Source organism: Diadema setosum, chromosome 19, assembly GCF_964275005.1.
Source record: "Diadema setosum chromosome 19, eeDiaSeto1, whole genome shotgun sequence".
Lineage (NCBI taxonomy): Eukaryota > Metazoa > Echinodermata > Echinoidea > Diadematoida > Diadematidae > Diadema > Diadema setosum.
In genome coordinates, this window is record NC_092703.1 from 29,464,685 (window position 1) to 29,536,773 (window position 72,089).

At 38.4% G+C, this 72,089-nt stretch overlaps 2 protein-coding genes across 2 annotated transcripts in view; one reads left to right on the top strand and one right to left on the bottom strand.

Moving 5' to 3' along the window:
- Positions 1 to 5,599: 5,599 nt before the first annotated feature.
- LOC140242407 (protein lin-28 homolog) lies at positions 5,600 to 52,849 on the top strand. Its single transcript, XM_072322142.1, has 4 exons — positions 5,600 to 5,733; positions 21,675 to 21,880; positions 51,805 to 51,977; positions 52,549 to 52,849. The coding sequence occupies exons 1-4, from the start codon at positions 5,712 to 5,714 to the stop codon at positions 52,847 to 52,849; spliced, it is 702 nt and encodes a 233-aa protein (XP_072178243.1). The 5' UTR covers positions 5,600 to 5,711.
- A 17,811-nt stretch (positions 52,850 to 70,660) lies between these two features.
- The window catches only part of LOC140242408 (cation-independent mannose-6-phosphate receptor-like), a 66,581-nt gene continuing 65,152 nt past the window's right edge, over positions 70,661 to 72,089 (bottom strand). The window contains exon 45 of the mRNA XM_072322143.1: positions 70,661 to 71,089. Coding sequence (XP_072178244.1) covers positions 70,928 to 71,089 — 162 coding nt within the window. The 3' untranslated portion in view covers positions 70,661 to 70,927. The remainder of the gene's footprint in view (positions 71,090 to 72,089) is intronic.

A 72,089-nucleotide genomic window follows, 5' to 3' on the forward strand; every position in this document is an offset into this window, starting at 1 on the left:
TTAGCCATTTATTATAACACACACACACACACACATGGACACACACACTGCACGCACACACACACAAGCACACACACACATACGCACACACACTCACACACACAAAGAAAATACTACAAAATATGTCCTGTGAAATATTGAAGGATCTAATCAGGGAAGAACAATCATATTCAGTCATGTTCACGTTCTGCCGCAAAACATATCGTTGTTTCAGATAAAGCAGTTTGAATCGAACTTGCATGTGTGTGTACTGTAGGAATAGACCCTCTTTTAGAGGCTGTTTGTCATGGCAGGTAGTATGTAAGACGAGCCTCGAAATTTAGTACCAAACACACAAAGCCCATAAAACCAAAGCCTTGAACTTAAACTAGTTTTCCAAAGGCAAAGCACCTTGACCGCACACATACGCTAACGCTTTATTCAATCACACACAATACCCTTTCCCCCAATACGATCGTGCACTGTGATTGCATGCACTTGAATGGTCAACCATCTTCTTAGCATTGACCTAATCCCCCCGTGTCAAAGGTCATTCCTTTCTGTCCCTCTCCCGACACACCACCGTCCTTTCTTATATCTTCCTTTTTTAAGGACCCAGCTCTCTTGTGTTCCAAAGAAATCTTTGTGCTCGAAAATAGGCCATCTCCTGGACTTCTATAGAAGCTCCAGCATATTTGTCATAGTTGTGGTTTCTAATGAAAAGGAGGGGCCAAGAACGAACAGGTTGTCAACGGGCGCGTTCGCATCGGGAACGCGTATAGCCCTGGTCCCGCGTTGATAAATAGGAATGCTCGCCTGTGGTTCAACCGTTACGGCATTGGACATGTAGATCTTGTGAACTGGGAGAGCCAACCAATCATTTCATGAAATTGATAATCAAAATATCATAACAATCACGATTATTCATCAGTAATGTGTTAACACTTAATCGAGTCATCATGGCGGTGTAATTTAAGTGTTGTTCTACACTGAAGTGATAGTTCTTACACGCTGTTGGCAAAAAAAAAAAGTAAAGAAGGGTTTAGGAAGGTTTTTTTTTTCTATAAACGCTTAAAAAATGATTAGTGTATATTTTTCCACTTTACAATGTTTCAATATTTCATAAGCATGGTGACTGAATACGAACACTGTGGGAAATAATGTTTGTCGAGAAACTATATTATGAATATTGAGCTAAAACGTTGATAAAGGAACTGGAATGAAGTAGTGTGACGAAATTGATATAAAACAAGAATTGATAACAGCTAGACATATGGAATTTTCATTACCTTCTTAAGTGTAAGAAAACCCCGAGGTATTAAGTGAAATTAATTCTTTAAATCGAATTACAGTAATAAGTGCACAACTAAAACGAGCAAGTTACAACAACCTGAGGCAACCAAACCAGATTGGATTATACTAGAGTTCATTTTAGTTACTGATAACTTTTTCATGTTCTACTTCGATCTTTTAGTATCCCCATAATAGATGGATGTGATTACAGTTTGTTTGATTTCGTGGCGCCATGTAGGAGGAATCTTTGTGATTTGATGGTTTAAAGCTAATGCTTTTTATACCGCTTGGACATGCGCTGCATATTTCCATAGACAATATAAATACATTGATTTAAACACAATAGTCATAACCCCAAATGATTCATATCCGCAGTACGTTAAAACTGACATTTTTTATACAGTATAACTGAAATGTTAAGCAAATTACAACTTGACACATGAAGCAGATAATTTCTTTAGGCGGAAAATGTGAAACATTGAAGAGCGTTTGAATGCAGGGAACAAGAGTTTCTTTTTTAATTTGTTTGTTTACTTTCCTTTAACCTATCGAGTTCATATTAGTTAATTTTTCATAGGGTACAATCTAGAGTGAAATCTGTTTTCATCCGAGCTCCTTGTTGTTAATTATCACGCATCTTTCTTCATTCGGCTGAACGATTTTTTAGATTCTTCTTAAAAGGTAATTTCCTCCCCAAATCGAAATGTTGATTATCAGTAAATTGAGAAGTAACAGTATACACTACAAGAACACATTAGTTGAGTTTAGGGGAAATCTGAAAATCTGTTTAAAAGTTGTAAACTTGGGTTAAATGAATGTGTTGCCATCGCTGGATAAAAAATATAAAAAGAACTAAAAAACTACGACCGTTCGAAATGTTGCAATTTAAGGTTATAAGAATGTGAAAAAAAGAAAAGAATTCCACATATTCTATTTTTTCTTGAATAATGAAAGAACGCTCCACGGGCTCCTCCAGAAGGCAGGGGAAATGATATAGCCCTTAAAACATGTCAGTAACAAGTCGAGGGAATGTGTATAGTTTTCATGCAAAATACAGAAAATGTATTCTCTTCATATAAAAACGGCCTTTAGGTTCTCTACCTTGATAGATGTTGCCATGGCAATGAAAGCTATCAAAATTAACGAGCTACATATAGTGTGTCCATCATGGGGCGTTGATTTATTTTTATGACTCTGCAATCCTGTAATAGTCATCTAGAATTACAAATCGCATTATTTTGTGCCATGAAAGTGCAAAATGCGTAGCTGGAGTATACTGGTATGAGTGTTGCGTTGCGCACGGGTAATCTCGTTTACTTTCCATTCCATTCGTTCCATTTCGTTTAGTTCATTTCCAACAATGCAAAACATTTTCATACACAAAATAACACAATATCAATACAATGTAGTAACAAAGAAAAATACGTGAAGTTTACAATACTACGCATCACCAAGGCAAATGAAGATTGAATTAAAATCAAAGTTGCAGGAAATGGAGGAGACAGGCGGAAAAGCTAGGCCTGTATTTTGCAGTCCCCTCGTGGACAGAAAGACTAAATAAAATCAAGAAAGTAAGTTGCTATAGACATAATATACAAGGTGCACAACACATATAGACCTTTTATACAAACAAACAAACAAACAGACGGACAAACAAACACAAGTAACCTCTCTTGTTAAAGAGAAAGATAGAGAGAGAAAAAAAAAGAACACAGTGAAGGAAAAAAGAGAAATTATTTTGAAAGAAGAAACAGAAAGAGACATAAAGACAGGAAAAGACAGGAGAAAGGCGAGAAGGGAGAAGAGATGAAGGGTCTTTACCAGCACACGCAATTAAGGCACAAGATGTGATGGATCACGGAGGTAAATGTATGAAAGAAATAGGTAAAAGAGAAAAAATGGGTATGACGAATAACAAATAAAGCTCAAAATTAAGGCTAACTAAAATGTAACCCATTCCACTGTATAGGAATTTATGAACAACTTCTTCAGTTTGAATGTGAATGTGTTTAAACTTAGAACTTGTTTCATATTATTATCGAGAAATTTCCAACTTCGTTAAATACTTTGTTAAAAGGATGGTATAGTTTTGGTTGAGATGGGGCTTTAGGTTTCGAAATGTTTTGTGAGATACTAGTAATAAGAAACCTCATACTATAAAAGAGAAATTTGCCTACAAAATTGATTTTGAAATGGCTGAGATATTCAAAAACAACAAAGGCATGATAAAAGGTAAGACCCACCTTTTATTAGGACCACTTTGTTTTTGGATATCATAGGAATTTCAAAAGCGACTATCATCAAACCATGCAACTTTGAATTCCTCTTAGAAATGTATGCTCTTCAGTATTTCACAAGTGGTTTCTAGGCCTAATATCTCGCAAAAAGTTTAAATCTGAACCTCCCATCTCAACCAAAACTATACCATCCCTTTTAAGGTGACGGGGAAACAGACGAAGACGGAGAAGCAGAAGAAGGAAAGGTAGAAGAGGAGAAGGAGGAGGAGGAAACAAAGATGTTTATGAAAAGAAAAGAAAAAGGGCAAAAGCAACAGAAAATTAATTTGAAAAAGTTAACACAATTAGGAAAAGGGAGAAGAGGAGAAGAGGATCCACATGAATTAACTTTTCAAAGAACCTTCTCTTTTAATTTGTTTGACTGGCTACTAACTGGATTTCTCACAACTCAGTACCAGATATCCTGCGCTCGTTGGCTCGGGATCGCCTTGATCAGACCCTATCGAAATTGAGAGATAAAAAAATTAGCACAATAAACAATCGAATGCATAAATACTTCGTGAATAGTATAACCCACAAGGTACTTTGTCTGTGAATTTCAGTACATCTATCACTTTTGATTAGGTATTATTTTCTTCATCAGTAAACTGTCAAATACTGAATAAACTAAATTGCTAAGAAAGATTGGTTTCTGTGGAATGACAACAGTCCATGCTACACCAATAAAAACAATAGAATCCTACCCAACATTAGAGAGATGATAGTACACATAATTAGTGCCTCCGAACAAACGATTTACTATCCTGGACAAAACGTTAGCATATCCTTAAAATTGGGACCAACAAAATATGTTTAAAGGGTGTGTACAGTTCTGGTCGAGGTGAGGATTTAACTTTTAACGTTTTGCGAGATATTCAGAAACCACTCTACGAAATGTAAAAGAGCATGCTATCAAAAGTTTATTTTATGAAAATCGGTGTTGAAATGGCTGAGATATCCAAAAACAAGGTGAAACAAAGAGATCCTAATAAAAGGCGTGGCCTGTCGCCTTTTATTATCATTATTTTTTTGATATCTCAGCCATTTGAAAACCAATTTTCATCAAATAAACGCTAAATCCTTCTTAAAATTACATGCTCTTTCATATTTTATAAGAGGTTTCTCATTATCTCACTTGGGAATGTTCAAAACATGAATCCCCACCTTAACCAGTACTGTACAGTCCCTTTAATGTGAAATGGATCAGTGTATAGGGAGAACCCCGAAGTTAGATATCTTCATTCTCAAACTACCCGTGTAGTTTGATGGTTCACTCATCAGAGTGAATGATGTGGAGCTTGATGTGGAGTGAGAACCAATTTTGGCAAACTTGGCGTAAGGCCTGGCAAAGTCAATTCATTCATAATGAATGTTTGCCCATGTCCCTATGCCATAACGCCACGTGATTGGTTCCCCCCGAATGCGTAAGCGTAGTCTTTACGAACTTGAAGTACGAGTACACGCGCGCATAACCACTCGCAATTTTTTTCCACTCCGCAATTTCCGTATTTATCGCATTTAGATCACTGGTTCCTTGCCCCAGTGAGTACGGAATTTATGACCCTGTTGAAACATCATTCGAAGTTTCTTGCCAGGAGAGGTTTATTGACCTCAATGTGACTCCAACGGGTCTGAAAGGACCCAGATTAAAAATAGTGTGCTAGTGTCATGCACTCACTCCATACGAAATGTAAGGTCACGTGGTGCGCGAGTGGAAGTGAAGGACCGAGCGTTCACCCGAGTGTTGCGTGCGTAACCTTCCTCACACACTATGCTATATTCGGGGCAAAACATTAAGCCCATGTGTTATGTGCGTTTTGTGTGCGGAGGGCTGTCAGCTGTAGTAACTCGAAAAGAGATACATACTCCGCAATAGCGAACACGGGAGACCGCTTGGGCACATGAAACTGTGATTTTTTAGAGCGTTGGGTTCATTCAACGAATGTAACGTGGCAGATATCCGTAGCGGGACCGATTTAGAAGGCAATTAAACCGCGAAAACAACCTCGGAATTGTTACACAGTGTGACGAAGCCTCACTTCTGGGAGAAGTTACAGCAGGAGTGAGTCGAGAGACAGTCGCGGCCAAGTGCGTGGCGACCGCGCCGTGCTTGGCCCGGAGCACGGAGCTAGCACAACGGCCGGGACTGCCTGGTGATCGGGTATGGCGGAGGCCCCGTCCTCAGGTTGGCAATCTCTCTGTCTTGTTCAAATCGTAGTGTAAAAAGTTGTAATGATCGACCCATGTAAGATCGTTCCAAGTGATGTGTTGAAATAGAGAAAACGACGCTTTGTACCAAAAAAAAAAAGTTGTTCATGTGATGAATAATCACTATCAATGTGTTAAAAAGGTTAGAAAGCAGAATGTGGTAGCCGTCGTGGCTACGATGTGTCTCCCACGCCAGTCACTGTATTGAATTGATTTGAGTTGTCTACATTGCCGCAATCGAGTACTGTAACCTTGGTACGATCGGGAATGATCACACGAAAACGACTGGACGTGCACCGTGAGGCTTTGGCATCCATCAAAATGCTCTGTATAAATCCCGTCGTAGATAACCATAGTGTACCTGTTTCGTAAAGCTGTACCAATCATCAAGTTAAAAGTGTAAGAGTACATGAGGAATTATCCCAACGAAGAATCGAATGTAACGACGTTTCTTCAGCAGCCAGCGACCTTCAGCCTAACGCAGCCGGGAATGAGAGTGGTACACTCGTTATTGGCCGCTCGCTGCCCCTACGAGTTGGCTGCGGAAGGCAGGCGCGGCCCCATACCCCATCGCGTTGTGACGTGATGGCGAGGATTAGCTTGCCATGCTTTCCTCGTTTGGAATGGACGCGACCATAGAATATGTTTTGGTATGTGGACATATTTTTCCTATGGGCACCTTCAGGATTTAAATGTTAGCATAATCATCGAAGAGGTTTACCGAGGCTGTTGACCTCTGTTTGGTGTCAAGAATCTGTTCGAATGTAGCAGCTTATGGCGGAAGGTCAGCCTGCTTGAGTGGTGCACAAGTGCGTTGGAGTATACCATAAAGCAGCATGGAGTTATATTGTAGTGGGGGCCAGTTTGAGTTGATGTAACCCTGTTGCGTCGGTTTGGGCGCCTGCCAAAATTACCCCCACGTACGGAGAAACAGCAGATCACGTACAAACGGCCCGCTAGCGTCTTCAAGTTGTTGCCACAAAATTTTCATTCCATTTTCGACTTACCCAGAGTAATGGTTCTCCACAGAAATATGAAGAGGATATTGATGTGTGTAATTTGCTCCTTCTAACACCCTCGAAGTTTATTCTTATGATGACAAAAAACAAAAACAAATCTATGCTCAGGGTGTTCAAATGACAACGAATCAATTTCACCTATCAACGTCCAGAGTACTTGCGTCTGTAAATGCAATTTGTCCGAGTGCGTTGTCCTTACTTTGGATTACAAGGATAATGTGTGGGTTTGTAAAATGTCATAGGTTCACTAGTACGGTATCTTGACAAAATAGAAATCACCAATGTACAATGACTCCATGTACCCACTTCCAATGACCCCCGACAGAAAAATAAGAGTAACGTTAACATTCTGAAGTGTGCCACCGTTTTTGTTTTTTAACATGCCCATTTCAACTCATTGTAATATTGTCAAACACCTGTTTTGACTCTGTGTATACGACCTTATGAATGACTTTGATTCAGATTCTGAACATTTTTGAATCCTACTCAATTCATCTGTTTATATATCGTAGGCACGTAATTCTTCTTTAGGTTGTATAGAGAAAGAATGCAATGCAGTTCACGGACTGTTTTGATATCAGGTATACTCCCGACTCACGACATATTTCAAAAAGAAAAAGGTCAAATGTGAGGCTTTATGTTCAAAGCAGTATTCTCTGAAGAATTACATGTAGGCTTTTTAAGTGTAGGGAATTTGTGAGTGCATATTTTTTGATATTGACTGATGCAAAACGGTATTATACATTGTATTTTGTCACATTCATTTTATACTGTGTAGAGAATGCATTACACTACTTTACTCTGTGATATTTACCATAGCCTGGAATGGACTGCATTCGTGATTAACAACCTTCTCTGAAATACTGAAATAAATCTTGGTTGTGTTTGTCAAAATGTGCGCAATAGAATTTTATGTTATCCGTCGGAAAAAGACACACAGATTGTGCTGCATTTTTGGATGAAGTTTGGTCAAAAGCGTATTAAATTAACCAGGAGTATAGGGCCTACATAGTGCGAATTTCCGAAGGAAAGACTGGGTTTTCAAGGCTTTTTTGATGAATTATATATTGTCGCTGTATAGTTGTGATATTTAACGACTTTTTGACAAATTGAACGAGAAGGGAAACAATTTTTGACAAATTTCATTCCATGTGACTAATACACACAGTATACACTGTACATTAAAATTGCAAGTGCAGTTAGGGTACGTCCTTTGCTTTTCTGAGGTGACAGTTTTATATTCAGAGTATCGTAATTTAACTGTTGTTTATTCAGAAATTTCCTTTGGCTCAACTTCTTGTCGAAGTGTTTAGAAATCGCAAGATAACTCCTCTATAAGAGATTTATCCTATCATCATTTATTGCGAGGTGAAATAATATTACCGTCTGGGATGCGAGTCTAATCGCTGCGTAATGTTTCGTTCGCGAAGGAAGTTTTTGTTTACTGCGTGAATGGCGGCTTAATTTACGGGGTCAAGCAGCACCAAACAATAGCCTTCATGCCCTCCACCGGGTCACGTGACCCACGTCCGTGCAACTTGACCTGCCGATGTGAGGACGGAAGGCTTAGAGTGGTCAAGAGAGAGTGGTCAAGGCAATTCATGAATGGACATTCTAACCATTTTCCTCTTCTTGTTGGCGTTTGCGTTTTAGCGTCGTGCAGCTTATGCGCTATCATGGCTATAGCCCCCACGTACAATGTACCTCCTTGCAATATGCAGGAACCAAGTATTGTGTCCTCATTGCATTGTACAGTAGTGTGTTTATATTGTGTGTGGGATGTATGGATAGATAAGTATATAGGTAGAGACCAACATTTGGGTATATATGCCTGGTTATCATGGTTAATGAATTAAAAGAGGGCTAAAAAGAAGCTATTATGGGTGAGGCAGAAGAAGAAATTGTTATAATATTACCTGTGGATAATGGGGTGGCATGTTTTAATTGATCTTGACCTCTTTATCGGGGTTTATTTGATTTTATCTATCTGTCGTTGCTTTAGATTTAAGATAAGTGCAGTTCATATTTTTTCCATCGTAGAATAGACCAAACCCACAAATAAGATTCCGTTGTCCTTTGTTGCTTCAGTGATTATATCCCGTGCATAAAATTCCCAAGTTGTTTTTGTGCATATTCCATCCACACGTTTCAGCAATGGGCCTTCATGGTTTCCCCGCAAGTTATGACCCATCAACTTACAATTAATTTTATACCCATATCCATTCACTTTTTTATGATATCGGGTACTATTATGTAATTATAGTTTTATGGATTTATGAACTACTTGGTCTTTACTCCATATGAATAAGGGATTCCTTCAACGTTGCTTTCCGGCTGCAAGCTTACATTCACACTCGGTTTCTGACTTGTATCTTTGACATGAATGATTTACCATACAACCGTTCTGCTCTGAATGCCCATCAGTGGTAAATTTTCGGAAAGAAAATGGCGAATATCATTATAGTACATTGTATCTAGTCAATATCTTCTCTGTTCAGCGTACAATGCGTACGTCTCTTTTATACAAATCGCCGGAAAACTTAGTTGCGTTATTCGTCGAAATTGTACATGATCGTTCTCCATTTCTCAAGGTGCGTTTTGATAGCATGATCAGGGAGATGGAAGATCACCTTTGTATGCGTAATTAGTTTTCTTCGTGTGTTTTGAATTTCTCATTAACATAATGGAGGAATTACAACAAACGAATGCTATTCTACAGTGAAAGAAAATTTTCGTTTTGTCGACCAGAAATATCCTAGTACAGTCTTAATTGTTGGAGTGGATTCTATAATGCAGCAAATACGGAAAAATCGCAAGATTGCTCTTTATAGCAAGATAATTTTTATGGTTTAATTTAGTGGGTTTTTTTCTGTTGTTTCCTTAATTTCCTGTAAGTGACAACGCAGACATAATCATTGAATAAAGCAGGGAAAACTGACGCGGAATACACTTGCTTATTAGAGTTTGCTTTGTGGTAATTCTTAATCTGACCCATAGCTGAGAGGCGTGAAAAAACGTAAATCAAAAACAGACCTACATTGTACATTATTCTCGAGTTCTGATGAAAACAAACAAACAAGCAATGTAAAAAACCCAAACTTAACTGTTTTGTTTGGATTCTGTGAAAAAATAGTTTTAAACAAAGAATGGTTTTGATTTTGTGCATGGTGTATAAGTGGGCCGATGAATGATGCAGTTGTACCTACACTACATTTGTATATTACCCAATTTGAAGTGTTGCGATTTCAGTGTATTTATGTATACCTATAATATAAGTTTTCTGCCAACACGTTTTCCCACATAACACACACAGTAAGCTCTTGGTGCATATAGGCCTATATGAATGGGGTGGGGTATATGTGTTTTTTACTGGTAGGCATTGAAATACAAGATATCCTTTGAAGAAGAGAAGGACTTACAACAGTCAAGGGACATGCATAACATAACTATTTCACCGTCATTATAGGAAGGAAAGGATTATAATTTCTGATATTTATGTGTGAAAGCCACTGCGAAGGAAAACAGTGTGTCGGGGGATTTACAGAGCGCGGGACGCGAATGTATGCATTGTTTTACCATTAAACATAATTAACTTATAATGGCACGATGCATAGAGGTCGCGTAGAAATTGAAATGACATCTGCATTTTCGCGTCTAATGGTATATAGTATAGGTGCTCACATTTGCATAGTATCTTGGGAATTTATAGCAAGAAAACAGAAATGGGTCCTTACAACTTTGCCGGCTCATGTGGAAAACAAATCGGTAACATCAATTTAATTTCATGCTCGTTGCGCTGCGGGATTGAAGCGTCTTTTCGCGGAAATAAAACCAGTGTTTTTCTATCTAATAAAATCTCAATGCTCGATTATGGGGAATGATATCCACGTACATGGGACGATGTGGACTAACTGTAATGGGTGATCAAAACTGGAAAGGCCTATAAATTGTAGTGATACAGTTTTTAGCAGGCGTGGTTTATATACACTGTTTAATTGTTAGGGCGTGGGAGAATTTGTCGCGTACACAATGATGTACACAGATGTATTGTGTTGATGTAAAGCAATGTCGATAATTTTGATCTGTGCGTTTTCTATACGTGCATGTATCCATATTTCATTTGTTTGTGTTTTCCTTAAAAAAAAACAACTTTGTGCATGCAGTTTGATGGTGATTTCTAAAAAGACTGTCAAATAAGATTGGAACTCTTCAAGTAATTTTGGAAAGCTTCGCAAAGTTAAACATTGCCTGTGATTGGTCCAACAGACCTTGGATAAAATAGAAATCTAAGAAAGCAAGTTCATATCATTTTTTGACCGCTTCATATTTCTCAATCCCTAAACATTGCCAAGAAGAAGCTTGAACTTTGACACACTTATATTATGACTACAAATGTCAAGCTTTCCAGTTCTTTCTTTCAAAATTGCTCGGGTTTGCAGAGAATGCTAATATCTATAAATCTATTCCAAAGAAGTCCTTTCCGACAAGACCAGTCCCAACTGCCTCGTATTTTGTCGCTGACGTTCATTATTATTTTGGCGACAAGTTTTGATTTCTACCAGTTTTCTGAGAGAGGAGATGCGCCCACCTGTCATGAATCTTTGGTGCCGCATAAAATTCTTCTTGTTGCCCCCCTTTTTTTTTCTGCAAGAGAAATGCAAAAGATGCTATTCTATTTGTTCAAGGTGCAAGGTGCCCCAAGACTTTTGTATCGAAATGTAGTATTCCATATTGCATATAAGTGCTAATTCCATTTGCGTGGTTTTATGCAATATATTTATACGATAACAATGGTATATTATGCTCGGAAATATGGCGATGAAAACGCGTGAGAATTGGGAAATACAGCTCTCTTCTTTAATGAGATATACGACAGATGATTTTGGATGTTAGCTGTGATTCTGTTTTTGATAAACCAAACATAAACTTCAAAACATGTGATACCGTGATGCACTGTTCTGAAAATCTCATCGTTTATTGGCAGCATCATAATATTTCGTAACATAAAACTGTTTTCCAATAAAGATAATACAGATGATACACCAAAACTTATAGGTTTGATCATCTACAGACATACAACTTGTACGAGTACATCGTTTGTTTATTTGGATTTTCGGAATGATAAAGTCGTATGTTTGCATATTTTGCATCAATATTGTAAAGGTAAAATACTCCTTTTTGAAGAAACGTTACATTCTTCGTCACTGAAGTCGAATCATACGAAAAGTTCAACTACTGCTGTGATAAGAATAATTCTTTTTAATGTCCAATCTTATACATTTCGAGGAATGATTATGATAGTATAGAGGTGTCATAGCTATACAGGCTCCATTTTTCTCGTGGTTAGTTCGCAATTTTGTTCTTCATCTATATACAGCCGTCCATGCACTGTAGCTCGGTTGAGCCGATATGATCCATGAGTCATTACCTGTGTATACCCGATTGATATCGATTGAAAATTATAGAATTATCAATGGATAGTGTCGGTGTAAAGTCGACAATGATTGCACTTGTCGCATTTGTCACACCAGAAGCATCGTGCATCCAACGTGTAACCCTGCTGACTGCATTTATGAAGCTTTGACTAAAACCTACCCTTTTTTTGCGTAAGAGTGTTAATTGCAATAATGCGATCACTATGAGAGTAATCTGTAATAGTGCATGAATGGATAATTTGATAGTTAAAGTAATTACAGTAATAATGTTTTGTATAAGTAGATGGCATTATGTCTTGATGCCGTGTGTGTACACTGCCAATGATTGTGGAAAAGTATACGTGTTTTGCTTGAAAGTAATTTGACACAAAGCACACTTATAAGATACTAATTTTGTTAATTATTATGTGCCATAAAATGAATCGACAATGATAAATTTGTTATTTGTTCCCGAGATTGGATAAAAATTTAGTCACTTCTAAGTTTCACGATAAATCGGCACTCACAACACTTATACGCATCTATTCTTGCAAGAGGAAATTGTCGAATATGCCTTACAATTTCATGAGGAATACATGGACAGTGTTTTACTGATGAGTTTTTATTGCCAACAGATGAAATCATTTTATAATAAAACCTGGTGACTTGCAGACCAGAGAGGGTACAACCGTACATCTCAAACGATGACAGTTATAGACACAAAGATCGAAATGGTGAGGCTGGGGGCAAGAATAAGATTGGAGTAATAAGTTCTTAGACTTGCATAAAACCTCTTTGGTTTTAGAATCTATAGGACAAACTGTGTAGTGCAGGAGCACACCATGATGTTCAACTTGACCGTATGATAAAAAAGAGTAAATTCAAAGCACAGAATGGCCCGAAGACAGAGCATGTAATTAGAAAGGTGTTGTTTTTGTGAAGAATTTAAAAGTTTAGCATTATGTTTTCACCCGATAGTAATGTCGGTGGCAAGCATCCGTTATGTAAATTAACTGAGCAGATGATGTCGTTAACTCCTTTCTTTGCCCTTGACTTATTTGCTAGAAAATACCATAAAAATAGCATATTTTTGTTGATGCTTTAAAAAGCAACTATTACCAACCCTTTCTTACAAATATCACCATTATACCATTATACAGTGTTGTATATATTTTGCAACACAACGAAGATTCAATATTAATGTTTTTTATGTTAATCAATTTTCGAAATTGAAATTTCGTGAAAAATAATGCGTGCGTAGGTCAGTTGAAACGTTGCGCTATACCATTAATTTGGAACATTAATGTGCAGATAATGTAGAGCCTACAGAGAATGTCATTTCAAACTGTGCAGTGATAAGTCATCGTTTGGATTTGAGACCGGCATGAGGCCCGCAAATATCTGGGATGGAAACGTAATAAACTTATCGATCGATACCTAAAATAAACTCGTAAATGATATTCTCACGTTTTCAGAGGCATTCAAAGAAAATTTCTCATATTCAGGATTGTGTATACTTGTGCATGTACATTTTCTGCAGGTATACTCATTGCATCCAATGAATTACGTGTAGAACATTGTACAGACTGCATCTCCTTGTTTTGAGTGGAAGCTGTTTTCAGGCTATACTCTCTGTGTGCATTCGACGTACACGCATTGAAATAGAGCGCGCCTTTTCTCTTGACCCTTGACCTGGTCATTCGGTCACTAAGGCGCTGCAGCTTGAAACACATACAGAACACACACTACACATACATACACACAAATACACGTATGCACCACACACCCACGTACAAGAGCGTGGGAATTCTTGAACGGGCAACAACAACGAGGGTCATAATCGTCGGGAGTTTGGGAGTGGAAGGACCAGCCCGGATTGATGCCATCCTCCCTCTGTCCCCATCGTTTACCTCGGGGAGGTGTTTTCTTGCCCCCCTCTCTGGTTATAGGGGAATGTCACTGGTAGAATTCCTAATCTGTATGCAAGATCACACATATTGGCGTCCACTGAGAAGATAAATGTGGTTCTGATGGTAAAACAAGTAACAATTATAACATGCACATTTTCGTTTTCTTTTGAATGTCACAATTTGAAAGATCATTAGGGGTGAGCATTGGATTTGTTAGACTTTTTGTTCATATATCACCAGAAATTGTCCGAAATTAGTTACTTTTGTATCAACTTCGCAGTGGTGATGGGAATGGATGTACAGCTGTAGAATGTCACAATTTTGCAAGTCATACTATTCAAACAAAAATTTTATTCTTACGTGTAAACTTAATTAGGTTTTTAGTGAAGGAGAATCCCAGATTTTTTCCTTTTTCTTCATTTTTTCTCTCTTTACTTTGGGGGAAATGGTCACATCGACAGTAGGCCCTATATCACAATCTGTGAGTAGGGTAGTGAAAGGTTTATCTTAAAAGTAATTTAAAGTGGCATAGAGCTGTATAAAGTTCCCGCCAAACTTGTGGTTGTAGAAGATAGTTTGTGTAATAATCATCACCCCTGAGTGGAAAGCTGTCTCAGGGAATCTTACATATACATACTTACGAATTGCGTCTGGTACGAGTCATAGTTCTCTTACCTTTAGAAAGACGTGTGCATTCAAAATGTCACAAGCAGTATAAGATGAGGTTTGTCGTGATGGAAGCTGATTATGAATTTCTTGGAAATGAGTATATAGATATGACATATAAAAACAACAACGAAACATTGAGCAGATAGGAAAGTAGTGCTTTCAGAAGAGGAAATTTTGTATAATATCATACCTCTATATTTCGTATTTACTTTAAACTTGTAAAGGAGGATATACAAAGCGTACCTTGATGTACAAGTAACGCTCTCCAGCAAAAGTGATCGCTCATCAACACACCTGCGTCGTCTTGAAGAACTTGCCCTGAAGCGCAGACCTATTCGGTTTTAAAACTTTGTAACTTATGTTGGCCATTATTAACTGGGGGCTTCCAGTTTCCAAAATAGGAAGAAAAGATGATTCAATGGGTTATGCAATGAGTCTGATGTATTGCTATGTCAGTGCATAAATAACTATTGTTAGACATACTGAAGCCCCCTCCCCGCAAAAGCAGAAATACTAGTAGATAACAGCGCCCAAACCGAACTGCAGGTCTACAAAAAGGCCCACAGCACTATATCTCAGTTCTCATTTTTCTTCAGTTGTTAAGAATCATTTGTTGGTATTTTGAAGCACATTAAGAGATTATTGTGCACAGATTTTTTTTTTTTTTTTCAAATTCCTAAGGCAGACATTATCACGCGCTCATAATTCTGGAAATCAATCTTCATAGCGTTATTATGAATGAGTGAATAAACGAACGCACTAATGAGAAAATTAATGAAGGAAGAGCATTTATGAATTCTTTTGACGGTTAGTTGGTAAATGCTTAGTGGTTATGCTTAATGATATATGAATAATGGAAGGGGAATTAAAACAACAACCTGTGGTCGCACGGAGACTTTGAGTAGAGCTAAAAATGAGTATTTTTTTTTAAATATATATAAAGATGTTTATTACATTGATTTCGAACTACGAGGGATCTTACTTCTGAATAAACTCCTCAGAAGTAATTTGTTAAGTTGGGATGATCTAATGGCGAATAATTTATCAGAAGTAAGGTCGTTGTAATGAGAATTCGTGAATTCGTGTATTCAAACTACATGTATATTATACGACTGGAAAAACATTTTGTCATTGCCTATACAGAGAGGCAATAACCGAGGCTTCTACAAACAGACATTATTTTTTCTTTCATTACTTTAGAAAGAGATGTTGATTAGAAAGAGGATTTCCGGAATAAAAGCAAACAAAACACACACATATATATATATATATATATATATATATATATATATATATATATATATATATATATATAAATATACATGTATATTGAATATACAGTATGGGAGAAACGTATACTGTATCTCAGGGACAACGAATAGGTCAGAATTTCGGTCCGGACTCTACTGATAAAGTTACTCATCTTAAATCCCCGAGGTTATCAATTTTATCGCGGCAGAAATAAAATCAAAACGATTTGTTTTCTTACTACTGCTATTTAACTTTGTTCATCAACCAGGCAATGTGTGTGTGTGTGTGTGTGTGTGTGTGAGGGGGACGAATATTTTTCTGATCAATGACAACTCGTATAGTTTGTGCAAAGTTCTGTATAACAAGTAAAATAATCCTAAGAGGTAACTCCTTGGTATAAATTCATTTCATTACAATCTTTGCGTTTGGTAGGCCTATTTTTTTTTAAGTGAATTAAAGTGGACTGGCCCATCCTACCATTCGATTTGAGTACTTCATTTCAAAATTCAAACTCTGCTAAATATTATTTTGTATGTATTGTAAAATGTGTTGACTTGAGTTGTTAACCATATCGTATAATTCCATATTGGAGGAGCGTTATTTACTCAATGATAACCAGGAAATGCCATGCCTAGTATAATGGAAAGATTATGACCAGTGGTGATATTCTCTTTGGCTGTTCAAGATAATAATTAACAAAGGGTCAAGGACGGACATTGTACTTGAGGATTTCCTTTGTGTACGATTCCCAAGTGGCAAGCACGATTTGTATGTGTGTGTGTGTGTGTGTGTGTGTGTGTGTGTGTGTATGTGTATATAAGCTGGCTGTCATAGCAGATTCTCGTTTTCGGGATTTTCTTTCATTCTTCCAGCAACGCTTGTAGTCCTTATGTGTAAAAACAAATATTATTGTATTTTGGTGTATACTGTTCGTATGTTTTGACCCATTGCAGGAAATGCAATGATCTGTGGTTTTATTGTGATAGTTGTGATAATAAAATGATCTGTCATTTTGTGCGTCGGATTTTGCCTGTTGTAGATGTTCGATGTTAAATTTCAAGCTATAGTGTATACAATCATGTGCACATGATCGAACCTGTTTCAAATAGGGTTCCTACTTTGTACACAATAAAACAACATTTGTCAAAGGCATTTCTTGATTGCTTTACATTTTGTGCACAGACTGAGGTATGTTAGATATACATTAGAGTTGTAAAAGTGCCAATGTGATTTACAAAAAAAAAATAATAATGAATACGCAATGTATACTGCAGAAATGCGTGATAGTTTCGCGTGATAGTTCCACAACAAATTAATAACGAAGGATTCCCCATCCAATAATCATGTAATCAGAACAGGTGGCTCGGGAGTATATGGGTGCATGGACAATTCGACTGAGCCGAATTCGAATTACATTTCGATTTTCAAATACAAAAGGAATACTCACGTGCAGGTGTATATAGGATTGATATATACGTAGATTGATTTTTTTCTTAACAAAGTCTATAGATTTGAATTTTTTAAACAGAAATATAATATACTTATAGGATTGATGTACATAATATAGTTATTTTTTTGAACGAATTGATATACTTATTGTCCAGAAATATCAAAATGCTCATACAACTTTTTTTTTTCATGTACTTATGGTATATCCAAACGAACAAAAATGATTATGAAACATCCTGCAAATGTGAATTTCTCCTCCTTGGATAAAGTCAATGCGCTTGTATTTCTATATGCTCACACTTTGTAATATATACCTTTTTGTCAGCGAAGAAGACGGGAATAAAGGCGAAGAAGTTCAAGAGTAATATCTCTTCAAATCAACAATCATGAAATTGGTACAGAGCTTGAAATTTCTCAGCTGTTCACTTTTATGCTTGTTGATTTTAGCTAAATTAAAACATATACAATGTAGTGACTTTGTCCATGGACTTTGATTAGAATGACCGTGTACTCTGATCAGTAATGTAATTCGAGTTTCCACTTGATTGGACACAACTATTATTCATAATATTATGTTCTTCTTTTTTTTACCGCGCGAACGATTAAACCAGCCAATTATAAGCAAGAACAGATGTATTTCTTGTAGTATTATGATATACTCTTACTAGTATGCTATTTTAGACGATTGGGAATAATGAAACACCGTCTTCAATTTCGCCAAGGTACATTGGACCATATGGAGCTATACAACATTATGGTATAGTATTGTTCAGTTCGGAACAATACAAATTTTTATGATAACGACAAATTTTCACTTTTCACTTAAATCATTATTATGATATGATCGGTAGCATGATTGCAGCGACATCTTAAAGGGGAAATCCAGTCCAAATATGAATTAGTCAGACAAGAAAGAGTACAATGTTTCGAGTTCAGCGGTAAATTTTTGATCGAAATCGGGTGAAAAATAAGGAAGTAATGCCATTTTGGAATTTTGCGGTCAATATAAATATGCAAATGACTAAGTGAGCATGTCATCCCCTCACAACTTTCCATATAGTTTGCACATAAAATTGTGAAATTTCCAGTTTTTCATTCAAATGCAATTACACGACTATGCCCGAAACTCAAACCCTGGTATACAATGTATCTACAGTAACTGATCACTATTCTGAAGTTATTCAACCAGGAATAACATCATGTTTCTGACTTCAGTGACGGAAATATTGAGTTTTCATCGTTTTTTTTAATATGATCAATGGAAAAATGTGAGGTTATGACATGGTTAGCTCACTCATTTGCATATTCATATCTACTGTACAAGAACTCTCTTGCATGAATTAGCAAAACTTCAAATGTCATTAACTTCCTTATTTTTCATCCGATTTCAGTCAAATTTTTACCGTCAAACTTGTAAGATTTTACTCATTTTTTATCAGACTAACTTATATTTGGACTAGATTTCCCCTTTAAACATTTCGCATGTGTTTCAGTGACCTGTATGTAATGTGATCAACCTGTGACTAATGTCATAAACCGAGTGATACTGAACGTGGCGCGAAAAGTTGAGATTAGTATAATTATTCTTTTTTTTTTTATAGTGGAAGGTTTACTTGTTCAGTAGAATCCTTGTTTTCTAAAATCATACCTGTACTCACGTTGAGTTTGAACCGTTGCGTTTGCAATTCCTCCCCAAAACCCTGGGCCATATTTTGTGACACCTCTCAACGGAACTGGAGCGATGTTACTAATGTTGATGGTGTGTGGTCACCGTGATTTATATAGCATCGTTGATGAATTGCATTGCCACCATGCTTTTTAGGTCGCCTTGAGCTCACTCCCTTATTGGTCAAGCAAGTGACCCGAACCCAAATCTGTCGACCGACCTCCTGCTGCCCTCCACCCTGAACCCTGACCTCAACTGAGCCTTTTCGGAATATACGGGGACAGTTGTCAGGCCGCGCAGGATCCCTCTTCCAAGTCGGGTGATGATCGGGTCAAATACAGCGAGTCTACCCCCTTCTTTCGAGCAGACCTCCACCTCTTGCCTGCTAAATCTTTCTGTGAAAATGAGTCGAATGTACACAAATTTTCACACAGGAAATTAATTCATTAGTGGAAAAATGAGCAAAGAAAATTGGATTCTATTGGAATTAATTTGGTACACGGAGGGTTGAGGGTATTGTTTACCATTGGGAGCAGTGATCTAAAGAAATGTTCGCGTATTCACATTGGTGCATATGTGTAGGTCAGTTATGATATTATCACAAAACTTCCTACCATATGAATATTTCGCAGTAAAGCCTAACATATGAGGAGATATCACTATTTTTCTGAATAAACCATAACTGGAGATGGTTTATAATAATAGGAACAATTTTATCATAACTTGTTAACATTTTGTATATTTAACAATACTTAGCATACATTATACTAATAAACATTTTTACATTGGTTGTGTCTATCCCTAACGCACAATTTAGATTTATTTTTAAGCACTATAAAGCTGAGTTTTTGTTTCATCTGCAAATGGTATAAATATGCCTTTAAACATAGAAGTGTAGCCTCCGACACCTATTGCCGTATTGTATATAGCACCATTTCGCTCAATACGTTTGTAATTTAGACCACTGTGTGTGTATGTGTGTTTAGTTTTGGAATGATTAAAGTCAACTCTTTGAATTACCCCTATATACTGAATTAATTTGCAAAGTTGAAGGAAAGAAATCATTACTTTTGGCTTCTGTGGTGTCCTTGTTATTACATAATTATACCCACATGCAACAGCTTTTCATTATTACATAAATATGTATCAGGGAACTTAGATTTTAGTAACGCCTAAGGTATCAAATCGACGCAGTAATCTTTGTTAAAATTTCAATATACTGATACATTTAAATTTTATTGATTATGTTTGAGGAATTGAAATACTGTTGTTGCTTTTACTTTGATTGCCGCAAAATCTGCATTGGGTCTTTTCACTTTAACGGTTGGTTAGCGAACTGTATATAATCTTTGTACTGCGCATATACAAATGCACGAACTTATAAGATTGAATGTAAAAAAAAATTCTTATTGAAAATTGGGTACATTTAGGAAGTTAACAAATAAACGAAGCTATTTCATTCAGTTTCCTTATAGGGTTCAATGTTCATGCTTAGTCAGAAGAACTCATGCATCTTATGCACGCATTTAAACGTAGATTTTTCTATCATGCAATCTGTAAGTGGAGTGGTCAATGTATAGCTCATTCAACCCTCAATTTTCACCTCATTCAACTCGTCATTTCCACCTTATTCACTCAGTCCACTTTAGTAGAATGGGGCTTGTCATGTCGTTGTGACCTACGAGTCTAGAGACTGATTCTCTCATTCAGTTATTAGCCCGTGCATTGTCTACTGTTGGAGCACGTGTTACAAGATGTATTGAAGTAAACCACAGGACGTCCATATCCCTGTATTTACAGTGCTCTCTGTATAGCACCCGTGTATCCAATATAGGCAGAACTTTTCTCCCCCTTGGACCAACCCATTTAGATGCAAGTATAGTGAGCACACAATGTCAAAGGCAGTGCTCTGTATCGATCGATCATGCGCCTAATATGTGCACGGGCTTGGCTAGCCCTGTTTGCTCAGTGGAAAACACGTGTTGATATTAGCCGAAAAAGACAGTGGACGCCATTTTGGAATGCCAATACCGACGCACATTTAGCATGCATATGGGGTCATTCCTTTCCCTTTGCGATGTAGTTGGATGTACATGGTGATTCAAGACATGCATGTTCGCATAGTTTACCATGGGGTAAAACCACTGTTCAGTAAAACGTTAATTCTTCCCTACAGTATAATCATATTCAGTGTTTGAAGAGAAGATGATTTGGTAATGTCTAGGCCCTTATGACTGTATGACATATGTTCTACTTTGTCAATGATATAATATTTAGATTGACTATTTTTTTGCTCAATATACACGAAGTGGAAGTTGACATTCTTAAGTGCAGTTTTGTGTGTGTTAAAGTATAGTAAATAATTAAACGAAGTTATTCATATTCACATATTTTTCTCATTAGTCGTTGATTTGTAAATATGCAATAAAAATGCTGGAAACGTAAATTGCAATTCAGAAGCTAAATTTAATGTCTCATTTGACGTGATAAGCTTCGTCAATCTTCATGTTCTTACTGATATTTGTATCTTGAAACAGAAGGCGTGGGAGAGCCAAAGAGTGAAGGCGGCGAGCTCTCTCCCTCCGAGCGGGAGCGGGCCGAGCGAGTGCGGGCGGACGCGGTGAAAGCCGCTGGAAATCAGGTGCCAGGCGAACTGTACACGGGCAAATGCAAATGGTTCAGCCTGTCGAAGTGCTACGGTTTCATCACGCCGGACGATGGGACGGGAGACGTGTTCGTACACCAGGTAAGGAGCCCCCGAACCTCCCCATCCCCGTTCGCAGTACCCCGACCACAACACATTCACACACCACGGTCTATCCCCAATCCATCAACGTGTACTCACTCCGGCTGGACCGTGTGTGTGTATGCGCAGCCCGGCTACGGCCTGTGATGTGAGCCTGTCAGTGCCGTGGCTCTCAAAAAACAAAAGACAACAACCTGCCAGATATTCATATAATTATGTAGAAGGAAGGGAAGGAAACGGGTTTCTTCTCACAGTCATACTTGCAAGGTGGAAATGTACACTTATTTGAATACCGAATAGCATGCACTCAAAACGATGGCCTTACCCCATGTAGGTCATCTGCAATGGGATGAGATTGTAATTACGCATAGTCTAACATAGTAACTGGTTCTCTGGCTATGCTTTCAATGTTAAAAACCTTGTTCGTAAATCAAATTGCTCGTGATATATGATGAGAAGTGTGAAGTGTATCTTTGTGAAGTGTATAACGAAGTGCCCTGAAGTATACTTCTTGTGGCGCACCAAAGTGGTGAGAAATTGGAGGTAAGACATACTATAATCATAATTATCTTCAACTTTTTCTCAACGCTTGCAGTGATATGCAGATTGCAATAAACTTACCTTTTAGTTTGATGTGATGAGATGTCGCTCACCTGGCCTTTAATTTCGTGGAGATAAATCTCCTGGTGCAAAGACAGAAATAATACTGCAATACCTGGTCGTATACAAATATATTTTAAGTGCAAGGGAACAGTATAATAGGCAGAAAAGATGGTATGGGATCACTTTCCATTATCTCCACCTTTTGATTGTAGAAATACAACATAGAGAATATCCTCTCTCTCTCAATAATGTGCCTCAAAGACAGTGACGCCAAGTATTTTTTATTATGTGGACATAAAAGTAACGATTTATCAACAGGTGGTTATCCTATTTCAGTCTGGTGTCTAATAAGACGGGTCAAATTATTTGTAGAGAGGAAAACTTTGTAGATTTGCAGATAGACATAAATATATAGTATATTATATCTAATTATATACAAATTAATGTTTTCTTGTCATGATGCGCTTCGACTTGTTTTTCCTCAAAACAATACGGACTGACAAATATTAGGACTTGGATGATACTTGAATGATTTTGCTGAGTCTGAGAAAACAGAAGGCATTACTGGTTTATTGTAGAACTTTTAGTCTCTATACGTTTTCTACAGAGAAAAGATGATTTGCTGAAATCAGGTATGCACGTTGCGAGGATGTGCCCCTTCGAATAGAGCGTAGTCTTTTTCTCAAGTAGTAACGTGAAAAGTAGAACGAAGGATACAAAGCGAGCTTCCACGAAAAATAAAACAAACGACCCACCCCACAAAAGACAAGACAAAATAAAGAGATAACAGACAGATGAATTCTACCCGCACCATGATAGTATGATATTTTGTTGATATATCGATTGATTATGAGGCTGCCTAGTCGTTCACAAAAAGATAAATTCGTGGCGGGAATCATGATACCGATTTGCCACTCTGACCCGATGAATTCCAGATTTATATTTTCCTCACAGTTTCTGTTAGAAACCAAAATGAACAGGTTTACTGACAAACTCAATTTTTTTTTTCAGTTTGCAATTCAATTATATACTTTGTTCCCATCCAACAAAAGATAATAACATGACAAAGTATACATTTGACAAAATACTTATAATATCGTGTAACAGTTTGTAAGTAGTCATACAAATCACAAAGTTTGGTACGAAATAATAATTATGTACGAATAAATAATGAGAGTAAGAATACATCACAATAATATTACTTTGCCACGATGATTTCACACATATGTATACAAATAGATTTGTTTCCGATCCTCCGAAAGCTTGCTCTATTTGACCAGCAACGCAACAACATAATGCGAATAACATTCCTAGTACAGTGTATTGGTCGAAATATCTGTGATATTCTCGGAACAGACTGGGTTCGGGGTAGATATATTATATTCAATTCATAAATTCGAATATAGTAGAAAGCTTGTCGCTTCTGATTTAGGGATGCATTCTATGGTGGTAAAACAACACCAACATGCAACCAACCGATGATATTTCGGAGGCTGAATAATGGTCAAAACGGAATGGGCATGAATATATCAACAAAAAGGCATACAAAAAAAAAATAATCTGCATACCTGTTAAGGTCATTTACCGATGGCATGGTAAAGAAAAAAAAAAAGCGAGAGAGAACTTGATTGGTTTCCCAGAAAGCTCAAGGTTATGGAAATGAGATGGCCATTTATTTTTTTTTTCTGAAAGGGAGCGAGCTGACCTCCCATGCTGACCAAAAAGGCCAAGGAATATGGCTCACTGAAAACGCGCAACCCGCCTAAAAATAACTCGTCTTTCTTTCCGATTAAGTCCAAGCCAATTGATGTATATTTTTAAATTAGCAAAAATGCAGTGTTTAGAAGTTGTGTGACGCAATAAAGTCGCTGAATGTGTTGTATGTGGCGCAGATCTTGGCCTACAAGGTCGACACGCATGCGTAGTGATGTCTACAGCACTTGGAGAACGCCATGTTGTGGCACTTTGTCATCGCCATTTGATTATGTGTCTCGATGGTTTTATTTCGTACATACCATTAAACAATTCTCGCATTGTAGCTACACATACAAGCGTCAATACCTAACTCTGTGTGACTGTAATTGATTTAAAGGCGAAACGCCTTCGGAAATATCATTAGATTCATAGGGTCCTATGTGCTGATAGATGCCCAAACCTTATAAGCCGAATGGGCCTAAAACATACGCCACTTTCCAGATACGGGGCGCCCTGTATATATACAAAAATAGAATGACAAATAGCAATAGGATTCACACAAATACAAAGCTATGGCATAAACAAGAGAAATAAACTTACAAAATGTAAACACATTTTTGTTACATACTGCGCAATCAAGGCATCGAGGGTAAAACAAGTTGGAAGAGAGGAGTGTAACTATAGAGATTGACTGATTAATTAATTTTATTTCTGCATTTCTTTTTGGTACATAAATATAGACTATAACATAAAGCAAATTGAACAAACTTAATAAGTACAATATTAACTTGAATCTAACAGTTGAAACAGGTAAGTGATTAATTCAAGTATACGACTTTAACTCTTACTGAAGACGAGCAGGTGTTATTTTATGCATTATTTACCATTTGAAGATGAAACAAAAACCCAGATTTAGTACTCCAAAATATTTCTAAGATGTGAGATAGGAATACAAACAAAAAGGGATATGAAATAAAATGATAATGCTCTTCATAAAGTTTTTTTTTTTTTCATTTAATGACGGATACTTTTATCCTAATTTGAGTGTCATATACGTCTTGAACAATGCGTTGAATCACAGTGCTTTTGACGAATCGTATTACGTCAAGGTGTCGATGAATTGAATTGGATGATCAGTATTTTGAGGAGGAAAAATTAATCTTTTTAACATGGTCATTAGCAGGATAGTACTAGCTAATGGCATCGCATGCATAATAGTATATATCACGGAATTATGTCTGAACGCGTCTGAACTACAAGTCGACTGGCTGTGCTGTAAGACCAAAGAGTTATCAACTCCCTGGTTAGACCGCGAATCGCAGTTCATAAATGTAGGACCCTATAGCCAGTGGAGTTATAGCAAGGACGGAAAAAGGGAAAATGAAACTATTTGACTTGGTATTTTTTTTTAATGTTGACATCGGTCAGTTATTGAAATCATCAAATCCGTGTGTTGCTATCAACTATGCTATATTCAGTTTAGCGAATAGGCCTATACACATACGACCGCGAAATGCTAATCACGTACGTACTCAAACTTTATATCATGCGTACTGGATCTATGAAACGAAAGACGCGGTCAGTTTATTCGTAGATTTTCATTATCATGCCTCCCCCAACAGGTGTCAGAAGCATTATTTACATATGCATTGTATTTTGCTTCCCATTACGATGGTATGAATTTGATGCGCTTATTTGTGATACAATGTATACCGATGCTGAAAGATCTTCATCAACGCTCAGATAGGAACCAATTAATAAGCATAATCAAATGTCGTACTATCAGCTGTCCCAGAAATAAGTAAACTGTCCATCAGAATGGTAGATAGATCCGATTCTTCATTTGCTGCGAAGGAGATTCCCGTAAACGTCTTCAGGTCATCCATGTGCAAGTGCGATCTTTGAAGCTGTTATCGTGACTACCGTCATCACTATCAACACCATCGACAACACTGACTCCATCACCACCAGCACCAACCATCGTCAACAACATCGAATTCAACACCACTGCTACCTCAATTTCTCCCACTAGGAAAATCCAACAACTCTCCATTTTAATCACCAATGTACATAGAGATCACCAGCAGTCACCAATAACACGACCACCATACCATCACCATCACTCTCAACATGGCTATCACCCCATCAACAACACCAACTTTACAATTTATCAACCAGTAATATCAAGAACACCAGCAGTCAACAAAAACACGATCACCAACTCCTATACCGCAAGCATCTCCCTCAACAACATCGAATTCAACACCACTGCTTCCTCAATATCTCCCAGGAAAATCCAACAACTCTCCAGTTTAACCACCAATATCCAGATCACCAGCAGTCAGCAATAAACGATCACCATAACCTACAGTGTATACCACCTCCATCACTCTCAAGATCACCCACATCAACAACACCGACTCAATCGCTACCATCACCAACCATCATCAACAAATTCGAATTATGCTACCACAACTTCTCCCACCAGGAAAAGTCCAGCTCTGCAATTTATCCACCATTATCAAGGGCACAATCAGTCAACAAAAACATGATCACCAACCTCCATATACCACCAGCATCACCCTCAACAACATCAACTCCATCACTATCATCGTCGAACACCGTCAACGACACCAACTCCAATATAGTATGTTGTCATCACAATCCATCCTCAAAAGCATTGTCTCTAAGACTACCATCACCGACCACCACCAACGACATCGACTCTTGCAGTACCACCAACAATACTTACTCTGCCATCACTGACCACCATCAACTATAAACGTGAACTCCAACATTACCGCTACCACAATTTCTCCAACCTTGGCAGGAACACCAGAACAAGCATTGTGATACCACCATTATCAGGAGCTCCAATATCAAAATGTACCACCACCTGCACCAAAATCACCACCACCAACACCATACCAATGATCACGCCAGTCACACCACCAGTGCCACACCCCTTGGACACCAACGATCAATCCCGCTTCTGCCATCCGCACCCCATTCCTGTACCAACAACGTTAAAGGGGAACTCAAATGCTTTCAAAAGTTAATCTGAAAAGAATGAGAACAAATTTCTTTGCACAACAGGTTACATTTTATCAAAATCGCATGAAAAAATAATGAAGTTATACGACTTTTTTTTTTTTAAGTTTCGCTAATTTTTCAGGAAGCAGTTCTTGAACAGTCAATATGAATGCGCAAATAGTGGAGTGATGATGTCATCCCCTCACAACTTGCCATAGAGAGCTTTAAAAGATTTTGAAATTTCCAGTTTTTCATTCAAATGCATTTACACTCCAGTCTCAAATCCTTGTTATTAAATCTAACTGATCATTATTTTGAAATTACTCAACCAGGAATAACACCATGTTTTACATTTCAATATCAGAAATATCGAATTTTCATAATATTTTTACATGATCAAATTGTGAGATGATGACATCATCAGCTCACTCATTTGCATATTCATATCAACTGTACAAGAACAGTTACAGAAATTGACAAAATTTCACATTTTCATAACTTCCCTATTTTTATCACATCTTGATCAAATTTTTCGCTGTTGTATACTCGTAAGATTGTACTCTTTCTTATCAGACTATGATTTATGTCTGGACTGAAATTCCTCTTTAATTGTAGGTCCATGCCCCATTCTACGTCACCATGTCAATTCGCTGTCTTTTCACTCGTCGGATCATTATGCAGGGGCAGCTCGGCCAATCACCTCTTCTGGATATACCATAATCATGATCCTCATTATGAAGTCATCATAATCAACGGGTTTAGATTACTAGGATGTTCCTCGCAGTTTCCAATTAGCACTCGCATCACTTCGAAAGACATTAGTGTCGGTAGACATCAGAGAAGAGAGAGAAATAAAGATACATGGTGGGGGGGGGGGGAATGGAGAGAGAGGCGGGGTTAATGGCGTCCGCGACGAAGATATTTCTGATTAAACGGATTATTTTGAAAATAATAATGTATTTTACATGTATTGGAAGTTACCGCATCTGCATTTGCTGCGTCGTTTACGTCTTGGGTGGTGGTGGTGATGGTGATTGTGGCGATGGTGGTGGTGGTGGAAAGGGACTGGAATGGGTATAAGGATGGAGGAGATATTGGAAGATGTATGTTGTCCCGCATTAAAGGGGATGGCTAGTAACTGATCAGTGGGAATCAGTGGGAATGCTGGGGGATGATTGTTCCAATCCTTGTGGGATTCATTTAAGAGTACATTATATATCTATTGTTGTGTGAAAATTATTTGCTTCAGAATGGTCTCATATTCAAGTAATGTGCAGTTTAATGTTTCCAGAAACATTAAACTGCACAGTACTTGAATATGAGACCATTCTGAAGCAAAATTGAATAATTTTCAGTCACACAGCAATAGATATATAATGTACTCTTAAATGAATCCCACAAGGATTGGAACAATCATCCCCAGCATTCCCACTGATTCCCACTGATCAGTTACTAGCCATCCCCTTTTAAAGACGATTAAAAGGATGTGCAGTCCTTCTCTGGGGATCTCGGATCACACGTGATATCAGTATAAAATAATTTCTATTACAGTTACCGAATTTTAAAGAAAAATCCGGATCAGTTAAAATAGTTAGTTAGTAAAAGTTCATAAGCACAACAGTGACAATTGAATCGAAATCGGATAGAAATCAGGAAAGTTATAAAAAAGTGAAATTTCGCTAATTTTTGAAAAACAGTTTCGAACAGTCGATATGAATATGCTAGTGAGTGAGCTGAATATGTCACCACTTCACAATTTTCCTTTGATCGTGTACATTGTACAAAAGATGACCTCTTTTTCTGCTATAAAAAGTTTTAAACAATGATCAAGACAATGATCAGTCAGATATGAATAAAAATATTTAAATATATAGATAAAATAGTGATCAGCCAGGTATGGATTTGAGAATGGAGCATAATTGCGATTGAAAAAAGAGAGAGATTTCCAGACATTGTGTACAAACTACATACATGTAGTTATGGCATCATCAACTTACTCATTTACATATATTCACATTGACTGTTGAAGAACTTCTTTTTTTTTTTTTTGGAGGGGGGAGGGTGAAAATTAGCGATACTTCACATTTTCACAACCATGTTAATAAGTATCCAATTTTGCTCAAGTTGCCACTGTCACTGTTGCGCTTATATAAAAGTTTACTCTTTCTTATCAGACTTGTATAATTCTTATAACTGGTCTGATATTCCCCTTTAACCTATTATAGTTTTCGACTCGTATGGATGCATTGCTGCGTACAAAATTTTTAATGAAAATCATCTGCTCGCTTGATTATTGCCCGGTGCACCTAGAATTTACGATTGGGCGAACTTTTTTGTAATGTTATACAAAATAGATTTTCAGCTTCACCGGAAATGTCCAGTTTCATAATGGTGAGAATTATAGCATATTGTTTTGTTTATTGCATTCGTTTCATCTATTGTGAGGTGAATAAACTTTTGCATTTTAATGTAATTTTGTAAGCAGTACCATAAAGACAGTCATAATAATAATTATAGTAATGTGTAAAATGTGATAAACCAGTGACAGTTAGTACATGATTTTTGGAAGATGGTTGACCAAGCTAACTATATGTGTGTGTGTGTGTGTGTGTGTGTGTGTGTGTGTGTGTGTGTTCGCTTATGTTCTTGTCTACTTTTGTACATGTGTGAGTGTGTGTTATAGTTTGTCTTACAGTGCTTGAATGCGATGCAAACTTCTGATCCTGTCGTGGATAATTCATTGACTTGGAAATGTTATTCTACTCAGGAATTAAAGTTGCACATAATCATTATTGGTTTCTGAAGCAGTACATTTATTAGTGTGGCTTTCCCTTTGCTGGATGTGGCAATGATGAAATTTTGCTATATGAAAGACACTTTTTTGTCAGTTACTGCAAATGGAATGACAAGAATATGACCATAAATATTCTTGGTATTATTTTTTTCTTGTATTATAGTAAAGTAACAGACAAGAGTTCGAAATTGCAAATGTACACTGATGCGGTAACAAAATGTCTGATATAGGGACTACATTCATTATTCATTCTGTGCACGTAGCGGTTGGAAAATTGGTAAATTTGGTATCAACAAAAAGTTGAGAGTCAAGTTATTGATATCAGTATAATCCTTCATACCCTCCCTCCTGTTCCACCTTACTTTCACAATATGTAGTCCCACGTATTCATATTTGCGTTGTTCAACTTTGGCCTTGGATAGCAGGGGTAATTCATGGAAATCTGGCATTTTTATTTCTGACAGAATGAGATTCCAATGCTTGTGGAAAATATGTAAACGAGGAAGCCTGCACAATGCCTTTGAGTATCTGACAAGGAAGAGCATTTTGGAGAACCATCGCATCTGCTGTAGTAACGATGTAACGGGTACATAGACCTATACAATATTTTTGTGCACGTGCATATTATGTAGGCATATACGTAATTTTTATTTCTATGATACGTCACGTAATATGTGTGCTTGTCACGACACATGGTAGTATTATCTAATTATCTAACAGGGATGGCAGTGTCATTTGTGTCATTTGTCGACGACAGGAACTAAATTGAACGAAATTCCTTACAGTGTGTCGTGTGCTAGAAATAGCTTGTGCTGGGCAATACCACGCGTAAATGCATGATATTGAGCATGACCCCAAATCGTCATTGGCAAACGCTCGCAATGCTTGTAAGACGTGTGGAAACCTTGGAACTTGCATAGATGCTATTCCCTTGTACACACTCCAGCTCTGAGAGGCCCTTGAGCACCCAAAATACCATCACGACCCGTGTTCGCCGCATCCCCCGCCGTTTGCCCGACACACTTGTCACGATTTTCCCTGCTTTCCTTGATGAAAGTTTGCAAGCGCACATTCTTCCGTGCCCGCCTTCGGTTCTGACTTGACCATAGAGTCACCCAAACTAACCACAATTGTCATTTCAGACACAGGCAGTTCGTCATGATACTGTAATTCGGGTGTCCTTTCCTACCATTACACGAACCATTTTCTCAGTCCCACGCGTTCAAATCTCTGATGGTATGGTACAGAGCACGTGGTTCTGGAGACGATGTCGTGCTATCAGCTATAGATGTCATTTTCTAGTATACAGCGGGGGATTTCATTCAACTTCAATTGGAATGAATGACTGCATTCGCATACCGAAACACGCCCAGGTTTCAGTGATACGCGTGTGAATCTTTTGTCAACCACCTGAAGATAAGCCAACAAGAGCGAGTAGACGTAAATCAGGCGATATAAAGATGATAAGAGAATTCAAAAGTGCTATGCCTACTAGACAATGCTGTCCGAGTGTAATATCCCTCGTCACCAGTAGCCAGTGTAGTTGTAGTGACAGTGGAGATACAGTCTTAATAGTTACTCCCTTGGTCGTTACATGGTAACATTTTGCTAATCGCCAACAACCATTGTCGTCTCATTTGGATGAAAGTTTGGATAATAATGGCAAGTTAATCATCCCCCATTTTGTCTTTTGAATTGGAGTTGTAAATCCTATTCCATCGAAAATTGGCGCAAAATTTGCGTACGAACTATTCATTCGGAACAAATGAATATCAGCGCTCTTAATCGCATCTGTAAAATGATGGACGTGGAGTGACGAAATACTAGTAGAAGAAAGTTTGAATGCAGTACTGTGATATCCATCTCGGATCATACTGTGATAAGACTGGGCTTTGTCATGTGAGGTTAAAAGATATTATTTCCCTTTACGCTTATGTTTGCACATGTACATCTTGTACATTTATTTGACAACGAGAAGCTTCGCGGGAGAACAATTGACAATACAGACATTCAGAATAATCATAGGTTGAATTTCCACATCAACAACGTCCAGAAAAATATCGTTTCCAGTTTCGACGAACTTGCTTAAGTGTTGAGGATGCCCTGACACGCGACACAAGATATGTTCATCATTCCATTCTCATCGCGTGGGCCTGTAAAAGAAGAAAAACGACAAATTCCACTAATGTCATGTTGTATTGGCAACTCTCCCATTTCTTTGTGAAAAAAAAATGATTTTTTTTTGTTTTGTTTTATTACAGACCTCTCCTCTTTGAAGTCAACTTTGCTGTATGTTATTGCTACAGAACCAAAACTGATGCTGAAGACACAATTGTTGTTATCACGGGGAGAACTCTGATTCGTGCAGGTCATTGGAGGACTTTTGCATGACGTTACCATCTCACCTATACAAGTAATTTGCAAATGCGTTTGCTGCTGTTATCTGTTTTTTATGAAAACACGTGAAACTTTACGCGATTCCTTTGGATAGAACTTTTATTAGTCTGTAAATTTTTGTTTTTAAGTATACAAGGTGTTTATTGAATAATGGTGTGCAGTTACACTTCACGTTTGCGAGAATACATTTTGGTGTCACAAGAGACTTTAACCCCACCCCGCAACAATAACACCCAAAAGAGTGTGCCAGATGCACGGCAGAGTCAAGATCTAAACGTTTTCATGGAAATATAGAGAAATCAGTGACGTTACATTTCATAAAACAAATATCACGCCACTAATGTGACCAACATCGATCCAAGCGAATAAAAATGTCTGTCGCCGAACAGATAGTAACTCGATCTATCAATGCGCTGTAGTATTAGAAATTAAGCAGCGATGATTTTTTTTTTTCTGTAATAATCTTATTCGTAAAGAGTTTTATTTTGTATACTGAGCATCGTGAGAAATTAGAGGTGAGGACACCGAAAAACATTATTATATCGTCAAATAAAACAAACAAACAAACAACCAAACATACAAACAAACATCAAAACAAGCCTTTCTAAGTGCTGCCAATGACTAGCTGCGATTGAATACTATAGTAGGTACCTACATCAAAAGGGTTAACGAACGATTCAGCCTTTACATCAAAATGCTACTTTATATAGGGCCTACAACTTATAACAACAGCAATAATAACAACAACAAACGAATATATTATGCGAATTTTGAGTCACGACGCGCTCTGTGTAACCATGGTGTAACTTCAGACACGTGTAGTTTCCGTTCATCTCCCTCTCTGCCAAAATGCAACAACTCGTTGACTCTGCTGGTGTTTTTGTCAGCAGTGTACTGTTTACCTGTTCACTATTACTAAAAAGAGAAAGAAATGTGAATACAAAGAGAGATAGATCAATACAAAGAGAACTAGGAGGATATAATAATATATTGTATATAATCCATATGTTTCTTTTTGCATGAGGAAGCCCTGTACACTTGATGTTGGAGTGGATGGGGAAAAACGGGGGTGGGGGGGGGGGGGGGGGAGCAGCGAACGAAGAAAGAGGAAGAGTGCGCGATTGGCCCTCTGCATAAATTGACCTCGGGAGGTATTTCATAAAGTTTTAATTCAATTTGCGGTCAGGAGTGACCGAGATCCCATTCAGGAGAGCGTGTCCTGAGGTGACCATTGATCGTATTTGCTCATAATGTAGGAAAGAAAGAAAGAGAAGGAGAAAAAAATACAATAACAAAAGTGCTTGCAATTCGCGGTTTTATTCAGATACGCTGCACACAATAGTGCATTCCTCGAGATTCTGCGGGAACTGAGCGTCAACGTCCGCACGTGCTTCGTTTACGTTCGCGCGCTTTTTAACCAACATCATTCTCATATTATGCTTACTGAAAAAACGTGTGAACACAATGAGCAACGATTATCACTACATCTGCACAGGACACATAGCAACATGCAAGAAGTTTGGATGCATTAATGAGAGCCAATTCCACTTTAGCTCTTTGAATTCATATAGTTTTTACTCAAGAATGATCGAAATTTATATCGTCTGTCTTTCTTTTCACTAAGTTGAAGGATGTGAGGGCCCAATTTTTGTCCAGTTCACGGTTGTGTCCAGTGTTCGGTCACGTTTGTAAGAGGGAGAAAAATTGCGCTTCTATCTCTTTGAAAAAAAAATGTATAAATGTTAAGTAGACCATATTTTTGCTAACGGCTTTCATTTGCAGCTGAAATCATCTTCTAAAACATCAAGTTTTAAAACAAAACCAAAAAAATCAAGTTTTAAAACAAAACATTTTGAAAACTTCCTTGCTGTTAGTATTGGGATTGGTGGTTTAGAATTTATGTTGTCGTCTTATATGAACTACTAGTATTCTTTCATTATTTTAGGAAGGGAACCAAACCTTTACTGCAATTCTTTTGTTAAAGCAGCTCATAGGCTAATGTATTGAAGTGAACAATGACAGTTCTCGCAGGGCGCGTGCCAGCGTATAGATAAACAAAATTTAGGGCTACGATTCCAGATTTTAATATTCAAGTTTCCCGGTAGTCATTCTGTGTAAAACATTTAGGCTTGTATATACATGTATGCCGCTTGCTCTCGAGAACAGAAGGCAATAAATCGACTTTTTGGACCACAGGTTTATTCAATCGTTGAAAGCAGACACAGAGAAATAATTTAATTGGCCAAAAAAAAAGGCCCTATTTGGGTCAACTATCTAGAGACTGTTCTGCTTTTATTTAGCTCTGGTCTTGTGAGATCATTCTTTTATCACTTGTTTATGATTGAAAGTTTTTAGACTGGGTTCAGAATGACCAATCAACCTACAAAATAGTTTGAATGTGATTGATCGGATATCACCGACATCAAAATCGTAACAAGGATTAGTATTAGCAGGTCGAACGCATTTAAGAAGACCTATAATAAGATCTCACCTTTAGCGCGCGATTATCATACGAACCTTGTAAGAGGCATGCAGATCGTGATTCAGACATTTTGTGGATGAGTGATGAGCAGAATAATAGTGAGGAAAATAAGTTGAGCATAAGAAGAGAAAATGAAGCTCTGCAATAACGGCAGTGAATAAGGAGACGGAATATTATGGAGCCGGGGAGTGGGATATAATGAATACTTCTCTAAACAGAACAACATTTTTCATTGCATCTTAAGGTGGCGGAATAAACATGTCTCTTGCCAAATTTGGGTGAATTCCCCTACTTAATCTTATGCGTATAGGCATACACATATTTGCATGTATATACGCAGTGTGCAAGTACTACGTACATAATTGTATGCATGTAAATATAGCGTAATCATCTCACTGACGTCCTTTTGTGATATAATTCTAACCAATACTTTTCCCGCAGAAATTAGAATAATGACGCGTCAAAATCAAATAATGATGTGAAAATACTATACGCAAATGTAATAATACATGGAAAAAGTATGCTTTGCTTACAATGAGATTGTCCTGCGCCAAATAGTGTTCTTGCAGAAGAAGAAAAAAGAAAGAGAAGAAGAACAAAAGAAGAAGAAGAAAGGGTTGACAAGGAAGAGCCACAAAGGAGCAGATGAGGCGGTTTTGGGGGAAGGGGGAAGACGAAAACGAAAGAGAGGAAATTGCAAGTTCATGTGTTTCTTTGTCGAACGTCAAATCGTTCATGTTTAATGTCGCGGGAACCAAGCGTGTGTGCACATTATCACCTATCAGCGACCCGCGATCACTGAGGGGAAAAATAAAATGTTCAAAATGTCGTGACCGCGAGAGCAGCCCCCATCACCAGGCCCGATTGTTGCCGACCAGTGATCTCTTCGTCCCTGCATGGTATTCATGTTAAATGTCATGAAATGCGGATAGCAGGGGGAGAAAAAAAAAAAACCCAACCAGAGAGTTATAGGGCCTATAAGGAAAGAATGAGAAAGAGGGGCAGCCGTTAAAGAGAACCAGCAGCAGTTACGTCCCAATGTGGTTTATTGCCTTTCTGCTCCTGACTGACACGCCACTGCAAGAAGAACGTTCTCCAGCGCACCACAATCATATATTATTATGACGTCTCTCTCCTCAGTGGATGACTCACAGTGGTTTTCTGAAATACCACTAAATAACAATTTTCTCGTTGTTTGCATGCCGAATCTCCATTATTTACCCATCAAATCTTCCCCCAGCGAACTGAAGAGAACCATTGTGATTCGATCAACCCACGAAACATAAACATGAGGACATGGTAAGGACATTACACTTTAAAGAGAATGACCCCTGACCTCAATGTATCGACGATGAGTATGTTACGAAGTTCATTGGGATGGGATGTACTTGTATACACGCAGTACAGTGTACTTTAAATATTTTGACGCAAATTCGCTTTTGGATCGATGGTGAAAGACCTGACAAAGTGACGTCATGGGATTGCGCATCTCACCGCAAACTTTAAAGGCATTATTTACCATTTGCAGGCGAAGCAAAAATCCAGCTTTAGTGCTTCAAAAAACTGCAGTTCTAAAATGTGAGTTACAAGGAATAGAAACAACCAATGTAAAAATTTGAATCAGTATAATCAGTGTTAAGTATTGTTAGATAACAAAATGTGAACAATAGTTAGAATAAAAATGTTTCTAGACTACACCGTGTACAATTATGGTTTATTCGGGGAAAAAAATGATGATATCTCCTTATATTTTCACATTTACGGTAGGATGTTTTGTGAAACTGACCTACACATATGCATCAAATGTGATATCGTGAACTCATATTTTTGTAAATCACTGCTCCCAATGGTAAACAGTACCTTTAAAGTGCTATTTCACACCATGATCAAGTTAACTTCAGTAATTCAAATTAATCAAACAGGTGAAATGGTAGAAGTTCTATCGAAATCGGACTTGAAAGAATAATTTATGGATTATTTAAAAGTTTCACATGTTTTCGCCAAAATCGGTCGCAACCACTCACACACATATATGTACATCAATTTGGAAGGGGGATGTTGTCACCATCTCACAACTCGCCCATTTCACTAGTTACAACAACCATGAGTTTGGTCGTTTTGGGAGGAACCACAACCTATTTTCCCCTTGAATTTGTCTTGTCATTGTTATTATGATATTGTTATCACAAAAAATGGGATACAACTTTTCAATGTGAAGTTGGGAGAGTTATTGAAGATTTGCGTGCGTGTGTGTGGGAGACTTGAGTATTTCGATGACGTCATTACCTCTATATGCACTTGTGGTTGCGGCTGATATCACTTTCGTAGAAACTTGTGCAAATTCTAACATTCAAAGACCTTTTAAAAAATAGGTCCGATGTTGATGAAACATACCACTCTCTTTCGTCGTCTAGTTTTACTCTATGTATTACCACTACCATGAGTATAGTGTGAAATTATCACTTTGTTTGGATGTAGTACCCACGTGGTTTCCATTCGTTGTTGTTGTGGCTCATTGGATGAGACCACGGACTGTCCATCACGAGGTTCGTAGTTGAAGTCTCCTAGCTGCAGTGGTTGTGCCCCTTGCTTGAAGGCACTTCTTCCCTCAATGCCCAGTCCTTCGAAGGGAACTTTCAGCAGATGGTTCTCTTGTTAAATCCTTACAAGTATACATTGCTTCCATAGCGGCCATGTGAAACAATTCAATTCCATTCAATTCAATTCAATTCAACTCACCTTAATCCAACTCAACTTAAGTCACCTCAACTCAGCTCAACTCAATTCAATTGAATTCCATTCAATTCAGTTTAACTCAGCTTAATTCAACTCAACTCAGCTCCATTCAATTCAATCCAACTCAACTTAATTCAACTCAACTCAACTCACCTCAACTCACCTCAACTCACCTCAATTCAATTCAGCTCAATTCAATTCACTCAATTCAATTAATTTCAACTCAACTCATCTCGGCTCAACTCAACTCAACTCATCTCGGCTCAACTCAGCTCAATTAGATTAAATTCAAATCAGTGCAATTCAGTTCAATTCACTTCACTTCACTTCAGTTCAATTCAATTCAATTCAATTCAATTCAATTCAATTCAGTTCAATTCAATTCAATTCAATTCAATCCAATTCAAGCCTACTTACATGTAGAAACCTGCTGGAGAACAATATTTTGCGCTTGAATGCACTCACCGTCTCGCGTTATTCTTATCATCTCATCATTCCATTCTATTCATATACCATCTTTATCGACTGGCCTCCAATTTCGTGTGAGCTCCATTCTCTCTATCAACCCCCCCCCCCCAAAAAAAAAAAGAGAGAGAGGGAGAGAGAGAGAGAGAGAGAGAGAACATAAACAAAAGTAAAGGGACTTTTTTTTTCAAATTCTAATGTGCAAGTATTTGTTTGTTATATTTTTTTTTCCCTTTTGCCGTGCAATGTAAATTGACCCTAATTGAACGGCAATTGCGACCAGTCGCCATTAAAATTTATGCCGAGTTTGTTAGAGAGGAACTAGTTAATAATTATGTACAATGTATTAGGGATCATCCCTGAGAAACTGACGCCCACGAGTCACAGCCCATGAGCTTGACATCAAGCAAATAAGGCCTGTGAGTCCGACAGTGGGCAAACAAGGCTCACGAGTCTGACACAAGGCAGAAAACACCCTTGAGTCCGACACTAGGCAAACAAGGCCCACGAATTCGACACTAGGCAAAACAGGCCCACGAGACCGACATTACTGTACTTCACGGGGCTCAATCTGTCGGTCTCGTGGGCCTTATTTGATTAGTGTCAGACTCATGGGTCTTATTTGCGCTGTGTGACTCATGGGCTGTATGATTCGTGGGCTGTATGACTCGTGGGCTGTACGACTCGTGGGATGTATGACTCGTGGGTGTCGAACTCGTGACGTCCACCCATAAGTTAGAATGTACATGTACGTGTATGTTGTGCCTGTGTGTGTGTGTGTGTGTGTGTGTGTGTGTGTGTGTGTGTGTGTGTGTGTGTGTGTGTGTGTGTGTGTGTGTGTGTGTGTGTTTATTTAAGAGGAGTTGGGTGGGGAGTAACTGTCATAGGACAGCTTTAGCACTACCTCCTAAACCACCTGTGACGATTCTTATAACCTATCATTCATGGTGTAACACGGGCTGCTCCTTATGAAGAACTATTGTATATTTTGAAGAAATGCAAAGGTCACCGGAAGTGGACGTGCTCTCCTACGCGGAATTCTCATCCACGTTCACTTTTTTTTTTTCTTTCACGACTAAGCGTAAGGTCACTCCGACAATCTTTAGTTTATAGTCATAACCTATGAAGCGCTGTCGTCCAACTCCCTTCAACTTTCACGATGGTGACCTAGTTGTTGGGACAAAGCTGGCGTCCTGATTGGTGCTTCTACTAGCCTTTCTCGCCAGCCTTTTCCAAAGTATATCGACGAACTGTCTTATTTTGTTTTCTCTTTTGTTTTTAAGCTCAGTACAGGAACATCTAGTTTCTGTCTCTTGTTTTGGTTTTAAATGATAAATAAATGAAGCGTGTTATAAACAAGCAAAATAATAAAAAATCCATAAAGCTTTATTTTTGAAGTACGACACGAAGATGGCAACACAGATGATTGAAGGAATGTATCCTTCTCAGAGGAATATTACACTGTCTTTTCAATTACATTGAAGTAACAGGTGTGTGACAGAAGACTATACCTTACCAAGGGGGGGGGGGGTCTAGGACGGGGGAGGTAAACGGTGAAATCTATTTTTACTGCTAAGAGAATAGCCTACCAACCAACGTTTGTTGATGTGGTAATCGCGGTCAGTTTGTGAAGCCAGGGTCAAGTCAGGTCAGGTCAACGTTTCAAACAGAACCCCCCCCCCCTCCTCTCTTGTTCTGTCTATCTCCCACGCATATACACAGCACTACTAACCACCACTATTATTGTTATTATTGATATGGCCGTGCTATCCACACTTTAACGTGCGCACTTAACGGCGTATTTTGAATGCATCAAAATCTGTGTTATGCGTTGTAACAAGTTCACGATAGTGTGAGATGTGCATAAAAGAAAATGGCTGCACTCAATACAATCTGTACTCTCTTCATAAGACTGATGTAGATCTGTGTCATTTTCATTGTGTTTTTATCATTAGGCACATGCCAACCCTCAAAACGAGGAGTACCCATAAACAAACAAACAAACAAACAAACAAACAAACAATTAAACAAACAAACAAACAATCAGTGATCTACCGTCAAGCTCTTGGATGCGCAGTGTGAAGTCACGTACTTACAGGTGTAGGAAAATGGCGCCGTATACTCGAAGTGTCCAAACTCTTGTCTTACAGTTGAAGTAAAAACCGTTGTCGCAAAATACCGCGGCTATATACTCTGTTCAAGTCCGATTTTTTTTTCAGACACTGAACAAACATCAATGTTTGAAATATCAAAGTCTTTTTGTTTTCGCTCAACATTGTATGGTCAACATTGTGTCTTGTTGTGAAGAGTTACAAATAACGAAAATTGATTGGGAAAGTGGCTGAATTTTTATAAGAATAGCATCGATATAGAATATATTCGTTTACGTGATGGGGTTATCAACTCACAACTCTCTAAGTGGTTTGTGATAAAAATGGTTGGATGATGTGTATGAGAATGTTTTGCGTGGAAGTGGCTATGTTTCACAGTGAAAATTATAAAAGCACACATTCCTTCGACTTGTTACTGACAAAATTTAATGTTAAGGGTATTATTTTCCACTCGCTTTCTGTAAGAGGCAAGTGAAGTGCTCTTTCATTATGCTAAAAAAAGGTGAAAATGTTGAATTTTGTCTGTATTTTCTTTACATCGTTTTCTGGCGGTGACGTCATGGACTGTTGGAGTCTTCTCCTCCAGCAATGGCGACACCCAAACTTCAAAAAAACTCATAACTTTTGATCGGATTGTGCGATTATCCTCAAACTTCACCGACGTGTTCTCCTAATATTACTGCATTCACTAAATCTATATTATGAATATTTGGATTTCATTCTCGTTAAAAGAAAGCACGATTGAAAGGGAACCGAATTATTGACAGGGTTTCCAAACTGTTGTATTTTACGCCCTCTTTTTTTCCTCTGCTCTTTATAGTGGATTATGTTTAAACAGATGAAGAGAGGCCATGTGTCATGAAAAGATCGGCGCCCTCTCTTGCCCTCTGTTTGCCAATCACTTCGGCTCTCATTCATCGTCTGCTGAGTGCTGAGTGCCCAATGTTGGTTAAAGGGATGGTACAGTATTGGTGAAGATGAGAATTGGGGTCTTAACTTTTTGTGCGATACCAAGAAAACACTTATGACAAAGCACAGAACATACCATTCTAAGAGGAATTCAAAGTTTATTTGATGAAAATCGGGTTTGGTATGACTGAAACATACAAAAAACAAAGTAAAACATAGTGATCGTAAAAAAAGTGTGGGTCCCACACTTTACTAGAATCACTCTGTTTTGGATATCTCAGTCATTTCAAAACCAATTTTCATCAAATTAACGTTGAATTCCTCATGGAATTGCTCTTTCATATTTCATAAGAGGTTTCTCATCATCTCACAAAATATATGTTAGAAACCTGAAATAAGGTCTCAACCAAATCTATACGATCAATTTAAAGAGGTAGTTATCCCAGACTTGGTAGGGGATTGAGTAAATTCAGAAATATTAGTCGAACACAACAATGAAGTTTGAGAAAATTTGCACAAGCGATTTAAAAGTTATGAAGCTTTAAACTTAAAATAAGGTTATAATGAAATCACTAACAAAATGCAATGTCACATGATTCCACAAAATTTTCTTTTTTTGAATGAAAGAAAAAAAAAACACAACTTACTGATGAACTAAAGGGAAATATGATTAGATTCTCCTTACAATTGCATAAATCTGCAAATTCGATGAGGGGATGATTTGATTATTTTGCAAGTCTCCCGTTCATCTCATCTACATACGTATCCTCAGGAAATTTCCTTTAAAAAAAAATAACATTGATAGCTTTATATTTATACAGTTCTATCCTTCACATCAAGTTATGGTAGCCTTTATAGATTACTCTAAAACGGGAGTGGTTGTAGCTACTATTGGTCTAAAACACAGTTTCAGGGAGTTAGGCACTGAAAAAAGATTGTATGTTTTTGACCGACATCACTTATATCTCGTCCTGTTTGGTTTGTTTAATCATAACTCTGTTCGTTGTAATGAACTTGAACCGTACAGGAATAATACCCTGCTTTAAGTTGAAGTGTGTCTTTTTGCAGTGTATAATACCCTCTCATGCCCCCTTCCCCTATCCCCATCATTTACCTTGAAGGGTAAACTAATGAAATAGAAAAGGGAAAGAGAGGGCATTTTGAACTCGTTTGACCCGTTCCGTGTTTCCATTTTACTCTGAGCGAACAATTATTCTGCGACAGCGTTATATCTGTACACAATGAATTGGTCAAGCATAGCAAATTGATAACTTCCACTATTTTCCCCATTTTCCCCCACATGCGTCGCAATAAATCATCGAGAACGCATTAGATGCAAACCAATCTACTTTTCTGACCGCCACCGCAATACGGAGAGGAAATACATAACATAAACAAAAGCATGTGTTCTTTAGGAAAATATTGCCCTTGTAAATAATATATAGCCCTGAAAGTTGGCGGTCTTAACGACGATAGTGCTGAGGTTGTATGTGAGGCATAAGATGGAAAATTTTGAGGAGAAAAAAAAAAAAGGGAGGAAAACAGATCAAGGTCGGATTCATTTCCACAATAGATGAAAGGTTTATGCTGGCCAGATTCGTATTCATTGACCACATGGTGGGGTAGGGGTGAGGGCTAAGGGGGGGGGGGGGGGGGAGGGGAGGGATGGCGTAGGGAAACTTCGCGCCAAATGTGTCGTCGCAGACCTAACTGTGCCGAAGAGACATCGTAGGGCCTATAGGGCTAGGGCAGGTTGTGGAATGCACACATACACCCACACACACATATCCACATATTTACACATACTGATAAGCAAACAGAACTATAATATTAGTTTTTATCCAAATATCGAACAGAAAGCTGAAAGAGCCTAGGAATTTTGACGTTTCGCACGTGTTCACGAAAAAAAAAAAAATATCGGTGATGTTGGTGAAAAACACAACCGACAATAATGAGATACCACGTGTCATCATGTCGCAAGTCTTCCACCAGCTCACACACAAATTGTCGCCTACGCATCTAAAATGGATATAGATTAAAAAAAGAAATCCTATCCAAATTGAAGTTAGTCTGATAAGAAAGAGTAAAATATTACAAGATATAATTTTTATCGAAATCGGATGAAAAATAAGGAAGTTATGACATTTTGAAGTTTCGCTATTTTTTCAGAAAACAGCTCTTGAACGGTCAATATGAATATGCAATTGGCAAAGTGAGCATGTCATTCCCTCACAACTTACCATATAGGCCTAGATTGTACATAAATTTTTCCAGTGTTTCATTCAAACGCAATTATGCCTGAGGCTCAAATCCTCGTTATCTATAACTGATCACTATTCTGAAGTTATTTACCCAGGAATAACATCATGTTTCAAAAGACTTCAATGACAAAAATATTGAATTTTCTTCATTTTTTTGTGTACACGATCAATGGAAAATTATGAGGTTATGACATGGTTAGCTCACTCATTTGCATATTCATATCCACTGTTTTGCAGAAATTAGCAAAACTTCAAAATGTCATAACATTTTTTTTTTTCATCCGATTTCAGTCAAATTTTTACGGTTGAACTCGTAAGATTTTACTCTTTTGTATCAGACTAACTTTTATTTGGACTGGATTTCCTTTAACGACTTCGCTTTAAAATGTCCTGAATTTGTTGCTATAAGGCCGTGAAGGCTGAGAAAAAATTAAAAAACAAGCTGACAAAGTACATATTATACCATTTATTAATAATGCAGAAACCGATCAGGAAAGTTGCGAAGATATAAATGAACATCTCTTCTCCATCGGATTGTCTCGATATTCCCACTGATGATATTCTCCAATTCATTTACATTTAATTCCTCATCAGCGACATGAGAGAGATCTTGACAATGCGCATGCGTACGGGAAGCGAACATTTTGAAAGAAAACACCCGATACATAGACAACAAATTATTATTTTTTTTTTGTTGTTGTTGATCAAAATGAATTAGGAGAACGGAGTGAGTTGATCCCATATCTGTCATGTCTGTTGTAGTACTTCCGTTGTATGTGAGTGTTTGCTTAAAGGGATTGCATGGTTTTGGTTGAGAGCTAATAACAGGTTTCTTACATTTTTTTGGTGAGATAACGAGAAACCACTTATGAAATATGAAAGAGCATATAATTCCATTAGGAATTCAACGTTTATTTTATGAAAATTGGTTTTGAAATGGCTGAGATATCCAAAACAGAGTGATTCTAATAAAGTGTGAGACCCACATTTTACTGCGATGGATTTGTTTTACTTGGTTTTTGGATGTTTCAGTCATTCCAAACCCGATTTTCATCAAATAAACTTTGAATTCCTCTTAAAATGGTATGTTCTGTACTATTATAGGGTTTTCTTTGGTATCTCGCAAAAAGTTAAAAGCTCAATTCTCATCTCCAACAATACTGTACAATCCCATTAATCCCAATAATGGGACTATAGGCACTGCGACAGGACCCACTCTCAACCAAGTATTAATGTCCTGTCTTCTTCAGAGAAATGTTCTCGCGACGTGGCCTGTGTTGAGATGATAATGCCTTAATTTTTCTATAATACGAAACTTCAAAGATCTAAACCTTGGGGGGGGGGGGGGGGGAGTGGGCTGTCGCTGTTTTGATATATCTGGGCTTACTCTTGCGATTGACGTAATATTTTGAAAAGGCAGGGAATGGTTTCTTTAGTCATTTTTTTTTTCACAACGTCATAAGGTCTTATTCATCTGTGCCACATAAGCGTTGAAGAAAATACAATATTAGAAAGATTAAAGCGACATCAATCGAAAACAGCTGATAATACCCTGAAGATGACGAATATGTATTTATATATAGATATCTTTTATAATTTATATGCATATATATTCAAAGAATCCGTTGCGTGATATCATCACCGCAGGCGGAATCGGCAGAGATCTACGTTGAATACGCTGACACTACTACTATGGTTAAGCCTGATGCAAGTTTCAAGGGAAAACCTGACCACCTCCAAATACGAAAACATGCATAATGCCGTGTGAGGAGAGCGTGCAAATTTGAGATTATTTTCTTCAGATGACGCACTGATGAAGGCTTATGTGTGGGTCAAATGATAATAAGCGTATGCTAATGGAGAAAGAACTGAAAAATAATAACTTCACACCAAGAAAACAAAATCAATATGCAATGCAAGTCAACTAAGATACGGATGGATTGCCCTGCTCAGGTTCGCCGGGGTGGTGGCGCTATTCTGCCTGGGAGTTCTCTACAACAGAAAGAGCATTACAAATACAGACAAACTTATTTACATCGAAAGTGGTAGTTGGAAACGTTGCATTTGTGTTATGAGATATAATGCTACAAATTTATTATTATTTTTTTTACTAGTCATTGCTAGTATTTCAAAGGATAGGATTAAAAAAACGAGAAGGATTTTTTCATTTGAGCCTTAAAGGTCCTGTGTACCATTGGGGGCAGTCATTTTTTTTTTAAATTTATTTATTCATGTTCCATATTCCACATTTCATATTCAGGTTTCATATTCCATTTGATTTCGAAGTAAAATATGTTTAACACAACAGTCAATTTTAGACATAATTTAACAAATCATATTAATGTATAAGGACATGTAATTTAATAATGTGTAAATATGAGGAACCTACTAAAAAGCTAAACTTTTTTAATGCTTTTTTTAAACTAAAAAGCATTTTAAAGATGTTCAAGATATCACTTTTGATGCATATGTGTAGGTCAGTTGTATCACAAAACATCCTACCATATACATTTTTTTTTTTTTTTGCAATAAAGCCTAAAATATAAGGAGATATCACTGTTTTTCGTATTAAACCATAACTGTGGACGGTGTAGTCTGGAAACACTCTCATGATAACTATTGTTCACATTTTGTATATTTAACAATACTGAATATCGATTATACTGGTTCAAATCTTTACATTGGTGGTTTCTATCTCTAACTCACATTTCAGAACTACTTTGAAGCACTAATGCTGAGTTTTTGTTTCATCTGCAAATGGTAAATTATGCCTGTAATATTGTGTTATCAATATAAAGATCTTTAACCCGAAGTCGCTAAATGCTTGGCTTGTTCAAAATTGTCAACACATTTCGATTCCTTGAATCTCTGTAAAATAGGAATATTTATATTTGGCGATATTTCTTTCTTTCTTTCCTCTCCAATATAAGGTATAATCATGGAGCTACCAAAAAGATGTAGCTCCATGGTATAATCATGCAGTTAGACTTAGGTGCAAATTTGATAATGACGAGATGAAGAAGATGATGTCTGCAGCAACATTCCCCAGACATGAATTCCGAGTTAATTCTATATCCATGTACTCACTCTATGGTAGTTGTTACATCAATATAGTTATTTTCATTCCATACGAATAAGTAGGTCACTATCTTCGCTGTACCTCGGAATTAAATATCAATTGTTTTGACTTACCCGTTAGTATCTTCCGGTGACTCTTCAACACCATCCACCAACCGACCCACCCCTTCCTTCCCCGTGAATGAAGGGCTTCTGAAAACACGAATGATGTTTGAATAATAATGTTTGTTCATGAAAACAGACAAAAATGAAATGGGGGGGGGGGGCGTTTCATCAAATGTTTTGTGAGTGAATTTCACTGACAAAATAATTTGCTCTGGACCAATCAGATGCAAGATTTCAGCAGGTCGAAACAGTTGTTAGTGACTGACAAGTTTCATGAAACCCTTTCCAAGCGCTTTTCCTCCACAATGTACCATCGCAGCTCAAACAGAGAGTATAGTCCTCGTTATACATGAAGAGGTTGCCGAGGATAATATTGGTTAAGGTAGAATTCAAGAAATGTTTGCTATTTTGATGCAGAAATCCATATTTGATGGCAAGAGCAGCGGCTTGAGTAGATGGCTTTTCATACCAGCAGAAGTAGAACAATATTTCCGGCAAAGATTTAAATGAAAAATTGCACCGCAATATTGATATTCTGCGCGCGAAGAGTGCAATGTTTGTTCTTCAGATATTAGATTAAATACCTACACAGTGAGTGGAATTTGCATTCTGTAATTCTGTCCTGTTTCTGAAGGAAAATGATTAAAAAATATGATGTACACCCACATACACAAGTATTGTTAGTTTTTTTTTTTTCTTTCTTTTTTAAATCACACGACACGCGAAATCCCGAATAACGTTACTATGGGGGAAAATGTCTGAAGGTAAAGACTAGTCGTGGCGTGCCTGGCTCTTCGCCCGTCCTTGACCTGTCCTCCGGCCATCGCTCGGACCCTCGAGCAAGGCTTGACCGCTTGCACTATTCAAATATGTAACGAGCGATGGTCATCTCAGGTGGTTGACCGTTCGGTGCCCAGTGACCTTAGCCTATCTTCAAGCTCTCATCATTACTTCTCATCGATGACTGCATAACACTCAATAATACAGTATTATGACAAAATATCATCTTTGCAGTATACCTTCCATTCCGTGTTGTTAATTGCAGATCCTTATGTGGCCCGAGAACAAAAGAGTACAGCTTTTTTACTCTTTTCCGAGAACATAGCCTCTTGTTTGGAGTTTGTTTCTGTCTGCATTTTCTCTTCTTGAGTCATTAATGTTTGCTTTCTCGCGATCCAAAATCGGTTACGAAACTTAATTAGAATTAATGAGTCACTGCGATGTGTGTACTCGCAGAGTGCACATATTATAGTGAATGGCATTATATTCGATTTAAGTAGGCCTATGTCCTTCCGTTTGATTAGAAATGAAGGAAACACAACAAGAAAACTTATAAGAAATATATTATAATCCCCTTCAAAGCATTGTATTTCTCGCCATTTTCACCAATTTTTCGTTTTGGACAGACAACAACAACAACAACAAATGGCGCTGCACCTGAAATACTCGATGTGTAGTGTTATACAGAGCGAAAAAAAAAAAATGGCGCTATCCCTGAAAAGAGACTAATGACTAAAGCCACACTAACTTTTCTGCCGAGATTGACGAACACTATAAAGCCAAAAGCAACACAACTCTTTTCGTCGCAATAGAGTGAAACTAATTGCAGCGGGACCTCTGCTATAGAAGCAGACGCATTCACTGAATTTCCGTTTGGTATTATCCCAGCCACATTTTTAATGCTTCTCTCGAATGGACTGGTCGGGCGGATTTGAATAATGGATCATGGATTACATAATGTACCTACACACTTCACTCGTAAATGTAGTTACGTCCATCCCATTTCGCTGTCTTTCCTCATTATAGCACGCCAAAGATGACAGCTGAAAGCAGGGAAAAACCTCGCTTTAGTTTTATGAGCTCGCTATAGTTATATGAGCTCCCTCGTGGAGACTTGGTGCATACATAGTATTATATTTAATAATTGTCTGGGGCAAATTATTTGTATAGGGCCCCATTTTTCTCTCTCTTCTTTCTTTCTATAAAACAACAACAACATAGTTAATATGCGTGGAAAGACAAAGAGCTCCGGTCCAGAAACAAGTCCTAGCTGTGCTGTTCATCCAGTAGTCGAGAATAGTTATGTCACATCCCTTTCTATTTGCTTTTGTTCTGTGTTTCTCTCCAGCGTCCCACTTTATATGCCCCATCCATCAAGGTACATTGTCTCTCCCCAAGCCCCCGCCCCCTCTCCCTAACAATGTTTTTTCGTTCTTTTCTTTCTCGCCTTTTCTAGAGGGGTGATGCCTCTCGCGCAAATGCCTTCTTTTTGAAGATCGCGGTGATGCTGGAAATTCCCAGGGTTGTGGATGCCATGGCGTTGACGAACGAGTTAACAAATCATCCCTGTTGTCGTCATACACTTTGGAGCAGTTAAAAGAATCCAAATAGAGAGTGAAAGCGGGGGCCAGTGGATCCCCATTCCGGTCCGTTCGGTTTCATTACATTGATGACATAACATACATACCGAGGGTTGGCCAAGGCAAAGTCACTTTCATTTTCGCGCACTTGGCTTCACCGCAACTAAGGAGGTACTAGAGCACGAGATGTACCTCCTTGCTGCAATCTAACGAGGAAGGAGACAGTACACGCACCCCCTCTCGGTTTGGCATTCCAGCGGAGTGAAAGCAAAAGTTTGTCCCGGCCCGCGTTAACGCCGTGTTTACTCACTAGAACAAACCCAATTTATGGTACCTATGTGGAATTTGTTAGGGTATATCTTCACGCTCCCCAGTGATTTACTTTTTCTCTGCTCCTCCTTTATATTCCTCTATTTCATATCATGCCTCGACTTACATGGAATATGTGCTGTACTCAAACGCGCCAGCACACACGCACACACACAAACACGCGAACGCAAATTATGCACTGATGCGTTCATCTCACATTCCCATATGGGTTTTGAATGATACAGTACTCGGAAAATAACCCCAACAACGACATAAGCCTATTTCATGTATATATAATATAAATATGCACCCCTGTCCGTTTACACTTATGATATTATTTGTGCGATTATTGTAACGTAGCAATAACTCGATGCGAATTTATTTTAGATGAATATTCGTATCGGTTTCATTTCCAAATAAAAAAAAAACAGTGAAAGAAGGCGGGAAAAGTCAAGTTACTACACCTTAGCCTTATCGAAAATGCCTATGTGATTATAAATGACCAATATTTCGTAAAATGTGCGTAAAAATTCTACAACTTTCTTATCTTGGGTCCGAATTTGATGAGGCGTGTACCATTCTATTTTTCAGTTCGTTGAGTGACATCGGCTCTTGCTGGGATTATCTTGAAATTTGTTCTCCATGCATGTTGGGGTGCATCTGAACTCAGATGCGAGGTAAATTGACTATTTTTGTGATGGTGATGTCAAAACGCAAAGTTTCTCCGATTACTGTTGGCAGCGGTAACGGCAATTTGACTAAATTTGTCGCAGTGTTGATAAACCGTTCGCGGAGGGGGTTCCAAGAATAGAATTTTATTATATCAACCGTCCGTCGCTTCTCACCCGTCAACAACGTACGTGTGGAATGTTGTTTGGATGACACGCGCATGTTTACGTATGATCTATATAGTACTGTTCAGATGAATTACCAAATCGTCCTGTGGTCGAGTTTGCTTATTATGGAAAGAAAGTGCGTCCGCATCATCGCATCTCAGTACCGCTAAAGAAATCTGCAATTAGAAAATTAATCGCGATTGAAGTAATTGATTTTTTCGTTGCAGTGTTGCTATGCTCATGGAGCAGTTTCTAATACAGCGTACTGCAATCTTTGTTTTGTTTCGGCTCCCTCCCTCTCTCCTTCAATTCAATTGTATTTACCTGATGAATAGCATATTTGTCACTGTATTCATTGAAAACATTAAGTACACCTAGGAAAGATGAGACGGATCAGAACTTGTCACCGATGAGCCCGATGTAGCACGCGCGGTGCGATATGAATATAGGTCCTACTATTTTTTTTTTTCAGTTGTAAGATGTCATTGTCAAAATAAAGTTCTGTGGCATGCATGGTTTGAGTAATCTCTGTGTGTGTGATTTGGTATGAGGCTTGCCCAGGGGTCAAGTCGTAGTGCCCGCATTTGGCGCTTAGTTCAACGTCTTCTCCTTCCATTTTTATATAGTGCATTCCTTCTTGGTGAACTTGTACGTTCTGCGCAGAAACGGCACGCAGCGCCGTACACGCTCAGCTAGTGCAAACACTTGCTCGCTTGGAACTTACCTCCATGCTCTATACCCCAATCAGCGTTCGTATGTTGTCCGTGCGAAGTTCGCGCTTTGCCTCAATCCGAATGATTAGTCTACGGTGTACGTCGAAGCTAAAGATTACTTCAAACTTCTCAGCTGATGTTAGATATGAAACAAAAATGGAAGGGCGTGAAAACTATGCAGTTCTTTGTACTTGTTCTTTGTGCGACATTTCTCCCAGCGAAACAAGACAGACACTGCAGTTTCTAACCGATGCATAAGTGGGCCTATGGATAATGATTTGCCATATCAAGAAGCTGTTGTATTATCACTATGCTGTAGAGAAATTTCAATGACATGGATTCGAGTGTGGAACAGAACTAGTGACAGCGAAACGCCTTGTGTTACGAACCAGCGTGGTCACAAAAATGGTTTTGATGTCAGTTAAATGAGTCACGCCACTGATAAGGTTCACAGCAAGCTGGGACAAAAACATCACGGGTGGGTCTGCCAGAATAGACTAAATCTCCCAGCATCCCTTGCGTTCCCCGGCAATCCGAACCAACTTGACAATGAATAACGTCAATAATGCAGGTCGGAGGTTACTTCCTGACACTCTACTAGGTCACGATTGGTCAACAGTACTCCGCGAGGGGCACACACATCAAATATTTAACCTCGTTTGGCGCTAAATAAGAGATAGAGGGTAAAGGAGAGCGGAGGAGCGAGGGAGGGAGGGAGAGAGAAGAAGAAAGAGGGTTACCGAGATCTTTGTGAACAGCTCGATTACTCCCAATCCACACAAGAGAATGATCAATAAATGTGACCTTCGTTCATGAATTTCACTCACGCAGAGATTCAAAAGTGATAAGAGTAATGCTTACGTTTGAGGATAGTGCTAAAGGTTATCAGAATGTTGTAATGACTGTGATTATTATCATTATCGTTTCAAACATTTAAAAACATATCACTATCGTTCAATGAACTTTCTAGACGTGCCACATTTTTATTCATTCACCCTTTGTCTAAAATGTCTCCTTATCTTCTTCCCATTTTGCAGAGAGTCATCAAAATGACTGGGTACAGAAGTCTAGAAACCAACGAAGAGGTCGAGTACAGGTTTCAGTTCTCCGAGAAAGGTCGCGAGGCTACCGTAGTCTCGGGTCCAGGCGGAGCCGAGTGTAAAGGAAGCAAGCGACGATTAAGACCAAAGCACAGAAGGACGGCTAACAGGTGGGTTCGACATCTACTCATATATATATATTATTTACAGTATATATATATATATTCCAATAAAGGTAGACAAACATGATATATGTAGATATATGAAGAGTTTGATATATATATATATATATATATATATATATATATATAGACATGTATTGATCTAGAGATACATGCTATAGTCACCAAGCGGTTCAGAGCGCTTACATCAGGCAAAATATGATAAGAATATAGATACAGAATATAGCTTATGGTCTTATTTGTAAAATAATACAGTGAATTCATGGAAATTGATAATAGAGAAATACATGCATAACCAACTGAAATGTCCTTCATAGTAGAAGATGTGGTGTCGTGGAAGAGTTTTTGATGGAATTGACGAATTAACAGACTCTCTGAGGGACAGAAAAAAGATTTTTCCATTCCTTTTTTACTCTGTATTACCGAATACTTTAATTGGATTTGGAATGTATCACTGGAAGACATAGGAACTCTGTTTGGTAGATGTGCATTGAAATAATGGGAGACGTAACCTGCTCACATCAACTTTTTGACGTTTGCCTCATGTCCTCTTTTATAGGTGCTTCAACTGTGGCCAGTCAGGCCACCACGCCAAAGACTGCCCGGAGCCGCCCTTGCCGAAACGCTGCTACGCCTGCAAGGCTGACGACCACCTCTGGGCCGACTGCCCCAACAAAAGCACTCAGGGAAACGGGAACGGGAGCGGGAACGGGAACGGGAACGGCAATGCAAGTGGTGCCGGCTCGGCTGCGGACGGCTCGAAGGAGGGCGTCGAGGCAGCGACAACGAGCAGCCGCCGGGCCAGTGGCGGCGGCGACGGCGCGACTGGAGAAGGAGGAGGCGGTGATGGCAAAACCTAGGGGTGGAAGAACGTAGTATGTCTAGTTAGGCAGGAGAAGCAGATATTATACCTCGGTCAGCTTTTTACACACACTCCTCCACTCTCTCGCCGACCTTTTGGATTATTTTTAGATAGTTCTTTTTTTTTTAAATCCTTCTATCTTGATCTTATCCTGTTCGCCGAAGAGTCATATACTCAGTAGTGTGCATAGGATTTTTAAAGAAAAACAATAGAAAAGTAATCATTCATGAGCAAATATATTTTGTATGACTGTTGTTTTTAGTTTAAATGATTATAAGAAGCTTATTTCTTGAGGATGAGGTAGAAACGATACTTATCCGGAGATGCAAAAATCTTCGACATCGATGAAATACTCATTCGTACTTTTCAGAAACGTTATTTTGTAGGTAGTCATGATATTTTTATGTGAAGCGTCAGTGAGAGATTTTACACAAATTTTACACAAAATTTTTAACAAATTGTAGACCTAAGGGTCATACTTTTTCATCAAGCATGTGTTGATTACTAGTTGATTACAGAAAAAAAAAAGAGAGAGAGAGAGAGAGGAAAACAGATACTTAGGTAACTTTGCCAGCTGCAATGTTATGGCTTTCTTGCGTTAGGAAGGATCCCACACAGAAAAATAATCTCTGCTCAAGGACGACGAGGGCGCCCTGATTCTTTCCCGCTGTCGCCTAGGTAACGGGTCGAATGCGTACTTCAATACGTCAGCACACTTTCCCCGCCAATTTTGTCTGAGGGGAAAAGTTTCGCAATTTGTCTGAACGCCTGGTAAAGAAGTGACGAAGCAACACCGAGGTATAACTTATGTAGCTCGTAGCAAAGAAACAGTGTATCAACCTACCATGTTGTAGTTTTTTCTCAGGGCTGTAATGATATGTAAGTCATTGTAAATATTATGACGATGTCTCGTGGACCTTTTTTTTTTTTTTTGGTCTTTTTTAATTGTTTTTTATTTCGCATGGACACTTCGTTCTAGGCTGGCTGCTTGTTAAAAAAATATGGAAGAAGATGAAGATCTGATGGTATTTCGACGTCACTCAGGTGTTTTCTTATCTTACTATCAAAGTTTTCAACGTGCAGATCAAACGCTGGTGCTATAAAGAGTACTGTAATGCCTTTTATAAAGTGGCCTTACTTATTACATGTATTATGGACATGATATCCGGACAGGCGGTATTACGCTTCACGATGTGGTATGGTATTGACTATTATGTATGTATTTTTATTTACATCCAGTGGTAGTTTTGTGTGTTTCGTAATCCATAACAGGACAGCATCGAATCTCGCCATGTGATTGGTTAGTACACAGTGATTGCATTTTCGTCGTGCTAACAGGTTGGCGCGACCACGTGATTGTTCTGGATATGTCTACAGAGGGATGGTCACCGCATTTCTTTCTTTTGTATGAATACTTAACTCTCTCTCTCTCTCTGTCTCTTTAGATATATAAGTTTGTCAACGGTCGTAACACAATGATATATGTTGAATACGGGTTCCGTTACCGCACTGTTACCATGGCAACATGGCTGCCCTGCGAGAGGGAGAGAGAGAGAGAGGGAGAGAGATGAGAAACGCACATTGGCGATTTTTTTATTTTCGTCTTCCTTTGCGCGCCTTCGGACACTGTATTGACACCAAATCAAATTTCTTTGCGTTGAAGCTAATTGTGTAAAGTTATTCCATAATCGTGCTTGTAGCGTTTACACTCTGTTATAGAGAAAAGAAGAAGAAGAAGAAAACAAAAATACGTCACACCGCTATTCAGACATCCGTTCGACTTCAGAAACAAAAGAGCAGGTGTGTATATTGTTTACTCGATGATTCACTAATCGCGTTAAAAGAGTATGAAGTGCCACTTGTATACCATCTGAAAAAAATGTAAGCTTTGAAGGGGTAAGCGTAGTTGAGACACTCAAGAATACTTTTGACTTTGAGTGATAGGTCAAGAGGACCCTTTCAGCCACACATAACCAGCTCGTGTTATTGATGGAAGAACCAGGAACAGTGAAACTGAGAGAAAATCGCGAGCTCTGAAGCACGCAACATGAGGAATCTTCTCAGTGTAAATGAATTTTCAATCTTCATGCGTTTTATTGTCGTTGTACATTGAGGGTGATAATCTATGCAGGTACCTTGTATTAAACTTTTTTTTTTTGAAATTTATGAAAGTCACTTCTGTTTTGCGTATTTGTATCAAGTCAGAGAAACGATACAAACTATGTATCGATAACTTTCACTTAAAGGTGCAGGCAGGTTAAAACATGAGGGTACCCTAAAATCGATTGAACATCACCTTTTTTTCACGTCGTTTCGTAAAACAATTGGCCTGCAGTTCTGGAAATCTTAATAATTTAAGAGTGATATCACCTTATTTTTTATTTATTTATTTATTTATTTTTTAAGGACGTCTATTTTTATGTCCCACGTACGGAAAAGGTTGAATGCCTGTGTCGAATCAACGGTTCTGTGCAAGAATACCGTATACCTCCGCAGAAAAGTTTGCTATTTGTTTTTGTTTTTTCTAAACCAATCTTCTAATACCCGGTGCACCTAGAGTAAGTACAATGTATACCGATGACTGCATTCAACTTCTGTAATTTTGTGGCACTAAATCACCAATCACTATAACGTATCTGCATAACCTTTTGTATTGTTTGGTTTTATCTATTTATTATTTTTTTTTTTGTTCGTTTCAAAATCTCGATTTGGAGGTATTCTCCCTGCGTCTTTCGAGGAACAAATTTCTTGGGAAATGAACGGATGAAGTCTCTTTCCGTATCTCTCGGCGTGGTGTGTCATTTTAAAATTACCCCGTAATGTTGTGTCACATCTATTGACGCCACTGCACACTATACGACTTTCGGTCGCACACGGACCGACACTTTGGATCTGAAATAAACAAGCGTGTTTATTCTGAGGCTATTGTGATTTATTTCGGATCCAAAGTCAGTCAGTCGTGCAACTGAAAGTTGTATAGTGGTGCGGTGGCCTTCAAAGTATCCCTTCTGGCCATCTTCAAAGCTGTGAACCACTAATCTACCTCAAGATCCGTCATATTGACAATATTTGTTTCTGTTGTATGAGATGATATGGCGGTGAGTTATTACCTTGTACGATGTCCTATACTACCCTTGTGGTATTGTTGTACATTTTTTTTTTTGTGACAAGAAGTTTGACTGACTTTTGTATCATCACTTCGATTATTATTATTATAATTATTATTATTTTTTTTTTTGGGGGGGGGGATGGGCTGTTTCAAATTATGTGACTGTACTTGCCCCTATACTCTGTCTTGTCATGTAAACTGTGTGGAGAAAGAAGATCTTAGAAGCTACCATGCAGTGTGCAGTTTTGCTTCTGTATTTGTCGCGTATCAATGCGGTCCGCCCTGTCATATTCTTCCTGTACGGAAGAAAAAGAACACGATATACCTCAGTAATGACGAACAGGAGTAACAAACATACGTAACACGCTCAGCATAATGCATTGCATGTAAAAGCACAGAAATAATGTTGTCGCGCGTAATCGCCTCTTTTGAGCTTCGCCGTATCGGGACTTTTGAGCAGCACAAGGCGGTATGTCCTGGTTCGTCAGAAATCGTATAGGCCTATACCGACATAGGCAGCTACGTTTTGCGCGTGTCCGAGGTTTGATGTACGATTTCATTTGATGTCAGTTGATGTTGATGTTCACGAACAGCTAGTCTGCATTCCAACTGTTAATGGGGTTTACAAGTTTAACTTGTCTACATTTTATCTTTTATTGAGGCATCTCGATAAGCAGTTGTACCAGCCGGTATTCAAAATACACCCTAATGGCACACAGCCAACGTTTATATAATGGTTATAAATGTCTTTGTACCAGTGTATCATTCCAGAATATACATGTATTTTGATGCAAAGGCGAGTAACGATATTCATGCCTCCGTCCTGAAGGTGCTACAAGTATTGTGTTTTCCAATTTTCCACCCTCCGCCTTCCATACACCCCTTGTCTAGTTGACACGATTTCAGAACAATCCTTTGATAGATGTGATTCAGGTTTGCTATATAGGATGTGAATGTGTAGATGGATTTATGGGAAAATCGCTCAAGATTGAATGTATTGGTCACAAAATAGTCATTTTCTAGCCATGAATTCAGCAGTGCATGTCCCATGCATGGTATTAAGATTCGGTTGGAATTATGGAAATGATTCAACGGTCACTAGCTGATGAAATGTCTGACGTGACGGTCGAAATGTACTCTGGCGAAAAGTCCTTTGGCGGCCATAACTTATGCAAAGGAATGTCCGATTGTAATTTTGTTCTGTGAGAAGGCTATAGTATAGAAATGAAATGTTCACACAAAGTAACAATGATGACGTGTCAAACGTCAAAGCAAAGGTCACTGAAATTTAGCCATAAGTGTTTTTGTTGTTTTTTCATGTGTAACTCCATTAACTTTGACACGGAAATGATATCGTAATTAACTTAAGTGATCAAGAAATATTTCCTATGAGCAAAGAGGGCGCACGTTCAATCCTTCGTTGGATGTCACTGGAGAGGTATACGTCATGTACTTATATATCAGCATGTCATAGAGATTGCGTGTATCAGCGGAGGCATCCTATTCGGATGTATGCTGCAGTAGAGATTATCTGTTCTGCAAAGTCATTCCATTTGAATAGTGCCAATTAATCATTATTAAAGAATGCCAAAAGAGAGCAATGAAATAATTATGTTTGTCTTCTTTCAGCTGCTCGTTTAATCTGTGTTTTTTTTTTCGCGCATGCCAGCTGAAGACCTCGTTGACTTCTTTTTTTTTTTTATATATTCACAAGTTGTGAAATTATTAGCGATGCTGCCCATTACTAAATGCTGTGAACTGCATGTGATATTCATCCCTGTAACGTAAATTATTGAGTATTGTTTGATGGCTTCGAATTCATTCTGTGTTCAAATAATTCAGTGGAAAAAAAGAGAAGACAAATTACAGTAGGATCTTTCGGTGAGTTGAAATTCGAATTGCTGCGTCGTAAAACTTCTTTATTAACTGCCATTACATTGGAACTTGCTGCATTTTCTTTTTTTAACGGAATTGGTGCATTTTGACTATACTCGTAGATTTCAAGGACGGGCTTGATAATGTATGAGTGGAATGAGCTTTAAGTGTAACAATTTTAAAGCTATCAAATTAGCGCAACTTGCAACTCCTAGGCTATTTCCTGAAATAATGTTAAATGCCTGTAGCTAGCGACACCAACGTTGATTTCCGCTCAGCACAAGTATTCATACCATTATATTCTCCACTAAATGGGTAAACTATACGAGTGGTGGTACGCTGGTATGTCAGCAATATCTCTTTATTGTTATGTGCATATGGCGCGAAACATTGTTACAGAGCTGTTTAGGTGCTATAGTGTCATCCGCCCGACGGAAGTTGATGGTGTTTGTTTTTTTTTTTCTCTAGTTTTCCTTTAATGGTTTTGGCGTGTTGGGTCAGTGGTGTTCCATTCGTACCAAGCGTTATTCTGCCGAGCCGCGGTTGTGTGAGATATAATAATTATAATAATAATTAACATTTATATCGCGCTTAATACACAGTTTCTAAGCGCCTAGATATAATATTATATAGCATGTAGATTCCCCCTTGTCACAATCTACTTAGTATTTGTTTCCACTGCAAAGTCGCCGCCATGCTCACGGTATAACGCACTGCACATAAACGAGTGGTAAAGTTGTCGTCTGGTTTTGTATAGATCATTGTACACCTGTGTCATTTCTCCGTGCCATTCATTGAAATCTCAGGTTTCCGTCTGATTTCAGTATGTGTATATAGAATGTAGTAAGAACAAAAAATACCCTTTTTTTATGACTTGAGTCTCGAGGTTCTTTCAGTTTTTCTCTTTTATTTTTTTTTGTTCCTTTTTGTAGAAAAGGTATGGTATACTTCAGTAAATGGGGAAAAAAAACCAGCAGTATTTTGTACTATGTAAGTATTTGTTATTGTAGGAGTAGAGTTAGTCGAAGAGAGGACAATGGATATATCTCAGGGATGCCCTTCTATGAACATTCGTCCTTTTATAGCTTACGCCAATGTCACGTGACGCTCCTTGATGAAATATACCTCGCCTGTGACTATGTGTGTTTTGTCAAATGACTTATTTTTCCTTTTATTTTAAAGAAAAAGGACTAAACATCTATGCTACGACATCTATTTTTTCTTTTTTGTTCAGCTGCCTCGATGTGTGAAAACACACCTTTAAGAGAAAATTTTAAGTCCAATGAAGATGATCTTTCCTTGGTATGCAGTGATATTGTGGGTTTTCATTTTTTTTTTCAATGAACCCGTTAGTCCTGGTTTCTTAACAAATTTGGAATGACTGCAGCTATGTCATTCACGTTAATTCCCTTAAAAGTATTAGAAACTTTCCGAAATATAATATGACACGCCATCACTTTTCAACATCGATCTTTGTGTCTTTGTTTGTTATTTGGTTTTGTTGTTGTTGTTTTTTTTTATCAGTGCGCACATCTGCAATTATAGTTTGACTCCGTGTAAATTAAAAAAGCATGCTGGGTTGCTGAACCAATCTAGCGTACATGATTTTTGTTTCTCCAGTTTTTTGTACATTTATGCCAAGCGTCCATTTTGCTTACTTCAAAAACCAGACTCTCCCGTGAAATACGTGTATTCATTTGGCATTCCGCGCACTACTCTTGACGGTTGCCCGCGGCAATAAGAAAGAATAGTGATTATTTTGAGCCTGGGCATTATTACATAGATGTTGATTTTTTTTCTCATGTCATCGATTTTGTATATCTGTGTAGCTTGTAGACCCTGTAATTCACGTGACATTTCTGACCTTTACACTTTCATAGCGTTATTCAATTCACATGCAGTCCATATTTTTTTTTTTGTTCGTTTTTGTATGTTACTTTAGACATGTCAGTATGTCATCGGATATGTTTTGTTTCATCAAATCATGTCTGGAATATTGATATTAAAAATACATCGGCGTTCGCGCCTGTATTGTAAAAAGACAAGACAATTCATACGTGTGATCATGGAGTTCTTTATGGCACTGTGTGTAATGAACGGTTCATCTTCAATCACTGATTTTAGTGATTGGGGTTAGTCAGTCTCGCCAATTTCATAAACGTCGCACCGGAGGATAAAGAAGGAATAATCAGAGAGAGAGGGAAACAAGAGACCCGCGGGTCTAGCGCTCACCTGAGTATCGCAAGTTCACCTTTCACGCAGTCACTAATCTAAATTATTCACAGCTCTACTAAAATTTGACCAGGCATTCTCAAGTAGAAGATGAAAATGTACAATAAAAAAAGGGCCCAAATTTTTTAAGTTTCCTTAATTTGGGGAGATTGGGGGCCCCTGGGGCCCCCTGGGTGGGGCAGGGTGCCCATTTTGATAAATTGAGATCCTGACCCCCTAGGGATGCTACCTGCCAAGTTTGACGAAAATCCTTCATGAGGTTTTCAGGAAGAAGATGAAAATGTACAATTCAGGCCCCTATTTGGACCTCCCCCCCCCCCCCCAAGAGGGGCACCCCTAGATCTGCTATGAACAAACTTGAAACTACAGTCATTAATGTACTCACTCATAGTATTATCTTAGCTCTATAACTTCTGATTCTAGAGAAGATTTTTAAAGATTTCTTCATGGGTGGGGGGGGGGGGGTTGGGCCCCCTGGGGGCCTCCTGGGTGGGGCATGGTGCCCATTTTAACAAATTAAGATCCTAACCCCCTAGGGATGCTACCTGCCAAGTTTGGTGAAAATGGGTCATGGAGTTCTCAAGAAGAAGATGAAAATGTACAATTTAGGCCCCATTAGGACCGCTCCCCACCCCCCTCCCCTGGGTCCCAAGGGGGGCACCCCTGATTCTGCCATGAACAAACTTGAAACTACAGTCATCAATGTACTAACTCATAGTATTAACTTAGCTCTATCACTTCTGGTTCTAGAGAAGAAGATTTTTACAGATTCCTTAATTTTGGGGGATTTGGGCCCCCCTGGGGCCCCCTGGGTGGGGCATGGTGCCCATTTTAACAAATTGAGTTCCTAACCCCCTAGGGATGCTACCTGCCAAGTTTGATGGAAATCAGTCTTGGGGTTTTCAAGAAGATGAAAATGTTAAAAGTTTACGCACGACGGACGACGGACGACGGACGACGGACGACGGACGACGGACGACGGACGACGCACGACGGACGCCGGACGAAGGGCGATCGCAATAGCTCACTTGAGCCTTTGGCTCAGGTGAGCTAAAAAATGGTGAAAGAAAGAGAGAGAGAGAGAGAGAGAGAGAGAGAGAGAGAGAGAGAGAGAGAGAGAGAGAAAGAGAACATCATAAACCGCGGTCACACTGGCAAAAGTTCGTGAATTTTAAGATCGCGATCTTTAAGATCTCGATCCTTTGCCGGTACAGTTGTATTACCGCGGCTATGTGTGTGCAATGCGCCTGTTTGTTTTGTGTCCGATTTTGACATGGACTAACTCTTATCAATGGGCCTGGGTGTGACATTGCACTGAGCGTTGGCAATGGGGTACTAAGGCGTCCTGCGTGATTCAGGTACACTTACGTATATCCTACCATAGTAGTGTTGAGGTAAGATGGACCAAATTTGGGGTTGATGGGGGGAATGAAACCCATGTGCATCGAGTGAATGCAGCAATATTAGTAGTTCACATCAGAGAAGTTTACGAAAATCGGACCTTCCGTTCAAAAATTATGAATTTTTTTTTCTGAAGTTCTGATGTAGAGTCATCGCTGAATGAGAAGACTACTTCAGTTCGTAACGTCACATTTGGACGACGATATAAACAATCTAATAAAGAGAGTTCCCAAATGTCACTTTTAAACGACAAGTACACATTTCCTCGATTTGTTACTGACCTATATGCTAAGGGTAATATTATTCCCCCCTGCTTTAGATGCCAAGTGCTCTTTCATTATGCCAGAAAAGTGAAGATACAGTGTTGAATTTACTTATATATATATATATATATATATATATATATATATATACACGTATTATCTTTTAAAACTATTTTCCCATACGCAACACCACAAAGTTGAAGCCTCCTCATCCAGCGATGGTGGCATCAAAACTTTAAAAATGTATAACTTTTGAACGGATTGTCCGGTTTTCCTGAAACTACAATGATGTGTTCTACGAAATAATATTGCTGCATTCACTCAAACCACATATTATCATTATAATTATTTGGGTTTCATTCTGAACGAGCTGAAAGACACACGCTTCGTTGACGATCAACTCGTACTTCATGGACAGCTTTAGAAGAAACAAATAGACTTCAATGCCTGTAACAATGAGACATACATCACACAGGGACGCGACCACTTGAATCTTAAATAAATCATTTTTATTATTACTGAATGCAAAATCTTTTGAAATTTACAACACATGAAATGCGCGGCAACGACATTGCGCCACCGCATTCACCTCCAAATAAAAATAAGTAAAAACAATGGGAATCGAATTCCATCGTCTCCTCTCTCGTGTATAGTCCATATACGAAACGAAAACATAAATATACAATGCATGCAAAAAACCGGGCTGTGTTTGTCCGACCAGAGCCCGTTTAACACAATATTACTCTTCACTAAATGCTCGACTACTGTAAGTCTTCATCATGCTAAAATAAAATAGTTTGTTTCTAAGTGTTATGTTGTGCGCTCTCACGAACAGAATACAATTTATGTCAAGTGCGCAATCTACTTATTTCAATAGCACGATGAGTTGGCAATTTACGTATACATTCAGTAACTATCCAATATGCAGTCTTGTTGGCCTTGACTGGCGAAGAAAGTCTTTCAACCAACCAAAGGATATCAACTAAAGACACCAACATTTGAAGAGGTTTCGGCAAATGCAACGTATTGATAAAAAAAACCAAAAACGATAATCTTCACAAACGTTCCCATATCATATCTGTCTGCATCAGTGTATTCGAGTCATAATATAATTGCGCGTGTCGCTACATTTTCCGGTTTGTAATTTGCGCATGCGTATTTCCTCAGCTCTAAAATACGTACATGTACATGTAAATTAACGAATTAAATGTGACCTGCTTTCCGCTGTACTACTCGAGTGTAAATTTAAAAAAAAAAGTAAAAGTGAGAAGTGACTGGCCAAGCTATGAATATTGTGCACATTTCGGAAAAGTTCTATGTACTCCCACCTAAAGCATTCCCTTTTTCTTTCTTTTTTATTTTTACACAATGAAGTTGTCACGATTTCCCCCCAAAACAGATATCCATAACAGTAAGATCACATGTTTTCCTATACAACCATTATTCTAACCTCAAAAAGATACAACTGTGGGGAAATGAATAAGCCTACAAAGAGTGCTTACGTCGCTTACTTGAAATCAAATATTAACACACAATAACATGCGTGTGTCTACGGTGGAAACTCGGTATAACGAAATCTGGTACAATAAGATGCCGCTATGACAAAATACAGTCAACCTCGCCTAAGTCCAATTCAGAAAGACCCAAGAAAATCAATTTCGACTTAGACAAAGAATTAACACGTGTTTATATACATCCGGGAATGTAACTCTGAATCTGTCTTTGTATGTTTTTATGTATTCAGCTCTACAAAGGGGATCACAGTTGTCTCAAGCCTTTGGCTTTCTTTGTGAACTCCCCGGCACATTTTACACTGTATTTCTGTTCTTATGATTATCAATAAAGTGAATTGAATTTGTCTTCGACTTGGGGAACTTTTCGACTTATGCGAAGCTGACGCAGGCGAGCGTGACCCACCTTACATTATTACAAACGAAATTTCCCGGGTGCAAGGACTCGCTTTAATGAGTTTCCAGTGAGCAATTCCCCCCGCTTTGCACGAACTATCGTTTAGAAACCGCTGTATGTTCCATTATTTTGTATGAGCGTAAACAGAGGAGCCATGTTTTACTTCATTTTTTCCCCCTGCGCTTCCAACAGGATTGCGGTCAATGACACGGGAAACATCTTCAATGCACACTAAGTACGTGCTGTATTAATCTTTACAAAACTGAAATGATCTACGTGGAATATTATGTACGGCTTGTAAAGAACTCTTGCACAATCATGTGATATTTTTAGTATTGTAACAAATATCTTTCTAATCGAAAAAGTGTAGATCGTGAGCTCTTCCGAGTTCTTTCCACCACATACACTACCCCTCCCTTTAGGTTAGTCTCCCGTCTGCGATCATTTTCATTTATTTCCTGAACGTCTGCGTAAATTACCATCTCTGCTCGATTTTTTACTAATGGTATATAAACTAATGAATGCAGGGTCACCTGGCAGTACCCTGTGTTGATCAGACTGCGCATTTCTCTGCAAATATACGTGTATTGTAATCGTGACTACGTGAGTGTTTGTAAAAAGTCCACGCACACGAATTCCAGATGTCTTTTTGGCGCCTTCATTCTCTTTGCGCGGGAAACTCGCGGACACTACCTTGCAGTCCACTCATTGACCCTACAAAAAAAGCCTCCCATACACCATACTTTCGGAGGGATTGAGCGTCTGAGGAAAGCGATAGAAGATATTACTGAGACTGAAAGCTCAAGATTATGGAACAACCCTAGACAGGATGAACCGCTCCTTTACGACTGGCTGATGGTCGCCCTTGCTTCTTTTTTCTTTTAATCACACATTCTGACTGCCTTGTTTACATCGTCATAAAAATGTACTCTTTCAGACAACGGCGTCAGTTCCTCAAAAAAGCAGAGATTCTATAAACATTCATCTTCCAGCGCTCTGCACAAAAGGCTGTTTATATGAACAGAACTCATACACATGCGAGTGAAAGTTTACTCCATTGTATTCAAATTACTGAACGTAAACGGTACTTCCGCCAGCGATCATTGGGCATGATACGAAAGAAATTCAACAGTATCAAGTACATCGTCCTGTCTCTCGCGTATATACACTGTATATATACAAATATATATAATCATATGTCTGTATATGCACGTATATGTGTTTATTAGCAAGCCTCTATGCTATTTTACTTTCTCACTTGACTTTACAGTATTGTGAAAGAGATACGATGCTTGTCTGCCCGCTCGGGTGAGTGACCAGTGAAGATACGATGTAACAACATTAGATTCGTGGATTGGATTCCTGGATTCATAATATGAGACAAGGTTGATATTAGAAGGGGCTTTTGCATGTACGTGTTCGTAAACCAACAAAGTCCATGGCAACACATAGTTACGGTAAAACTTCTCGTTCAAAGAATCGATAGAGACGGCGGATTATCTACAGACATTACAAAACCGCTTTTGTGAGAAGAGTTGTTTCACTGAATCAGAACAATAAAAATTCATCTGAACGCACTGTAGTATGGAATGGATACTCAGCATTACCGCACAAACTATCATATCTTGGTCTTGTTTCATTAAGCTGTTTGTAAAGTTACGCACGACTTTACGAATGACTAGAATATGAAAGGCCAATATGTGTGCCATTCCCCCCTCCCACGTTTTAACAGCGTACGACTGTATGTCAATATTTCATCTACATTGGAGCAAAAATACATTTTCAACTGAAAACGTGTGTTAAAAGCATAAGAATAATCATTATCATCTGTAAATTTCAACTTTAGCTATTGAAATTAACAATGATTAGGAAACCCACTTGACTTGCCATTTTCAAGTGTAACTTTATGAACAGCTTTATGAAACAGGGCCCTGGTTGTAACTCATACTAGTTACCATAATGTCAGGAATGTGTCCACTCTTTTATTCCACACAGAACACGCCTACAAAGTCAACATCACACAGGGTAGATGAGAATAAAATAAAAAATTGCACTTTCTTGGCTCAAAAGCTCCTGAATCATTTAAATCTGAGTAAGAAATACGTACACATCATTTACAAAGCACTATAAATCACTTCCTATCAAGGTCATTGATCTTTTACAGATGAAAAATTATTTCAAAGAGAACATCATTAGATTACGATCAAGGGCTTGCTTAATTGTAATCACTCCTCAATAAATAAGATCTAGACACTAAAAGTTATGCAGACACCTCAGTACATATCAGTGACAATATCAGTGACAATAACAGCAATAACGTTGCAGAACACCTTCGCGGACTGAAAATCACACATTACAAAAATCGTGCTGCAGTGATTACGCAAAACATGAAAAGAAAGAAAGAAAATATATATATATATATATATATATATATACTTATACCAGCATCTGAATACTCAATCATTACACAATCTTCTTATATTACTGTGTGTGATACAAAGACAGGTGCAAAGATATCAAAATAATGAAGCATTACATAACAAGAAACCCAAGCTTTTTTGTGACCCAGCAAGATTTTGAATCGAGGCATCTGATCTCTCAAAACAAACAATGCAATGAAAATCAAACTGAAAAACAAAAGAATAAAAAAGTACCCCCCCCCCCCAAAAAAAAAAGGGGGTAGAACATTAAATGTTTCCATTGTGCTTTTACGAGTTGTTTCTAACTTGTACCATTGTTAGGGGCTGCAGAATTGTCAGAGGGTAAGTGGCAATGATCACGATGGAGCTCCAGAAGAGAATAATGTTTGAGGAGAATGGATTTCATTTTGATCTTTTTCATTTTTGCCCACCACAGCTAACAAGCAAGCATTCAAAGGGCTGACGGCTTTTTGTCCCCCTCGGAGGCACAAATCTCTAGATATTTCTGGACTGAAATAAGTCTTTGCAGGACCAGCCAGTGAGGATCAAGTGCCGGGAGTATAAGAGGTTCTACCACTGCTCCTTGTGGACTCGAACCCACAATTTTGTTTTTGATGGTAGAGAATTTGCGGCCATATCCACAGAACCAAACTAGCTCCATAACCGACCAGACAAGTGCACCCTTTGGGCCACATTTAAATCTGTTAAGATTCTTTCTTCATATGTCATCCATAAAATTCAATGTACCTATTACTGCAATGATCACACTTTCAATCAAAAAGAAGAGGAAGAGAAAAAAAAATCTTCTACGTGCAAAATTCTCCTTTGCAGGTGGTGTTACTGCTTAGCTCTCTGTCGACCATTTCTTTTGCTCACAGAACTGGGTACAAAGGTACATGGAATGAAATTAACAGCTATATCCAGACATCGGACTGCCGCTAGTGGCCCGAGGTACAAGAAATATGATGACATGCTATGCCATGTCATTTTGCATTAAATGATAGAATTGCACTCATTGAACAGGCATTTAATGACACCTCACTCCAACAATACTTCACATATTATTCACAAAATTGCTTGAAAAGATCAATCTTTAGTTCCCCCCTCCCTGCTCCCCTCTCCCACACACACACACACACATCTGAACACACAAACACATTCTTCGACATACTGGTGCACCGTGAGATATACAAATAGAACAGCTTGACGTGCAATTATAAATCAGCAACACAGAAATCTCTGAAGCGCCACCTATCATTTCTACACATCTTTCTACTCACAGGTCATTTTCGGTGGCCGGCACGATTAAAATGGCACGAAAGGTACAAAGGCAAATATATGCTAACCTATCTCCTAAATCTCATAATACAAGCCCATTAGTTCTGCAGCAACTTGGGTTTAACATCCAACGACATTGGTTAATCTCCCCTTATCATGAACTCCAACAATAACATATGGTGAATACCACCACCACCAAAAAAAAAGATGAATAAATAAATAAATGAATAAAAAAAGTTTAGGATTGATTTCTTTGTTTTCATTGAATTTTTCTGCAAATTCCTGCAACTACTTGAGAATTCACTTAAATTCTATTTCCATATAATTTCTTGATTTGCAATTGTTGAAAGAACAAGAAGAAAGCACACAAGTCTACCCATCTCCATCATGGCATTCATGTGGCATCAATATGCTACGCAAAGAAATAAAATACGTATCTAGATGATTATTTCAAAGCATGCAGTACACTATTTCATTGCAAAATGTATCCCTCTGCCAAACCACAACACCATATTCCTCTCTGCTACAACAAAATCACGTGACAGCAACCACAAGACTTGATCACGACTCGCAAACATTTCACATGCTGGACTCCGAAAGTGGTCGGCTTTCAAAAATTGCATAAAACTACCGCCACGTTCCCAGATGTGCTCCTGATCCATGGGCAAAGCAGTCGCAGAGTCTCAATGAATCTATTTCATCCTAATCATCAACCAAATTTGTTGAGACACAAATATCGGGGTGCATTTCATGCACAAATATAACATTTAAGACTAACAGTGATCAGGTTATCAACCCATATACATGTAACCATAATTTCTATCACTAACTTGCTTGTCAGTCCCATCACCACACACACACTGATAAATCTACTACTTACTTCCAAGATTAATCGGATATTCTGAACACCACAAAGCAATCATCAAACTACACCCAGAGTGCGCACACGTTTTGATTTAGGTTGCTCTTATTGAGGTGTTGGGGAAAGCAATCAGGCGAGACTTGAACCCATCACCTGCTGACTGCTGCGCACAGTGCCTGACCACTGGTCCACACTCATCTTTTTCATACACCAAGATCATTAAAGGCCGAGCAGACTGAAGAATTCTCCTTTCTGCATAAGTACATTCACATGAGTTGCCACTTGACACTTGAGGTTACCTAGCCCATCCAAAGTTCTCAAGAGCATAATAGTACTTGGTGGGTAGGTGAATCAGAAGTTGTTGAAGTGTTGTGACAATTTGCAAACCTAATCAACAAAGGGAGATTTCAGATATATTGGATACATCTTTAAAAGAAGAGAAAAATCAGGAAAACTTTATAACTTTTTCATTAAAAAAAAAATGACCATTCTGTCAGTTTCACCACTTATTGGTTTGGGCGCTGTGTTTTTGACATCAATGTCTATTTCAACCATAACTGGGGGACTTCAATCATGCCAAGCAATAGTTGGTTTATGCACTGACATAGCATTGCACCTGACTCATTGCATACTGGTCTAGTAAACCTTCGACTCAATAGTTTCTGATTTTGGAATCCTCCAGTTATGCCTTTTAAAACCAGATACAGGTAGGTTTTAATATCGCAAGCTGAACCAGTCCACAGCCCTGCTTCATTACAGGCATTAACAACTCTTGCATGCAGCTGGGTATTGCAGTTACTACAGCAGCAATGGATTTGCTCATTGTTGATTGATTACTGCCCTGCTAGCTGGTGCCATGGTAACTGTAAGCATTCTGAGTTTCAAATGCCAGGTATACAGTGAGATCCTAATTACTCTGGTATATTCACAGTAGAGGGATTGATGAATAATTGCTAAATAAGTTGCATTGACCCCCTCCCTATCACCACAATATAACACCCCCACCCCCCAATCTGCCTTCTTGATAGTGCCTTTCTGCTTCTCAACGTGACAGCAGTTGGATTGCGAGTCAAATTCACAAGCAGAAGGGCATATGTCAAATTTCTCTTGCACTAAACTTTTAGTTTTTTATTTTGCAAACCTGCGGCCAAGATGGGTAACAAGTAGGACACAGACAAGGATTGAAATACAGAGAAAGAAAAAGGCACCGCAGAAGGTTTGAGCTTGAATTCAACATCCGAGCCCTATTTCACACCACCTACACAAGAACTGCCATTTACTGAGGAATTCATGTTTTAACGAGGATCTTAAAGGACAAGTCCACCTTCATATACATGTAGATTGAGTGAAGGCAACAATATCAGTAGAACACATCAGTGAAAGTTTGGGGAAAATCGAACAATCCATTCAAAAGTTATAAATTTTTAAAATATCTGCGCAGTCACTGCTGGATGAGAAGACTACTACAGTGCGTGATGTCACATGCGTACAACAATATAAGGAAAATAAAAAGAGAATTTCACAAAACTTTACTTTTTTAATATAGTGCACATTTCTTCGACTTGTTACTGACATATATGTTAAGAGTAATATTTTTCCCCTGCCCTCTGAATGAGAGAAGTGGAGTGTTCTTTTGTTATGCAAGAAAAATGGAAATATGTTGAATTTTCCTTATTCTTTCTTTCGGAAAATAGCATTCAACACAGACATACTAAAGCTTTTCTTTCTTTTTTTTTTTATTCTTTCTTTATCTCGCTGTACACATGTGACATCACAAGCTATAGTAGTCTCCTCATCCAGCTGTGACTCAGCAGAAACTTCAAAAATTCATAACTTCTGAACGGATTGTCCGATTTTCCTCAAACTCTCACTGATGTGTTCTACTAATATTGCTGCATTCACTCAACCCACATGTCTATGACGGTGAACTTGTCCTTTAAAGTTACAACTACATTAGTTATATCAGTATTGTCACTATATCAGGGTACAAAAATACAGAGATACAGAGAGTTGGGACCCGCAAAATCACCTTGTTGTAAGTAAGAAGGTTATGTTTTATCTGACCTCCTTATAACGAGGATCCAATGTACAGGAACTGCAGCTACCACGGCAACAGCTATGGGCAAACAGCCAATCATTCGTTGAAGGGTTGTTACTCGTTGCTATGGCAGCTGTGATTATCACTGTAGCTTAGAATTATTCATGAAATCACACAAGTGGAGCCCAGGTGATGTGCTGAAAGTGCTGGTGGACACTCATCGCCTATCTTGGCAAGAACTTGGGGAGAGGGAAAGGCTATTCTCGCAACACAAGTCCAGTCCCATCTATTTCGTAATGCCCAGATACTAAAACCACTCTCAAGGGCCTGTTCACATATGACACATTACATGCTTAACCCTGTGTTTGCTTTGAGTGCTCCATGGCACTGAAAACCCCAACAGCATTGTACACCCTGTTCAAAGTGCCTGGCACACAAGGGGTTGAAAGGAATTCAACTTCAAAAAATATCTCAGGGTCCTGCAGCTGCTTGGTGACATATCATTCCACACAACACATTGCTTTCTGCATAATTCTACCACGATGGTAAGGATAGATTTTCATTCCGATACTACCCTCGATTGAACATGATCACACAGGAACATCATAAATAACATTGCTTGTCTGTTAGTTGTTTTTTTTTTTGTCACTACATACAGAAAGAGAAAAAGACGCTGGACGTTTCCTTTTCTCATACATGGGGCAAGATTTCGTCGTCGCTGTCGTCGTGGAATTCGAATGGGTTTCTCCTCGTGTCCTTCAGGAGTTCCTCGTCCTCCTCCCCGCCAAAGCCGAGCAGGGATCTCGATTGCGCCCCGCCCTCCACCAGTTCCTCTGCATCTCCATTGGATAGCTGATGGCAGAAGGAGAAGAGGGGGGGCGGTGTTAAAGTGGACCTCCGGATTAAGACTTTTACATTTGAACAAAGTTATACTGAGTACAGAGTTGCAGAATTTATAGTGACTGGGATGAGGAATAGTAATATTTTCAAAATTTATAACAAAATGCAATGAACGGGGAAGATGACACGGCAGCCTCACCATAAGAATGCTTGAGTTGGGGCTCAATGAAGTAGAACGAAAGAAGAAGGCATGCAAAGATTCTACACAGGTGAACTTGTTAAGCAAGCAGTATTGTAATGGAATAACACTGCTACATTTCTGAAATATGTGAGGCTCATATGTCATCAACACTGTTCAGTGTAATTTGTTTACGATTTTCAGACCATTGGTTTCTCTGCTCAAGGACCACAATAAATTCCACAGGTCTACACATGGAGCTGATGATTTATGTACTACATGATGTGAAATTATGAAAATCTTCTGTAATGCCCCTTTAAGCAGTAACATCAGTGGATGGATGGATAGATAGATCGGCAGATTGGTGGACTGATTGGCAAAACAGTGGGTGGGTCAGTGGATATTTGTTCAGATGAAAGGATGAAAGAAGGGATGGACATATATGCAGATTGATGGACGGACAAATAAATAAGTGCGTCAATGGATAGCTGTTAAGATGGATGGACAGAAGGACAGAAAGATAGATATATATGTAGATGGATAGATGGATTCATGAAGAGATGAGTGGGCAAATGAATAGAAAAGCCAACTGATGGATAGAGCGGTACACGGATGGATAACTCAGCAGGTGGATAGACGGATGGACGGATACATTGGTGGGTAAAGGTAGAAGGATAGATGTTCAGATGAAAAGAAGAATGGATAGATGGATAAATGGATGGGAAGACAGATAGTTGTTCAGATGAAGGGATTGATGACAGATGGATAAATGGATGGGTACACAAATAAGTGAGCAGATAGATAGGTATGTGGGGGGTAGAATGGACAGACAGA

Coding starts and splice junctions, on each gene's coding strand:
- LOC140242407 (XM_072322142.1), top strand. CDS start 5,712: ATGGCGGAGGCCCCGTCCTCAG. Junction 21,881..51,804: donor GAGACGTGTTCGTACACCAG/GTAAGGAGCCCC, acceptor CCCATTTTGCAG/AGAGTCATCAAAATGACTGG. Junction 51,978..52,548: donor CACAGAAGGACGGCTAACAG/GTGGGTTCGACA, acceptor CCTCTTTTATAG/GTGCTTCAACTGTGGCCAGT.